General features: G+C 41.3%; 1 protein-coding gene and 1 long non-coding RNA gene across 2 annotated transcripts; one reads left to right on the top strand and one right to left on the bottom strand.

Annotated features, from left to right (window-relative positions):
* Positions 1 to 6,209: 6,209 nt before the first annotated feature.
* CCDC80 (coiled-coil domain containing 80) lies at positions 6,210 to 39,678 on the bottom strand. The gene is made up of 8 exons (XM_060150611.1): positions 39,328 to 39,678; positions 37,013 to 38,913; positions 28,914 to 29,070; positions 18,094 to 18,230; positions 16,354 to 16,502; positions 10,350 to 10,453; positions 7,799 to 7,879; positions 6,210 to 6,715 (listed from the first exon to the last, which is right to left on the bottom strand). Exons 2-8 carry the CDS (start codon positions 38,900 to 38,902, stop codon positions 6,369 to 6,371), a joined length of 2,865 nt encoding a protein of 954 aa, XP_060006594.1. The 5' UTR covers positions 38,903 to 38,913; positions 39,328 to 39,678; the 3' UTR covers positions 6,210 to 6,368.
* Positions 39,679 to 57,114: 17,436 nt separating this feature from the next.
* Positions 57,115 to 63,658, top strand: LOC132521208 (uncharacterized). The gene is made up of 3 exons (XR_009540766.1): positions 57,115 to 57,164; positions 61,616 to 61,680; positions 63,464 to 63,658. It is a non-coding gene; the product is annotated as an uncharacterized LOC132521208 (long non-coding RNA).
* The last annotated feature ends 1,297 nt before the right edge of the window (positions 63,659 to 64,955 follow it).

Below are 64,955 nucleotides of genomic sequence, written 5' to 3'. Positions count from 1 at the left end.
AACCATCATTAAAGAAATTAACCCTGGGGATCCCTGGGGTAGTTTCAAACTTTAAACAGCACATCATAAATCCCACTGCCCTTAGTTTGGCCAAGAGTCGAAAAAGATACCATCATGTCCCCAGAGAGAGAGCTTTTCCAGTCTAGCTGTAAACCAACTCCATCCTGCATCCATACCCTTATCTCCAAACCTCCTTCCTCCAATTAGGAAGTTAGGGGGAGAGAAGGGCAGGGCATAGCCATGTCACTTAACTTTGGCCTCTCAGCTACAGCTGATCCTTGCCTGAGCAATAGACTACAAGTGTATTTCCTATCTTTCCTAGTGCTCAATTTCCCCAAGTTGGGGATAGTAAGTAGACACACATTACTCAAAGTTCATGCTTTGAGATTAAAGCTATTCCCTAGTTTCAATCTTGATGAAGTTTTCTCCTATAAATTCATGCTTATTGTTCATTTTAGTTTATTTCAGCAAGGGGGTAGTGTTTATGAATGAATTAATATTAGTGCCACCATCCTTTCATGGACATCTGGACAACTTCTTAAATCCGGGAGAGGTAAAAAGTTCCCAGGAGAAGAAGTACCTACACTGTGAGTATCCAAAAGCCATTGACTCTGGTGACAGTGGAGTCAATATGAGGTACTTGTTCAAATCAGGTCGAGGCTGACAGGAAGAGCAATGTAATAATTCTAGTCTCCAAAAGATTGAAGAACTATCATCACTTATATCTCCCTGGTCCCTTCTTTATACCTCTCCCCCCCATCATTGATTATATATACTATCTTATAATTGACTGTGTACATGGCTGTTCTCTACTAATCTGTACTGGAAAATGTCAGTTTTGTATTACTGGTTTCTAGCAAAGTACATAGAAAATAATATAAATACAATAAATGTTGGAATCATCATATAACTTGAGCATAACCTGAAAATGAGTATCTTGGATTAAGACCTGGAATGACTAGATGGTTCTCTTCACACCTCAAGGCTTTCAGCCATTCTTGATCAAGTCTTGCCAAATTTGGGTATATTCCTGCCTCTGCCTACCCTGTTCTAATTTGGCTTCTCTAAAGAGTATTCACAAAAAGAGGTGAGCCAAAGATAGAAAAGAGGACTAAAGGAGACAAACAGAATGATGGTGAAATCCACAGGAGGAATTTACTCTTTCTCTAACATTTTTGAGAAGGAAAGTGAGGCTTGCTTCCAGGGATTAGCAATCTTTCAGAAATGGTTTGCCAAGCTGTTCCCTATGGTCCTTCTTCAAGGATCTCCTTTTGCGCTGCAGATGTCCTTAGAAAGGGTGGTACCTTTAGCATGTCAGTTATACCTAATCAGTTGTAGTCATCTGGGAGCCAGAATGGTTCATGAGAGAGGGGCCAGGGAAAGGAGAAAAGGGCCAGAGAGGAAAGGGATGCTTATGGGGGAGGAGGAAAGCCAAAGAAAATGTTGCCCAGGGTCAGTTTTAGCTGTTTAAAATCACCCCACCCCTTCGCCCAGCCTCCTTGGCACATGTATCAACCCGTGGAGTGGAGGGTGGAGGACCATCCTTTTGCTTTCTAGAAGGAAGTACTAATATTTAAGGTCTCTGAAGTCTGCCCAGGGACTGCCCAGTTTCCAAGCTTCAGGTGATGCATTTGGTCCCCAAATTAGGAAATTTGTGTTGAAGCACAAGCATATGCTGCAACACAAATTTCCTAATTTGGGGACCACATTAAGGGACTCCTTAAATGTTCAGGAAGCTCACAGTCCTTGCCAGCCTGAATCCCTTGGAAGCTCCAGCCTGGCTGTTAAGGTGATGATGAGGGTTTCTGTGTGTTAGAGGTGATGACCTCTTTAGATCACAGCCACAGCAGCAGTGCTGTGCTGGGAAGAATTCAGTGAAGTTGCTTAATACCTTTCCCAATTCCCATAACAATTTGGAACTGGATTCTGAACTCCGAAGTCTGGGTTCTCTGAGAATTAACATTGATTGGATCATAGGAAATCTCTGAGCTTCTCTGAGCTTAGCATTCTACTCCCTAAAGACCAAGAAAGATTCATAAATGTCACAGAGTTAGAAGAAACTTAAATGTCTAGTCCCACTCTCTCATTTGGAGATAAGGAGCTGAGTCCCAGAGGTAAAGTGACTCGTCTCAGGTCAGGGCAAGGACCAGTAGTTTTCCCAAGTCCAGTGGCCCTTTTAAAACACCCATCGAATTCTGTTACAACTTGCCCTTTGCGCTTCATCACCTTCTGTGTAAGTGCCTGACAGTTAGCTTTTCTGAGAGTAATATAAAGGCTTAACATTAATCTTTTGATTGTTAAGGCATCCATGTCAAAGAATCCATCTCGAATAAACATGTTGCCAGCTACACAACTACCTAAAGATCCAGCAACCCCCATGAAGTTCCCCTATTGGAAAGCCCTGGGTGACCTACATAACTGACCCCTTGAGTGACCCTACTTTTCCCTTCATGTGCCTAAATTCCCACTCTTAGGTCTAAATTCACCAATAAAAAGTAAACCCGTGAAACCCTAGGCACCTCACCCTCAACCCCAATACAGGCAGAGCCCCAGGTCTCTGCTCTCTACCTGCAGCCTTGCCGTGTGTATCCTCCAGGACCTGTGAATAATAAATCTTGTTTTTTACAGAGTTTTGTGATGGTTGATGAAATAAAATTCATATTTTATGGCAAGATGAAAAAAACGTAAAATTCTTCTTTGCCTGTTTCGGCCTCCTCCCTCCCCTTTAGTGTGTATTATGCATTTGTACTAACCAGACCTCCTTAGGAGGTAACCTTCCTTCCTAACCTCATAAGGGGCCACTATGACCCATGACCCACTACTCATTTTGTACATGTTGATCTGTAAACTGCCAAATGATGCATAACTATTTGTCTCAAAAAAAGGTATGTAACCGAGCTTTGACCTCTAATTGGTAGAACAAACCTCAGAGCTTTCTGAAAGACTGTCTCCCAGATTATAATCCTCAGGTTGGCTTGAATAAAAATTTCCATTTCTTTCTTAGATCTGCTATTGATTAATTTTTCATCGACGTGGTTGTTGCTGAAGTGCACTTTACGATCATAATAAGAACCACAAAGGCCAGTCCAGCCACAACATTGGTTCCTATGGGGAAATGTCTGTAATACAGGCCCAGGTGAGTGCCCCCGGGCATTCCTGGCTGATAGCATCACTATCGACAGGTTGAGACCATCAGGAAGCACCACTCCAACCTTGATTCTTGAGTTCTTAATAACTAACAACGTGTACAAAATGAAGAGGAAAGTCTGGCATTAGGGGCTTTGCACCAACTCTGAGAGGACTGAAGAGAAGTAGTTAGCATTTTAACTGAGCTTCACTTGGAGTTAAGAGTACTCACCAACCACACCCTTTGTCCACACACACCAAACCATCAAGTACAGAGCAACCGTGGAGCAGAAAGGATTCCTCAGCAGGGAAAGGGGAATTCGTGGTGGCACACAAATGGACAGAGGTTCTTTTCAAGAGGCTTCTCCTTTTCTGGAATCTCCCTACAGTGCTGAGCACCGAGATCATCAATCAGGGTCAGCTGAGGCCATCATTCACCCTGGTCCTGAGCTATTTTTATCCTCAAGGCTCTAGGAGTTGAGAAGGTGTGAGCTTCGTTATTAACTATAATCCAGAAAATGAGACCAGTGGGCTCCACCGACTCTGCTGCGTCTGGGCCACCAGCCCCTGTAGCAGGCAGGAGAAGGATCTCTCTGCTGAATTAATATTCACCTTAGAGGGCTTCCCTAGTGGCACAGTGGTTGAGAGTCCGCCTGCCGATGCAGGGGACACGGGTTCGTGCTCCGCTCTGGGAAGATCCCACATGCCGCGGAGCGGCTGGGCCCATAAGCCATGGCCACTGAGCCTGTGCATCCGGAGCCTGTGCTCCGCAACGGGAGAGGCCACAACAGTGAGAGGCCCACGTAATGCAAAAACAAAAAAACAAAAACAAAAGAAACAAACAAAAAAATATTCACCTTAGAGCCCTGGGATTTCTCTAGTAGAAACCAATTCTTGGAAATTCATGGAAGGGAATTATGACAACCAGCAACTTTGGTGAGGCTGTGTCCTTTACAGAGTTTTCCAGATTTTCCTAACTCAACTGGGTGCTTTTCTTTCTAAATACCATAAACTTTCTCAGAGACTATATTTTATTTATTTCTTACCTTTTGTTGTTGCTGTTTTGGGAAGGAAATGCTTTTATAGGAAAAAAACAATACTCAGATTTCAAACAACTTGATCTATACCCCTGGAAGACAGAGATTCAGGTTACGTAGTTCTCCAGTCCTCCCATTTGGTGAGAATTACTCTGTATTTTTCCAGATTATAGAATTTACCAAAAACATCTTCCTCTGAATGTGTCCTTTTGCTGAGCTATGGCTTATACTACAGTCCCCCAAGTGATTATACACGACTTCTGCCTCCACTCATTAGAGGAAGGAGTCTTCAAATGCATTTGCTAATGATCATTTCAGTGTCCCTGAAACCAGAAGAATTCTTGAAAAAGTAATCTCAGGTTATGAAAAAGTGTTGTCTTTCTTTGGGTGTAGGAACTAAAACCTTATTCATATTATTCTATAAGTAAATTTTCTATTATCCCTACCTAGTTTCCTTGGGAGATGAAACTCCCTCATTATTATATTTCCTGAAATTGAGACAATTTGTGGCCCTTAGAAATTGTCCCTATGTACCTTCAGAAACAATCATAAAGAAAACCATTCTTATTGGCAATTTTAAGCTGTGCTTCACCTTGGCAAAAATGTAAGAGCAATGCACATCAACCTGGTTCTTGCACCTTCACCCTTCAGGCAGCTGGTACAGATTGTTCTAGAAGGAGAGAGGAGGAAAGCTCTCCACCATGGGAGAGGGGTAGGGTGGGAGCATAGTTTATATAATAAGAAAACTGTGTTCTGAAGTCACTTGTACTTTCTGGACCTCAGTTACCTGTAAAACAGGTAAGAATGAATGGTTGTCATAGAGAAAAAGGGACAAAACAAGTGATTCCTCAGGTTCATTGAGGTACAAATTCCACTTTTACTATAATTATAACAAAGTTCAGATGATGTAAAGACAAACTCGTACAAATAGGCACAGATAAGTTAAACGCTAGTAGTATTCACATGTGGCTTGAATGCAGTTATTAATATCTAGGCTCACTAGAGTTAATAACCAATTTCAAGACTATTTGGAGAATTAGTTGTTAATAACAGTGACAAAAAATAAGCATCCCCATTACTGCTAGAGGCTGCCACTGTCCGGATGCTAAACTCTGGGGAATCTGATCACCTTAGGGCAAGCTCATACATGTTAGTTAATATTACTTGGTCTTTGCTGAAAAACAAAGAAAAGCAGGAAAGAAGGAAGGAAGGGAAAGAGGGAGGGAGGAAGGGAGAATGTTTAGTTTATATGCCATATGTAAAAAACAAATGCTCTGTTTCAAAGACAAGGATTATATTCTGCAATCCAGTTGCAATTTTATCCACTGTTAATTTAGTAACATTTTCCTTTGAAAACAAAAAGAACCCCTAAAAATAATCTCCTTTGTAATTTTATTTTACAAGGTGCCAGTATGATAATGGGCCCATTAGGGAGTCAACTGTGAAGAGTCAAGGTTTCCCATGCTGGAAATTCCATGGTACCTGATAGAACTCTGCAAGTAGCACCTCTAGATGCAGAGCCAGATTCTGGTGGTGATTTAGAAGTTCCTTTTCCCTGAAAAGACACTAAAAGTTAACAGAAACAGGGCAGGAAGTGGCTATGATAACAAAGCTGAGTTTGGTACTTGCCCTGGCTTTGGTAGCCAATATCACCGGACTCCTGTAGTATCAAATTTCAGGAAAGAAATTCACAGTATAGAGCAGAGCTGTCTTAATCATTTTTAGACTAACATTTCAAAAAGGGTTAAAAGCTATCTGCTTTGTCTGTTCCATCTGCTCAGATGTTCATCTGAAAATATCTGTGCTGTGATCTTTAATTTTCTTTAACAATCATGGTTTTCACTTACCAATTAATACTAAAAATACTAAAAAGAGAGGTATAAATACTTACGCTATAGAATACTGTGTTCCCAATCACATCCACCATATTAAGAAAAGGAAAATATCCATTTTCAATAACATTATTCAGCACCAGATCCTCTCCAGTTAGACAAACAATTCTTTTAAACATCTTTATGATTTAAGGCTTCAGTAACAACTCAAGAGTAGGCAAAAGTTTGCTATTTATTTAATCTTGGAAGAACACTGAAAGAAAAAGGCAGGGAATGTAGGCAGTGTGGAAGAACTCTCCTTTACATAGCTGGCCACATGTGGCTTCAACAGCTGCAGGGGAAACTGGCTGGGGCTAAGGTTACATATTTCTGTTCAGTAAGGGTATCCATGGTGGTAACTCTCATGATGACGGTAGTCATCCTGGTAACCATCCTGGTATCCTTGATGGTAACTATGGTAACCATAGCCTGCATACTCATCTTCTGGGCAGCGCATCCCCAGTGACTGCTGAATAGCCATTTCCTGTCTCCGGAGTTGCATCGAATCAATTAAATCGTACACAATCACCATGGACCACATTGGGGAAGGATACCAGGATTTCACATTTCCATCTTTTCCAACTAGAAGCATGGAGAAGTACTCTGGGCTCACTTGAAAATAGTTACGTATGTCTTTCACCAAATGGGCTGGTACGTCTTCTCGCTCCACAACAGAGCTCCCTGGAATAGGATTAGAAAAGTTGTTAGCGGATTGAAGAGGCAGCACTCAGGAAAGCATCAAAGTGAGAAGAAACCACTGTGAGAATAGAGAGAGGACCCAGGAGTCTCTTCTCTTCAGCTCAAAAATCCAATTTAAAAAGTTTGCTTGTTTTTTCTATTAGCAAAGAAATGTCCCTGCTGTTCTACAACATTATTAGTGTATCCAACTTTGGGGCACATAATGTCTCCTTATAGGAATGTTACAAAGTATAAAACCAGTCCCTTCATTTAATCCTGGCAAGATCAACTGCTTTAAAATTTGTCACTAACAAAGATTATATTGTTTATATTTCTAAGTTTACTTCCAATTAGCTTAGTTTCTTCTTAGCGGTTACAGTTTTACTTTTGATGCTGTTGTCTTTATAACAAAACTCTTATTTCATTGTCAAAGGTGAAAAATACCAATTATCTAAGAGCTGGGAATATATTTAAACTATTCTCATTAGTGAGAAGAAGAAAGCGAAGGGAGAAGGGCACTGACACTTTCTGCGTATCTGCTCTGTCCAGCACTGTGCCAGGAATTTATCCACATTATCTCAGATAAAGTGCTTGATCTTGGATGGAAGGACTGGGTTTACTTTCTGAAACTTTTAGTCACTGTCATTTTCTGTCAGCTTCTCTGAGCCTTTTAGTATATGTCCTCATCTGTTGCAAGGGAATCAGTGAGATATGACCTTTGTGCCTCGTAAAACTATTTCGAGAACTAAATGAGATAACATAGATGAAAATGCTTTGTAAGCCAATAAAGCCCCATGCAGACAAAAAAGAATTACTTATTTCAGTTAAGAAAATGGATATTTTTGCTGTCACTTATGATTTTTTTAGTAAAAACAATATTAGTGCTTGTGCTCTCCTTCCCCTTCTTTTACATGCATCCTGTGTACACACACACACACACACACACACAAACACACGGGCAAACATGAAGAGGGAGGATTTTGTGACCTTTCTTCACCTGAGCGGTACACCCACTGCTTACACATAAATTAACATAATTTAACTGAACTTATCAGTAGTTTATACTGTTTTAAAGTAACACTTTACCATTAATCGGGAACAGTTCTAAAACTCCCCCAACTTCCTCTCCAACACCTAAAAGCTTCAGAACAGTTATGTGGCGCAGACCTAAGAGAAAAAAGAAAGCCGTAGAATCTGTAAGTTTTCTTTCACCTCCAAAGACTGGATGTCTGAGAATTAAAAATCTCTAAGTTTAAAAAGAATATAAAACATAACCTGATTAGGTAAAATAATTCATTTTTTTAAGTTTTTTCATTAAAAATATATATTTAAATACTTATAACATCTTGAAAAAAGACTAATTGCAGATTTGGGGATTAACAACAGGGTCAGATGTGGTCTGGTTTTGTTTTGTTTTTGCAGATTGAAATAGAAGAATTTGCTTTTAAACTGTGATTCTCACTCTACTAAATGACAAAACAAAAATGAAGCCATCGGAACTTTAAAATATCTAAGATGATCTAAGCTGATTAGTGTTCTCGAAAAAAGTCATGCCTAAAGTTATAACAGCTTGCATGGATAATTTAATTTTCTCTCAAAGAAAAGACTACAGACGCTCGCCGTTGTGATTGTTTAAGAAATCATTCTGGCTTCCTCAAAGAAAAGTTTGTCAGTTTAAAGGGCAGGTTCTTAGCACTTTTTTAGAAGACTCAAAGGGGTAGCACAGCGGGCAGAGCTTGCTTCCCAGCCTCAGCTAAAGTTTCAGGAAAGGAAAGGAGGTCATGCCTTGGTAGCCTGTTGGAATTCTTTTGAAGATGAAGCGCATATGAAAAGATTCAGGAGAAAGAACACCGGAGGACAAGGAGGCTCTAGATTCATCCTATTCAGATTTCGTGGTTTTAGACAAAATCCGAGCCTAGTCATGGTAGCAACTTGGAACGAAATATGAATGTTGACGGTGTTGACTGTCCAGGGGAGAAAACTGAAAGCCACCATGGAGGGCTTTTTTAAGGAAGAGTTGAAATCCAGGCAAAATGCTATTACAAAAAAATTTTGTGGCCTTTACTCTTCTCCCAGAGAAGTGAAGCATTTCTATTCTACATGTTGTTGAGTCGTATTTTCAAAAGGGAAGAGCATGAATTTAATTATTCCTTAAAAACATGACTTGTTCACATTTCCTGTCTACTGCAGAAGTGTTTGACTTGGGCTCTGTGCAGAGATTCAAAATGAAACATCACCTAATAACTGCTGCAAAGACATCTTTAGAAAATTAGCAAACCGTGATTTTATTTGTATTCTTATTGTGGAGGGTCATTAACTGCTCTAAAAACTTCTGTCTTACCCAGCACTGTTGGTGGCGACACATAATTTAAATTTTGCCTAAGAATATTGGCACAATCAAATCTCCTTTACATATATTGATATAAGTTCTTAAAGCATTGACCTTGTTAATAGGAGTATAAATAAAAATTCACGAATTTGCTAATTGTCTTTACTGTTATGAGCTCATTTTCTCCCTTCTTTTGAGTTATTATTTCACATCTTAAAATTGAAATGTATTTATAATGTCAGGTACTGGGTCATAGCAAGGGCCCAGGCTCTGGTAATGTTTCACAAGACTTATGCCACCACACCGCCTTTTATAAATCAAACACAGTTTTATAACTAATAAATGATTCTTCTTCCTAATAGAAGTATCAAAATAATAAAGATTCATCTATGTTCCAATTATGAATTGTTTAATCTGTGGCCCCCTAGCTACTCTTCCCCCCTCTAATGACTCTCTCAAAATTCTTCCTCTGCAGAGGTGTATTTTACATGAGACTTCAGTTGTGATTTCCACTTTTGAAATTGCCATTATCTCTTTGGTTCAAAACAGAACTTAGTAATAAGTTCTCTGTATTATGCATTTCCTTTCCTTTCTATATGTCCATATTCAAAATGATACTAGCTCTTTCTGACCACTAGGATAATAATGTTTGGTAAAGAGAGCATACATTAGTTTTCAAAACACTGAGCAATTTACTGCAAATAATGATAGTAATAATAAACTGCATTTCTCTTTGACCTGCTTGTCTTAAAGCATAAAGTTCTGTTTAACAGATCTTGCTGTCTTCCTGGTGCCCAGTTATAGATCAAAATCCTTTCTAAGGGAATGGCAATATAGTACAGTGTGCTTCAATTCATTCATTAATTCCCAAAGCCATTCCTGTTTTACAAAAGATATTTAATCTGTGGAGAAGTACACAATGTTGGTACCTAATTATTATGTAAGAAAATGATAATACCTGAGTTTTACGATCTTGAGACAAGTTTTTAAAAAGTAAACAAGAAGACAACATAATAGAGATCACTTAAAGTAAAGCAGCAGGTATTTTCAAACACTTTAATGAAGAACCTGAGAGGGCAGAATATTGAGAAAAAAGAAAAAAGAAAAATAGACCCCAGTTGACTAAGATTTCAGTCTGAAAGCAACTTTGTCCTCAGTATTAACTGAGTAAGTGTCTAGGAATCTACAGTTTGGACTGGGGAATATTTGGATGACCTAATGTTCCATTTTAGAACAGACCAGGAAGAGAGTGGTATGGGAAAGCAGTGATGCTTTAAGACAAGCAGGTCAGTGAGGCTTCCCACTCACCAAAATTGCATGCCTGACCACTGAGGGCAGAGAGCTGCTGTGAATAGGCCCAGTCTTCATCATTAGGTGCTGAGATCACTAGCAACCGCCTCCTCCATCGGAACCTGGAAAAGAAGCAGAAGGCCACAACTGCTGCTTCAAACAATAGAGGCCAGTGTGAAAACGCAGAGGAACTTTGGCTGTCTTTTTTTTTCCTGTGCCCAGAATAAAAAACAGTGACCCTTACAAATATTTCATAGCTCCTCAAAGCCTAATATTAAACGGTATTACCACATTTCTTGCACGTTTTCTTTTGTAACTTCACAGTCTGCCATACTGTGACATTTGCGTGATGTGTCAGGCATGAGTCTGGTCATCAGGCATGAGTCTGGTCCCCATGCCTGATGAGGTCACTTAGGGAGAGACGAAGCTCTCAGATACAATGAAAACTAGCCGATATTGTATGTTAATTTGTAGCAACAGAAATAAGGGAATCAGAAAATAACTGAAGAAAACTCAGGTTTTGGGGCTTCCCTGGTGGCGCAGTGGTTGAGAGTCCGCCTGCCGATGCAGGAGACACGGGTTCGTGCCCCGGTCCGGGAAGATCCCACATGCCGCGAGCGGCTGGGCCCGTGAGCCATGGCCGCTGGGCCTGCGTGTCCGGAGCCTGTGCTCCGCAATGGGAGAGGCCACAACAGTGAGAGGCCCACATACCGCAAAAAAAAAAAAAAAAGAAAAGAAAACTCAGGTTCTGGTAGAGTTCCCTAGGGTTTTTGGGTGGGGCAGGGATCAGTGAATATATGGACAGGAAATAGTATGGAGAAAAAGAACTGAATTTTAAGTAGATGACAGTGACAGGAAGAAGGAAACTAGGAAAGTGTCTTAAGGGGTCAAGGAGGGTTCCTGAAAAAACAAAGCCCTGTGTACCTTCCTCAATAGCCAGTGGCTCTTCCAGGGGCAAATGCTAGTTCTAAAATGTACCCTATCATCATAGTAAGAACCACCACTTACAGAGTACCCCTAGGAAGTAGAATGGGGCTAAACCTAGAGTCATAGGATTTTAGATTATATGATAAACTTGTTTCTGCTCTTACAGCTCCAACACGGCAGGGCAGTGGAAAGAGCTTTTGTCTTACAGCCAGGAAGCTTGGTCCACATTTTGTCACTGCGACTTTTTGGGTTCCTTGAGCATGTCACTCTGTTCATCTAAGTCATAGTTTTTCCTTAGCTCTAGAATCAAAAAGAGCATCCACCTCAAAGAGGTGTTATAAGAATTAAACTCTAAAACCCATCAATGGAAGTTATGCGTGTGATGGCATGGCTATAGATCATGTCTTAATCTGCAGGCTTCTTGATTTAGAACTTTGTCCTACTGATGGATAATGTCCATTTCCCCATTAACAGATCTTGGACATTATCTATCACGATGTCATACAACAACCCATTTAATCCTTATGTTTGTGTATCATTTTATAGCTCACTTTCACCTACACAATATGTGATCCTCACTAGAGTTCAGTGAGGGCATGACTTGTTTTCCCCATTTCACAGATAACAAAACGAGGCTTAGAGAAGTGAGGTAACTTGCCTAACTAGTAAATCTAAGAGGTGGTACCGAAATACAGATTTCTCTGACTCCTGGTGCAGTGCTTTCCCTAGTCTACCCCCTCAGAGGTGCTGATGCTTGGTTGGCGCGTCAGGGTCCCAAAGAGGATAGGAAGGAGAGAGGGTGTGCATCCAAGGGGCCGCTGCGTGCATTTGTCTCAAATTCCACCTTCACTGGAGAAGGGTTTTTTGCTTTCTGCCCTCAGTGCTGGTGACTGCGGGGTGTCAGTGCACTCATGGAGCCGGAAGCCAGTTGATTTTATTCATGGCTTCTCTCCCTGTGCCCCTTCAAGCCTCACAGTGAACAGGAGAGTTTTCAGTCCCAAAGAAAATGGCCTCTTAGGGGAATAGTGGTTTGGATGAATGAGAGAAAATGATAGTCTGATGAAATACAACCTCTGAATGGGTGCCTGTAGCAAGGCTCGCCAAGAATTGCTTGCTGTGACATTACATTAGCTTCCTCTGCTTGTTTTTCTTCAAAGGGAAAGAAAAACTAAAATCTCCACTGAGGATAGGAAGATGAATGTATTTGCATAAAGGAGGGGAGAGGAGAATCTGAGACTGTCTGAGGTTTCCTGGGAAACGGAACAGTGACTGCTCTCGGATCACGAAAAGGGTCTCCTGTATCTTCCCTGCTTCCTTAGGAGGCATGCCAGACCAGCACCGGCACCCCAGCCAGCACCCAAAGCAGGCCAGCCTTCCTGGCCTCACACAGAGCTTCAGAGTATCCTGGAGGGAGCTATTTTGGGTGAGGTCTATTTTGGCTTGTTTACCTGTGTGCACCACTGAATGCTGTCAGACTGGAGAAGGATGGGATCTGAGACTCCCTGTCCCAGACACAATCAAGAGAAGGTCATTTCCCCTAAGTGATGATTCTTTATCCCACAGACATTTACATTAAGATACAAGGCCCCAGCTCCCAACACTGAAGGACAAATGTTAATGGAACTAACTTCTGTGGGAAGTAACAAGAGATGTGAATGTGGCCCAGATCCTTATTTTGGACAAATTGCTTTTCCGTCACTTTACTTTGTCAGTAAATAGAAAGTCTACAAGCTACGCATGTGTTTGCTTCTTTCAACTGGCATTTCCAAATTAGTGTGCATTTGCCCACTCTTTAGGGCTTCTGTCTCAGAGAAAGGTAATTATAGCCTGAATCATATGAGTGTCACTAAAAACTAGACTGGCTTCAGAGTCTGGTCAGCTGAAACCAGGCTGTATAGACCCACCAACAACTCAGCAAATATGAAGGAAAATTCCCATTTGGATACTCCTTTATTTATAGAACAGTTAGGTAGAAAAAACATTTTTTTTTCAGTTCTTTTTGCCTGGGTTTCAGTTCTGAAGGTGTTTATTAAATCTCCTCTTAGCTCTCCTTTGATGACAAAGTTCTCTAACTAGGACCTGAATAAATGGCCCTAATACTACTAATAACCACCATTTTTTGATTACTTGCTTTGTGCTAGGTTCTAGCTCATTACCTTTAGTATCAAATTTACCTTTCACAACGATCTTAAGAATAGCTAAATTTATTATGCCCATTTTGCAAATGAAAAAACTAAAGCCCAAAGAGATTAAGCAATTAGCCCAAGGTCACACAGCTAATAAGTGGAGAAACCAGGAATCAACTTCAGGGCTGTCTTACTCATGCCTTTAAGTAATACACTATTCTACTTTAATTTTTAAGATCAGTGATAATTGTCAGCACGATGATTCCATGACCACAGGTCATAGATAGCCATAGGACATCTAATTTATAATCATATGCCATTCTGAATATCCATAAAAGATGTATGTTCCTGAAATAGTAGTGAATATAAGAGCTCACAAGTCTCTAACATTAGAAGGAGAATACATTTACATTATGTAGGGCCCTATCCAGTTCAAAAGACTTTAGATGCAAAATATGTACAATGTCTTAAGAATCAAAAAAATACAAATTCAAGCCAGTGATCAACTTGAATGAGCATTGCAAGCTTTGTGAGTGAACAAAAGTGAGATAATGTCAGTTTTCCCTTTCAAGTTTTGAAACCCATGACACTGTGATTATAAAAAGACCCTCTGCCTGGAAATGGTGAAAATAATCCCTCAGAATGTCTGTAGTTGCAGGTCTCATGGATGGCCTAAATCCTTGGTTATAAGTAATATCAGTGAACTAGATGGTTACTGCTTTAGAGATCAGGCTATGTGAATTTAATGGGTTGGTTCAGTGGGTATGCCTCTTTCAGTCCTAGAAGATTCAGAATTAAGAAGAGGAAGTTTGCAAAGAATCAAAATCGTAGTAATAATATACATTTCTGATTTTCTTTATATAATTTATGTTCTTGTGAAACTTAAGAGAATTTGGCTTAAAATGATAGCCTTAAAACTCCAAACTAGAATGTGTAATTGAGTATTTGGTTTAGATGTATAGTTTTAGGTTGAAACTAAGTTTTAGGTTGAAACTATTACTAAGCGTATACAGTTATTGGAACATCTGAGAAAACTTTAGATTCGCTGTATTTACAAGATTAACTTATTAAACTTATGGCTCATTTAAGTACTCAGAAAGGTTTTGTTTATTTCAAGGAATTGAAAGAAATATATTAAATGTAAAATGGTTGTTTGGCATAATGACATTGTTTAATTACTGAGTTCATAAGTGAGATTAAACATTATTCAAAGCCCCTTAAGAGTGATAGTTAAAATTTGCCAGGTTATAAATAAAATGATAAGATTTAAAAGCCTAACTTAAAAGTTTAAGAGAAAACTAAGGTCTTGAATTTATAACTTGGATATATTTAACACTATTGGTCAAAATCAAAAGTAAACTTCTAAAGAATCTTTTCTGCCTAAAAAAGGAGAGAAAGGTAAAAGAAATAAAAGGAAGGGAAGGAGAGGGAAGGGGAGGGGAAGAAAATACCTCAAGGACAACAGCAAGCTCTTATCCCCAATCTTCTGAATCACTGACATCTAGAAGGATGACCTTGAACTAAAAGTTGATATTTCAGAGCCCCCAGGATTGGACAAGAAGCCATCGGCCCAGTAGAGCCCTAGAGCCGTTTCTCAGCCAGGAGAGTGGCCGGAAGACTGAATGAGCCTTATGTCCTTAGGGAGGCATGCACCTTTCATCTCCACTCCAGGTATTTGCTCTGTACTGAAAATTTGGATGAAGGTAGAATCTTGGGTTCCTTTCAGCTCTGAAATCCTGTGGTTTTAGGAGTATCTTTCTTCACTTCAAACTCTGGGCCTCTGGGTTCACACTAAAATTAATTCACATTATATTTTCAAAACGAGTGTTAGATAAGAGCGTGGACTTTGGGAACCAGATTATCCTGGGGCCACTAAGTTCTAGAACTGACACTAGTTCAGTGATGAAAGTTATTTAATCTCCATTAGCCTGAGTTGTCTTGTCTGCAGCAAGACAGTAGTTACAGTATTTAGATCATGGGATTGTTGTGAAGATTAAACTCAGGAGGGAAGAAGAAGTGCTTGGCACAAAAGGTGATTACAGCAACCCTGGAGTGGAAGTAGGGCTACTTGCTGTCGTTATCCTCATGGGTGAGAGATTTTTAAGATAGGGTTAATTGGAAGCATAGGGGCAACATACCTAGAAAATTGTAAACTGAAAATTTGGATGAATGGCAAGTCCTATGCTCTTTACACATCATGTTGTTATCTCTTAAAAGACCCAACCTTTCTGAATCTAGAGGAATTCAGATTATCCATTTCCTAATCACAGAATTCTTGATGCTTAGATGAAATTTCTGCATCCTTGCACCTCTTAAGGTCCCAAGGATTTGTAGAATTTTCATCCAACATGAGGGAAGGGATGGAGAAGGGAAGAAGTAGAGTGATTTTTTTTACACTCTTTTTGGTGTATGTACTAGAGTTTCCCTATAATGGTTTTCAATAAACCATACTCCCCAAGGAATCAGGGAGCTGGGTCAAGAGGATTTCTCCTTTTGAGGCCTTAGCGGAGCTTTTGTTCTCTGCAGAGTTGGAAGGAAGCAGAAAATCAAGCAGTGTTCCAAATCCTGTTTGGAACTAGAAAAGGCCCAATAAATATGTAAAATAAAAGTACAGTATACAAAGCCCTCCAAATTGACTGACTGAATAAACTAACCCTCACAGAAGTTCAGAATTCTGTCTCTGTGCCAAAAAAAAAAAAAAAAAAGGGCAGAAAAACAAGAAAAGACCTATCCAAAGCCACCCAATTAACACTCAAGCTTGGAGCTGACCCCAGCCAGCCTTGCCACCAGAGCAACTTCCAAAAGGACAAGACTAAGCCTGGTGACGAGAGTGCCATGAAGAGGACAGACGTCTCACAGGGAAGGTCACTCTGCACACACATGTCTGCTCTGTGTTTCTCTGGGGTTTTCATTAGCTCACTCAGGACACTCTCCCGTCTGCCTCCTCGGGGTCTCCAAAGGTGATGTACCTGGATAGGAAGTTCTCCAGTGACTGCTTCTTGTCTTCTTTGCAAACAATGCCCTCCTTCTTCTGCTTTTCCATGTCTTTGATTCGGGACTGAAAGGTATCAATCACATCGAACACAGACTTCATTGCTATAGGCACCTCATAATATTGCTGTTGAAGGAAAAATAAAAAGTATATAATGTATGAAGGTGTTTCTTCCCTATGTCCAGAGGATAGAGAGCTTGAGAGAATTCAGGGTGGCTCCAGGGAAATCAGAGCCTGGAGGGCTCTTTGATTTATAAATTCTCTCCTGCAGTAGTACCTCTGCTGATTTTTTGAGGTTTTGAATCCATGAAACAAAAGCCGTTAGCTTCCATGAAGGTCTTAACGTCACTCTTTTTATTGGGAAGGGTCCATGCCTTCCTCACCACACATATTCTAGGCTCACTTCCCTACCTCTGGGACTAAGCTGGTTCCTCTTCACTATACAACTGGAGAGAAGGTCAGAAACACTGTACTAAACACAAGAAAACAAATGGAATAACGTGTTAGAGTATCTGACCTGAGCAATAAGGGTAATTTTCCACCAGAAGGAGGCCTGCTCTGTGGTTATCAGAAATCTACATAAACTCTTTGTGATTCCCAGAGACTATTTTATTGAGTGAGCATTACTTAAAATTAGGTCATGTTTGCTTATGTATTCTCAGAAAAAAAGTTGGAGCTAACTTTTTTGGGGATAATGAAATTCAGTTTCCTGCATCAAAGCTGTCTGGACTTAGAACAGCAACCTGAGGTGGATTTGAGGGCTGGCTGATCAGCATAAGTGCCCTCAATGGGAATTTAGTAAATCATGGAATGTGAAAGGTGGCCGAGACCTTGGGGATCATCTAGTCCAACCTCTCACATTAACGGTGGCACAACACAAATGTGGAATGAATTATTGAAGGGATCTCTCTCTAGATCCAGAAAACTACTGCAGGTTGAATCAGCTATTCTAATAGTCCAGGCAGCTTTTTTTCAAAAGGATTTTCATGTAAGCATGGGCTCTGGAGTCAACCTGCGTGGGTATGAAGCCCAACACTAACTGGGTGAACTTGGGCAAGTTACCTAACTACTCTGGGTCTCTATTTGTCCTCTGTGAAACAATGATAATACCTGTTATTTATCTTAGAGGTTTTAGACAAGGATTGTAAACATCTGAGGTGAGTGCTTGACATAATGAAAGCACTCAATAAAGTTAGTTATTATTGTTAATATTATTATGACTACATGGCACAGTTTTTCAGGGTTCAGAATCTCTGTCCTTATCATAGGAAGAAAGTAGGTGTAAAACCCTACTGTCTTGCCCATGTTGGATCAGGAGGTAAACTTCCAGGCCCTTTCAAAGTAGACCTATGTTAAATCTGGGTTTTCTGAAAACAGAAGCTAAATACTCTTTACTTTTTATCACCAGGGCCTGGCTGGTGATAAACATCATAGCTATTCAACAATTGTCTGGTGAATGCATGACTTTGATGTTACAGAAGAATTTAGTCTGAGTCAAGTAGCTGGGCCGTAGGTGGTCACCCAATCCAATATTTTCCATAGACCACATTTCTAGACACAAATTCTACAGGACAGTGGGAACTATTTGGACCATTTCAAAACCTTCCCATTTATGAAATAACTTGTGCTTAGTCATATGTCTAATAGACTCATTGACAAAAAATTGAGTTGCTATCTTAAGGAATGTCACTGCATCATCCAAAACAGGAACCCATACCTTGACTCTCAGGTCCACATCAGTGAGCACCATGAAGAAGTCATTGTAGGTCATTCCATACTCCTTCCTTAGCTCGCTGATAAGATGCTGGTCTACCAAGTCCTCATCATCCACAACACGCATAGGTTTCTCATTATCTTAAGGCAAATGAAATGTGAATAAATATGGATGTGACAAAACAGAAATCAGTGGGAAACCAAAGGGTGGAGGCCCTGAGCCTTCATCCCAAGTTAATGAGAACAATTTTTGATAGTTGCACACATTTGACTAACATTTTGTTTGAACGAGCGTTTCCAAAGTGAACAAATAAATATAGAAACAAGTGAATAAACTCATTTTGAAAATCACTTTTCCAAAGATGATCAAACCGCCATCTCTGCCCACTCTGGTCACAGTGAATCAGAAGGAGCAACGTGAGAGTGAAGCTGCTTAGTCATCCCTGGAAGAAGACTGCCAACTCACTCTGGGGATGAGTCATCACCCTAGCTCACCAGGGAACCAGACCCAGATTCTTTGGTTAAGTTTTATTTCATTTTAAATTTTATTTTAGTGTTAGTTATTTGTTTAAGTCTAAAATCAGTGTCTGTTCCTCCCACTTAGAGAATCACTTTGGGACTCAGTGAACTATGTCATTGCCATAGAGAAAAATAAAAAGCCTATGTTCAAATCTGGTCATTTGGCTCCAAAACAAGTCAAGCTATTCATAATATAAATTTTGTAAGTGAATACAATTTTAAGTAAAATGTTACTGAATTTATGGAAGTTTTTAGTGTGAGGTATTTTTTCAAATATCAAACCCTGAAAACAAATTATTATAATTCAGAATGGTTCCTAAAGGTGCTACTGGGTTAATGGGAAGTATGAACATGGCAAATTACTATGTCTGGAAAGCATTTTGGAAAAGATAGGACAGCTTTATTTACTTCTCTCCCATACAGGTCACAGTGTTTCCCTCAACCCTATTAAAATTTTTATCTGCAAATAATCCCCTGTATTTTAAAAAAATGTACAAAAGTTAAAGTTAGCAAATATGTGATAACAGATCTATTACAGAAGGGAATCTATCAGTTATTATCAATACTGCTACCCAATGAATAGTACTACAGTAGAAAAAAACACAATTTTGCAGATACAGAGGTTACACAGCTGAGTACCACAGACTATTACTCTTTTATTGATATAAAGGGGACAATTACAATTTAAGTATTACTTTGGTTTATTTGATTAGGATTGAAAGTATATAAGTTGAAAGTATATAAACAAAAAGCTTCATTCTCCCAAGCAGATCATAATGAGAGGGGAGAGAATGCTATCATTAATAAAATATAAATTAATTTAAAAGAATTGTTAGGTTCATGGTGTTGGTTTTTGTTTAGTATAGCTCACTGAATAAAAACAGCAACTTGCAGAATAAAGTGCATAGTATGATGTTATTCTTAAAAGGAAATAAAGCAAAAGAAAACATAATACATCTATATGGGAATATGCATAGGAAAAAGTCCAGAAGGACATACAGCTGATAAAAATGGTTGCCTCTGGGGAGTGGGAAGAGGTGAGGTAGAAAATTTCACTGTTTACTCCATGTAAGTCTATATTATTTAAATTTTAACAAGAAGCATATTTTACTTTGTGATTAATAACAACAACAATAATAATAATGAAGGAAATCTTTAAAAAACTGATTTGTAAATGTCCTCAACAACTAATGTTCTGATTCTAAGACCTTACAAACCAGATTTTATCTTGAACCTAGGAATTGCTATTTTTAATCCATAACATACATTCATTTTTGCTTTTGTTCATTGAACAAAATATTTGCTGCCAGTGTCCTAAGCTGATTCTGTGCTGGATGCTGAATTCAGAGATAAGTAACTTGAACAGAGTTCAAGTTCCTAAGTAGAATCACAATTAGAACATTTACATCTACCTAACAGGTAAAGTCACAAAAACCACTGAATGGCTGAGATGAAAGGAAATTGGAGACTGTAGTGGATTTCAAAAATGGTCCCAGGGCTTCCCTGGTGGCACAGTAGTTGAGAGTCCGCCTGCCGATGCAGGGGACATGGGTTAATGCCCTGGTCCGGGTAGATCCCACATACCGCGGAGCGGCTAGGCCCGTGAGCCGTGGCCGCTGAGCCTGCGCGTACAGAGCCTGTGCTCCACAACGGGAGAGGCCACAACAGTGAGAGGCCCGCGCACTGCAAAAAAAAAAAAAAAAATGGTCCCAATTCTCCACCCTTGCCTATACTTACACTTTGCCCAGTAGCTGTAGCTGCCTGTTATGGTGGATGGGTTGATTCTGAGCTCATCTATATAACTTGCTTCGGTCAGGGTTAGCCAGTGTTCACATAAGTGATACAAATGGAGGCTAGAAATGGGCCTGCACATTTGGGATTCCTGCTGCTTCTGCCATTACCATGAGACTACGTCCATACTAGCCTTGAAGAGGATAAGTCAAGCCAAGTTACTCTGGTCTCACCCCAGCCAGGGCTATCCCAGATCAACTGACAGCCAGGTGACCCCAGCCAAGATCAGCAGAACCACCTAACCAACAGGCAGCTGACTGCAAACACATGGGCAAGCCAAAGCTGAACCTTTCAGGCTTGCGACTCAATGAATGTTTAATGTCGTATGCCACTGAGGTGTGTGGGTCTTTATTACACAGCCTTATTGCGGCAATAGATAACTGCTACAGACATTATCTGGACCAACCCAGTCACATTACTGAAGATGAAACCAAGGACTGCAGTGGACACTCTGCAGTGCTGGCCAGATCCTACCTTCAGGACTAAAGCTGCTGTGAATGTTAGCAGCTGAATCCCTCTGAAAACTGCTCTCCTTAGAAAAGTGCTGCCTTTCCCCAAATCACACCCTTACAAAGAGACAGCCCACACTCAGTGGTTGCTGCAGGGGTGGAGGCAGTAGATATAACAGCTGCCCCCTTGCCTCAAAGTGAACAATGCTGAAGGGCCAATTGCATTCAAATTCTCTCTCTGTCACTTTGCATCCCTCTCCCCTCATAGGCGTTATTCCTGAGAATACTCCCCATTAACCTCTTGCATGCAAATCTCAGAGTCTGTTTCCCAGAGAACCGACCTATCACAGACACCATGAAGGGAGCAATCTGCTCAAGTTCACATTGCTAGTTAATAACAGACTGCAGGTTAGGACTCAGGTAACATGACCTCATTCCCATCCAGTCCTCTCTCTACTTTCACAAAATGCACCACACTCAAGGATAGAGATGACCCAAGAACAAGATTTAAACCAAATTTTATTCTACTAAGATATGGAGGGGGAAAAAAAAAACCCAACTTCATGGTCTGGATTCTCCCTTCAACTAGAATATTTTCTGAAATGATCTGATCAAATTAAAAATGATAAACAGAACATTTTGCACTCCCAGCCTACAGAAAGATACATCCCGAAGCATGTTTGTGCTGAGAGAATCTGCCAAAGAAAAACAATGAAAGGCCTGATGAACACTGGATCCAACTGGGATGGGGACAACTCTAGAGCAAGACAGAGTCTACCTGTGGCTGAATTCTGAGGAGGGTAAGTGTGAGGCCAGTTCCTGTCTCCAGCTGCCTACTCCTGACACAGGTCTCTGTTATGCTCTGCATTCTGTCTAAATCAGGGCTGGGTGAACAAGAGGTTCTCTTCAGTCTGGAAAAGCAACATGTATTTGACAGATTCTTATTAAATTTATCCAAGTTCTGTCAAAGATGTCTAGTCCTCCTCAAGGGTGGCAGGGCTTAAACCAAACATTCTTTAGAACACATCCTATAAATTGTCCATATGGTCCTGATCCGCCTAAAATGATTCACAGATCCAAGCCCATTTGGTAGGATTTGGTCATTCCACACAACCTGCCCCTGGACCTAAGATTTTTTTTTTTTTTTTTTTTTGCGGTACGCGGGCCTCTCACTACTGTGGCCTCTCCCGTTGCGGAGCACAGGCTCCAGACGCGCAGGCTCAGTGGCCATGGCTCACTGGACCAGCTGCTCCGCGGCACGCGGGATCCTCCCGGACCGGGGCACGAACCTGTGTCCCCTGCATCGGCAGGCGGACTCTCAACCACTGCACCACCAAGGAAGCCCCTGGACCTAAGATTTTTGAGGAGGGACGGGGGGAGGATGAACTCTGCTGTGTGCTGATGAGTACTGGCTCTAGAAGAGAAACACCTGCCTAGTTTCCCACCCTTTCAGAACTCCAACTCCAAAAGTCAGTGGTCTTCAGGTAGTAGTAAGTTTCTTCATGTATTCGTTCTTCCATGTCTGACTATAGACAGCAATGACACCGCAGAAAAATTCAGCTCCAATTACAACTTATTAAATACCAACTGTGTGCCAGGCATTGTGTCTGAAGCCTCCCTCTGTGACTGCTGCGTCTCTGTGACATCCATGGTTTCTCCTCTTTCTCTTCATCCCTAAATTCAGGTCATTCCTCCAATGTCCTGGGACCACTTCAGCTCCCCCATTGCTTCAGAAGTTCCCAATTTTCTCTTGCAGTTTTTCAAAGTATGAGTCACTGTCTACCTTCATCATGAACCTGGAGTGCCTGTTAAAATTACAATCCTTGAATCCAGATCTATCTGGTTCATGCTCCCTGGGGGGCACTATTCCTCTGCCTTAATCAATTGTCTCAATTGTCTAGAAAGACCAATTTGCCAATTTGTCTTGTCTATGAAGAATGTGTCCTGCCAGGTGCTTTTCTGTCCTACAGACTGACTACTAAACCTTAAAAGTTATTTAAAATTTATTTGAAAAATATATTTAGAAATCTTTAGTGACTTCACATGGTTTACCAAATAAAGTTTGAATTCTTTGTCCTGGTATTTGAAATCCTCTAAAATCGGGTGCCAATCTATATTTCTAGCCCTCTCTTCCCTTCTATCCTACACCCAACCTTCTGCTCTAGATCAAACTTATCTGCAAATCAGAATCCCTTGAGCAACATTTTAAAAACAGATTTCTGGACCCCATCCCCAAATTGGGTCAGCATCTTGGAGTGGGGAGAGGACCAGGGAGTCTGAATTTTCCTTCTGTTTTATAAAGAACGCCTATAAAGTGAGATTAAAAAGACCAACAACACAATAGAAAAATAAGCAAAGGACACTAAAAACAAAGCATAAATGGTCCTGAAACATATGAAAATATCTTCGATCATACTCATAAAAAGAGAAATGCAACCTAACACTATATCACATTAAGATACCATTTTTCACACACTGCATTCCTTAAAAAAATTCACAAGTTTGATCTCACAGTCTATCGAAGAGGTTTGGGGAGATAGACGTTCTTACACATTTCTGGTGGGACTGCAATATGATACAACTTGTATGGAGAGAAATTTGGTGATATCTACCAAAACTAGATACACTTTCTGTTTGGCCCAACAATCTTACATCTCAGAATCTATTGTAAAGATATACCCACATACATAGAATGACATGTGTACGGGTTAATTCTGAAATTGTTTATAAAAACAATATACTGAAAGCAATCCAAATGTCCATCAAGGGGAATGGTTAAAGAGACTGTGGTAGAATCTCACAATGGCTTAATAAAGAGAAAGATCTCTATGTACTCATAAGAAAAGATCTCCAGGAAATATATTTAAATGAAAGAAGCAAAACGCAAAGTAGTCCATACAGTATACTATAGTTTGTATAAAAAAGAAGGGGAAAACAAAAAGAAACTACTTTGTAGCACAGGGAACTATATTCAATATCTTGTAATAACCTATAATGGAAAAGAATCTGAAAAAGAATATATATATATATATATATATATATATATATATTCACTTTGTTGTATACCTGGAACTAACACAACTTTGTAAATCAACTATACTTCAATTTAAAAAAAAAAAAGGTCTTTCCTAGCCAAGGTAATAAAACAGTTTCCTGTTAAAAAAAAAAAAAGAGAGGGAGAAGAGGAATATAGGTATTTATATTTATTTGTGTTTGCACAAACAAGCATTAAACGGATAAACAAGGAATCATAAATATTCCTATGGGGGCAGAGAGTAATAAGGTAAAGGGTCAGGAACGGGTGTAAGACTTGTCTGTGTATGCCTTTTTATGTAGCTCTGACTTTGGAATCCAAAAAATGTATCATTTGTTTAAAAAAAAGAATAAAAACAAAAAGCACCTATGATAGAGTCATCATCTATCAAAAAAAATCTACTCAGTTTCAAGGCCCCTCCTTTAAATCCACCCGCTTTTCAAAATTCTGTGATACATACAGTACTGTGATGACTGCAATCGGAAGAGCTTATTCCTCTACCACATTCTTCAAGCACTTGTTTTATACACTTGACTTATCAGGTGTTTTTCACCCCTTGCTTGCAGGGGTTGATCTTGACACTGGTACACTTGATGTTGAATGGGATGACTGGACAAGTTAGGGGGCAGCCTCTCCAGCCTCTAGGGCACAGAGTGATTGATAATCAAAGACTGAATAAACAGAGAGGGAGACCACAGGCAGTGTCTGGAAATCTGATCACTCACCCAGCCTTGTCTCCCGGCACAGGGTGGCAGGCTCTAGAGAAGGCAGCTGCCGGGCATAGTCACCACTGAAGAAAGGAGGAATCGGGGCAAAGGGTCAATTTTTCAGGTGCTCCTGTGGGAAAGCAGCATGTCTGCACTGTTATGGATCCTGATGGTTGTGAGCTGTTCATAAAGAGCAATTCTCTTCAACAGGATCGAAGGTAGAGTGTTTTAGGCTGAAATGTACTCTATCAGTCTCACTTAGGAAAGTTGTGTCAGAGATTCACCTAGGAATTCTCTACTCACATGAATAAGGAATCAACACTGTTTCTCCTTGTTGCCACTTTACACTTCCATAAACTCTTCCACCTCCCTTTTTTTATTCTTTAAAAAGAAACTATCAGGGCTTTCCTGGTGGCGCAGTGGTTGAGAGTCCACCTGCCGATGCAGGGGACACAGGTTCGTGCCCCGGTCCGGGAGGATCCCACGTGCCACGGAGCGGCTGGGCCAGTGAGCCATGGCCGCTGAGCCTGCGCTCCACAATGGGAGAGGCCACAGCAGTGAGAGGCCCGCGTACCGAAAAAAAAAAAAGAAACTATCATAAACTGCCTTTGCCCATAAAAATGTCCTGTGTTCTAACTCTTAAAATTTGGTGATCAATACCAGCGTCAAAATATTTTTCATCTCTACATTTTGCTAAGCACATATATATATATATATATACACATGTCTGCTGTGCTTTCCTCACTTCTCTTTTCATTCTGCAATAAATGTCTTTAGCTAGGAACTCCTTCCCACCTGACAAACTTTGTCTATAATTCATACACTTAACATAGACACCAATATTCCTATCTTAGATTGATACTTTAAATATCTCTAACAATTAAGAATGTCTTTATGTGTTAGGTCATTCTATTTTTCGTCTTTTGGTTTTGGGTTTTTTTTTTTTAATTTTCTTTTTGTGTTAGGTCATTCTAAACCATCACGTATAATATACTCTGGGCTGGCAAAGCCAGATGGGCTTATTCTGCATTGGAATTTGCTCAAGAACAAATGATGATTGAAACCTTAAAGTAAGTTCCCTGGTGTTTGTAGGTCCATCATCTATAACTCAAATACATTTAGCAAGACAGGCCAGCTGATGAGTACAGCCCACACTGTAGTTGGATGTGGGCCTCTGCTTTTAAGGACCAGTAAAAGACTGGAAGAGTAGAGAGTGCCTGATTTATTTTGAGGAAAGTAAGGCCATCTGAGAGATTTCCAGCTGAAAATCGGTCAAGGCTGGAGATTGGTTCACTGAGACCATGGCACACGCCAACTCCTGTTTTCCCATGGCTGACTCCCAGTCTTGGCTGAAAGTACTACAGCCTTTCCCATAAGGGTAACCTGGGACATGACACAAGGAGAGAAAGGCCTTCCAGGAATCAGATAAGGAACAAAATAAAAGGCCCCCAAATCATGTCCAAGCTCCCATTCAGTAAGTGGCAAACACCCAAATCACAATACCTGATTTCCAATAAGGCAGAAAAGAATATCTCAGTCCTCTACAGTTCATATTCAATCCAGATGTCTAAAAGACAGCAGGATTCATGTTAAAATTTTGCCAAGGCAGCACCAAATGCTTGTAACAGTTAGGACCATGTAGAGGTTGAGGTGGAAGATAAAATGATTTTTCCAAACTTCTCTGAAGTAAGGAATGACAATTCTTTGTGTGAGTTGGTGCGTAACATATTTGACACTGGGAACACCTGGTGGAGGAAGGCTTTCATCACCAGCCAGCATGTTTCTGTACTGGATTGAATACCTACTTCCTCTCTAGACATCTGGATTATAACCAAGCTCACTGGCTCATGCAACTATTTGAAAATCCAGGAAGCCAATGGTTGACTCCCAGTTAACCACAGAATATGTGGCTTTGTAGTATTAGTCTCTTGGGCTTCAGTTTTGTTTTTTTTTAATATACCATTTAAAAATTTTTTTCTTTTAATATTAGTTTATTTATTTTGGCTGTGCCGGGCCTTAGTTGCGGCACACGGGATCTTTGTTGCGGCATGTGGGAGCATTAGTTGCGGCATGCATGCAAGATCTAGTTCCCTGACCAGGGATCGAACCCGGGGTCCCTGCATTGGGAGCGCGGAGTCTTAGCCACAGGACCATTAGGGACGTCCCTCTTGGGCTTCAGTTTTGTCACCAAGAGTAGTAATGCAGCCTGACCCTGAGAAGCAGTTGTGAGGGTTCCCTGTCAACGCTGTGTAATTAGCAGAAAGCAATTACAAGTATTTTTCAATTATATGTGCTCTAGTCCCTGTGACAGCGCATTGATCTCCAGATGCCTGCCAGATCAAATGGTGGTGATGACGACAATAGTAGTACTTCTTATGTGACAGGTAATTACATATAACTTCTTGTTAAATCCTCACCATCACCTGTGAAATGTATGTAACTATGTTCTAAGCTGAGACTTAGGAAATAAATTGCCCAAAGTCACACAACAAATACATTGTGACCGTGGATTTGAACCTCTTTATTTAACTCTAGAACTTCTTTTGTGTCTTTTGTTTGTATGATTATTGTTATTGTTGGTAAGGACACTCTCTCTCTCTCTCTCTTTTTGTTCTCCCTCCAGACATACATACAGCACAGAGATAAATGTCCACAAACCAATCACTGATCCACAATGATTTATGAGAGGACATTGGAAAGGATGCTATTTATTTTCCTTTAGAACTATCTCAGGGAAAAGTGAGCTAATAAAAATAGAGAATGCATAACTGAAACTTCAAACCCAAATAAATTTGGGAGACCTGCTGGCCCACACTGTACCTATACTAAACAATACTGTATTGTGCACTTAAAAATTAGTTAAGAGGATAGATCTCATGCTGAGTGTTTTTACGACAATAAAAAAATACGATTTAGAAAGCCAGACTATATTAAAATCAAGTTGACATTATCATGACATAATTATGACTGATATGTGTTCAATGATACCAAGACCACATGACAGAAAAATATGTGAGGTAACATGTTACATGTAATGAAGTTAAATGTTAACTAATGGAGGGACTTCCCTGGTGGTCCAGTGGTTAAGACTCCGCACTTCCACTGCAGGGGGCGCAGGTTCCCGGTCAGGGAACTAAGATCCCACATGCCACGGTGCAGCCAAAAAAAAAAAGTTAACTAATGGAAAAAGTATGTTTTATATGCTTTCAGATGAAATATATTTTATGGAAAATATGTAGGATACGCAAATGGTACAAGAAGAAGGATTTTCATTATAGTTGAAACAACAATAAACAAAAGTAGAGAAATCATGTAAGAAAAACGTTTTTTTAAAAAAAATAAAGCTCTAGAGATGTAATAGTTATAAAAGAAACTGGGTGGGTTAGAGGTGGGGCTTCTGACCATGAGGCATAACTGCTCACAGTAAGTCTTGCCATGTTCCCATGAGAACGCAGTGAGTTAGACCTTAGCTGCCTAACGCTGAGCTGTACGCCTAACGCTGAGCTGTACGCCTCACACGCATCATTAATATGAAAAATTGTGAAAACTCTACATTCAGCCAAATCCCTCTGCTTTCCAAAAGGACGTGGGCGCCATTCAGTCTGTATTTCCAGTGATTTTTCATTTAGCTTCACAGCTTCTCTCAGCCCTGGCTCATTCCCCCCAAGCCTGGCCAGAGTCAAGGACCCCCAAGGGTCTGCAGGAACCCCATCTGTGAGGGAGTCGCCTGCAGCACAAAGGCTACAGGAATATCAGATGGTGCTGCTCACAGGCAAGAAGACTCAGGGGCTTCCCTGGTGGCGCAGTGGTTGAGAGTCCACCTGCGGGTGCAGGGGCCACGGGTTCGTGCCCCGGTCCGGGAAGATCCCACATGCCGTGGAGCGGCTGGGCCCGTGAGCCATGGCCGCTGAGCCTGCGCGTCCGGAACCTGTGCTCCGCAACGGGAGAGGCCACAACAGTGAGAGGCCCGCGTGCCGCAAAAAAAAAAAAAAAAAAGACGACTCAGGATCCAGAAGAAAGTGTCAGGATACCTCTCTGGCTGCCTCCGACACACTGTATTACTTCTCCCCTTTTCCTCCATCTTACTGACTTTCAAACCATACAGTGTTTGCATATTTTTCATTTTAAAGTGCCCAAAACTTAAACCAGAACCATTCAGAATGGCTACATATCAATAATTAGGCAGACTGACATTTGTTACCACAAGAAAAGAGCCCTCTTGAAACCTGAATTTTCCTTTTGATTCCCCACCGACCTCTCCCATAAGGTGTGCCCCACTTTAGCTGAGAGAAAAGCAATAATATAATAAAGTGTTTCAGAGAACCTAGCTGGAAGTGGTCGATTTTCATGGTGCTGTTGTTGATAGGGCCAAAGATGGTGATCACGGAGACTTTCCTGGTGGCCATCTTGCAGAAACTTTCCAGATACTCATCTCGCTGCTGCACATACATATTGTTCTCAGCCTTGGGAGCAGTGATCAGCTGGAAGAGGGTGAAAGCAAGAAAATAGTAACTCATGGTGATAGTTTCACACAGAGGCAAAAGCCAAAGGGATGATTTGGAATAGAGGGTTGGTAGTGACTGACACCTGAACGAAGAAACTAGATTGTTTTGTTGAATAGATAGTATAATTAAGGCCAAAAGAGACGATTTGGAAAGGCCTTTTTTTAATGACTCCAGACAGCTTAGAGTTTTCTATTCATTTCCACTATTGTCTGCCTTCATTACCAGTCTCCACATGTCTTGGTTTTCTCATTTGTGAACTCTGCACAGGAATGCTTCTTTCGCAAGGCTGATGTAAGCATTACGTGATACTTGGCATGCAACATTTGTTCAATAAATGCTATCTCTCTTGTTTTATGTTTTATTTATTTATTTTTTAAATGACTGTATTCTCTCTCTCTCTCTTTTTTTTTTTTTGCTGCACCACCCACGGCATGCGGGATCTTAGTTCGCCAACCAGGGATTAAACCCGTGCCCCCTGCAGTGGAAGCACAGAGTCCTAACCACTGGACCGCCAGGGAATTCCCATTTCTTCCTCTATTTTGATCTTCATTATCTTAATTGGCTGCTCAGACATTCATGAATTCAGTGGTTACCACTATTATTTCATGTCTCACGGGGTTGAGTTTCATAGACAGGCCTTAGGCACTATGGAACATTCGACGGCTTAGAATTTTTATGGGGCAACATTGCAGAGAATTTTTAGGACAGCCTTTTGGCCCAGTATTGTCACAGAATATAGTCATTGTCACACTGGGCCTGCATAGAGCTCGTGGTGGAGGTCTGATGTTGGAGTCCTCGAACAGGATGGGTTTTACTCTTTCAGTTCAGTCTTCTCTCCAATTCAAAACTGTATTTTTCACCTAGCCCCTGTGTCTCTCACGCTCACTTTGAAACTCTGACTTTTTCTGGGGAAAGAGAAGATACAGCAATAGAAAGAGATGATTTAGTCACCAGCTATCTGGGAAAACATATTTCATTATTCTGGATAAAATGAGGATACTCTTATTTTTTAGGGCTCCTCTTGAACCCTCTCCCTAAGGCTGCCTCAGTGTTTTAATCGAGCCCGAAATAAAAGCCTTTTGACTCTGGTGATTATTTTTGCTGCCTTTTCCCGAGCTTTCTCCAATTTTACCAGGTTCTTCCTGAGCAGAAACCAGAACTGTGTACCACAATCCATGAGTGTGTAGGCATGTGCTGTTCACCCTGGAAGTGGAAGGACATGAAGTTTTATGCTGATGATGACCAGGTCTTTGTTGACCTCTCTAACCCCATTAGCTCACTAGGCTGATGTCTGCAGTAAACACTGTCTACTCACCCTTTGCAGGCTCATCATTAGTTCAGAGGCCAGGATTGAACTGGCAGTGAAAGCATGGAGTCTTAACCACTGGACCACCGTCTATACGGTTTCTTTCATTTGACCAATTCAAATTTGTCAACCACTTTTCTACTTACCCATCTAGCCTTATAAAATATTTCTGAAGTTTGTGGCTATTAGCTTGGCATTTTGCAGAGGGAAAGTCACCATGTTGTTAACCTCTTTATCGAATACTTTATCAAAATGGTAACAAATCTGCTCCCAGCTCATCCTGCTGTTTATTTTGCTCTGTCAGAGATGTGATTATTGCTGCCTGCAGGCTTTCCCTTCTAAGAATTCTCTGTGCTTGAGAAGATACTATGCTTCATGGAAATCAAAATGAGTTCAATAGCTTTTGAGTGGAACAAAAGTGGAACAAAAGTTTATCCGGAATGAAGTTTTGTTTTGTTTCGTTTTTCTCAGATTGTTATTTATCTTAAATAGACATGATTTCATCTATTTTTTTTTAATATGTAGAGAAACTGGAAGTTCATACACTGCTGGTGGGAATGTAAATGATTTTAGCTACTTTAAATTTATTTATTTATTTATTTTTGGCTGTGTTGGGTCTTCGTTTCTGTGCGAGGGCTTTCTCTAGTTGTGGCGAGTGAGGGCCACTCTTCATCACGGTGCGTGGGCCTCTCACTATCGTGGCCTCTCTTGCTGCGGAGCACAGGCTCCAGACATGCAGGCTCAGTAGTTGTGGCTCACGGGCCTAGTTGCTCCGCGGCATGTGGGATCTTCCCAGACCAGGCCTCGAACCCGTGTCCCCTGCATTAGTGGGCAGATTCTCAACCCGATTTCATCTATTTTTGATTTTGTATTTATATACCTCTTCAGATGGACAGGGTGAGTAGGAAATGCTTGTTTTAGAAAAATAATTTCCCAAGAGGAAAATAATAAAATTTCCCCTTATTTATTCATTGATTCATACTTAGTCTTAAAAAGGATTTAAGGTGGCTATAAAAAGATATAGTGATGGTATTTTCGCTTTGTTTGTTAGTTTTTTAATTAGCTACATGATATTTGAAAATAATTCTTTAGGTTTTCATGGTAGCCCATATCCAGGAGTTTTGTCTTTAGTTGGTATGTTTTAGGTTTTTCTTTCTGGCTTTTTTTTGTTCACAGACACACTATATTAAAATAAATAAAATGAATGTTTAAGTGAGAACACAAAAGAGTAAAAACACGAAGGTAAGATTTACTGGTAATGAGTCTGGACTCCCTGTTCTAAAAGAAGGATAGGCCCATATTTAGAATATATGCTAGATGACTGATAATTACCTGCCTCTGTAACTTCAAATCCATACATAGACTCCATTCCATTCATGGACCCCTACAGTACATGGACAGACCATGATATGGCAGGATTTTAAGAGTCCTCAAAGCCCGCTTTGGTCTTTTTCTCCCCCTTGTGCATAATTGAGAATTTCAGAGAATATGTAATCAAATAGAACCTCATTCTCCCCTGCCTGGCAGCTTCTCCCATGTATCTCTGAGTACAGTAGCCTTAGGCCCTGGATACCCAGTGGGAGCTGTACTTAAATAAATAAAGGGCTCTGATGTTTACTTTCACCTCAGGCCCTTTGCCCAAGGAAGCCTTAACCCACCCGTGAGGTGACATTCATTTAGCATGACTCATTTCCTAGCTTCCAGCCCTCCACAACCTGGCCTCTGGCTTTCTCTAGCTAACTTTCCTCCTATTCCTCCCTTACGTGACCTCTTCACCCTGTAGCCAGACCGGCCTAAATTGTGAAATGAGAGGAATCTGTGCAGAGTGGCACAGAGAAAGGGTGATTGCAGTCAAAATTGGAAGGCCTGCATTTTAGTCCTAGTTCAACCCCTGGCTACTCTGTAACCTCAACAAGGCCACTTAACATGCTGAACCTTAGTTTTCTCATCTTTACTATGGAACAACTTCCCTATGAGCTCATCAAGTAGTGAGAATCAAGCACATACATTAGTATATATATTATATATAATATATATATACAGGCTGCTTGCACCAGAGCATCACAGATGTATGTTGCCTCTGAATAATTCACTCACATTCCTTCCTCTGCCTTCACCCATGTCACCCTTCTCACACAGAAAGTCCTCCCCACCCTTCCATCTTATCAGAATCTGAGTCATTCTTCAAATGCAGCCATCCTCCTTAAAGTGTCTTCTGGCCCACAATGCTCACTTTCTCCTTTTAATTACTGTTCTTATTGCCTGCACGGCTCACCTGAAATTTATGTATTTCCTTTTACCTCTTTGTTTCATGTTTATGTCATATCTCCCCAACCAGAGGATCCATTCTTCAAGGCACTGAAGCTCCAGCCCCACCATTGCCCTGCAGACAGTAGGAGCACAATTCTGGCCCACGTTCCTCTGGCTACACAGATCATTCCAGCCAGGAGTGGTTTCCTGGTTATGTAAGTCAAGATGCAGCCCACGAACCGTTGGTAAAGACACTCTCCCTTATGTTCAATCTGCTCCTCGAGTTTGCAGCACAGAAAGTAAAAGAGGCTGATCATCTAAACGTATTTCAGCGACTCTTTCCCTGTGTGTTGACATCTACGTCCCATTCATTTTCTAGTGTGGCACTACTTCAAACAGTGTTTAAAATGGTATCCAGTCCCCGCTTCCTAAAAAGAGCATTCTAGAACTTCTCAGTAAACATTATTGTCTAGCACTTGGCCTCTTTCCAGTTTGGTGGTGATAAATCAGGGCATGTAAAGTGAATTTAGAATTGTGTTGTTCTTTTTCATGTTTCTGTTCCAACTGGTATGTTGGCACAAGCAGCCTCAGAGTATAATGAAGCCAGGTTGCATAAGTAAAGGGCACAAACAGGAATGTGAAGATGTCAGGGGGAAGACATTTTAAGTCTCAACTTATTCCAAATACTGTGTTAAGGTCAAAATACTAGGACAGGATTCTGAGAAATAGCGTCCCAGCTGGTAGTCTGCCTTAGTAAACCGGAGCTTTATATCCTTTTCTAAAATTAAACCAAATAAGTAGATTGTTGTCCCAATATCCAAATTTCTGAGGTAAGGTTAAAAGTATGAACGTACTTGAATTATGGGAGATTCAGTCTTAAGAATGCTTAAACTTGAACTTGAATCTATGTACTTTGGCGTGATGAGCCCTCTTGCTCATTGACAAGTAGGTAGATCTCAGAGCACAGCACGATGGCTTTTCAGCTACACTCTGGACTCCAGTGTTTTAGTGATAAACAGCTCATCTATATTCTCACTGTTGTCACCCCCAAACCAACACCAACCAGTCTGAGGGATTAGGTTAACTGGGATTCAATCTATTGTTCTCCACTGACTGTGTGGAAAGCCGGTGAGTTGAGGTGCAAAGAATTGGCTGGGTATTAAAGACAGAAACTGTACATTGGTGCTCAACACAAAATGTTGACAGTTGGTGTACCTCACCCTTTATATGAGTAATTCAAGGTTGAAAATGAATTTTAAAACATCCATATTACTAACGTCCATTTCTCAGTTTCCCCTTCTTTTTATGGCATATGTCCATGATAAGCTCACACCCATGGGAAGGCAGAGCGGGGCAGTGGTTTGACCCTCAGTTTTAAAAATCAAACAGACCTCAGTTCTAATTCTGGCTTTGTCACGTATTAGCTATACACCTTGGGAAACTTCTCAACTTGTCTAAGCTTCTGTTGCCTCCTCTGTAAATGGAGTTGATTAGTCCTTCCTCACGGGACTGTTGTGAAAGTTAATTCACAGTCTCAGCAAAGCACCTTGCAGGATGTGCCCCTTTCAGTTGACAGGCTGAGAGGCAGCAGGTTTGGAGGCTTGACCTCTGGCCTAAGAATAGGACACCTGGCTCTACCTGAAGCTCCTTTTGAAGCCCATTAGGATGCTGTTCACCTGACCATAACCTATACCATCTCTGCCAGTGCTTCTCTAAGTAGTTAAGTAGCAGTTATGTGATGTTTTCACATCTAAAGAATGATATAAATAAATGCAAAGCAGTAGGTTAACTGTAGTTGGGCAGCAAGTTACTGAAAATCTGGGAAGGTGAGCTAAAGGGCCAGCACAGCTTCTTGGAATGCAAACCTCATTTCAGTTTGAGCACACTGGGTTAGGCTACGTTGTCAGCTGTACTTGAACAGCGTGGAGGCTGCTGAGCCTTAATGAATATTAATTGAATCACTGAAACTTCCTGAATAACATCAACCATGCCTGACAGGAAAAATGAATGGAAAAAAGATACATGGCACCAGCAAAATCTTTCACCCAGAGACACTGGTCTCCTCTCTGTCTGGTGAAAAAGACACTTTTCTCTCCATCTTTTGACTTTAGGTTGTGTTTCTTTTATCATGCCTTTTCTAATCCATTCTTCTTTTAGACATCATTAGCTCTTCAGAGAACACAGTTCCGATATGATCATCAGCTGAACACACGTGGGACTGAAATGCCTCCTGTTGGTATTTTCTTTCTAATAACAATCCCAGTTCTCTGTCCAACCCCAAAGAGCAACATTGCCATGAGCAATCCCAGCTGGTTTCTGTTTTGCCTCACATGACATCAGCAGAACCTGTCGTTTGAGTTTCATCTGCTAGAAATTTATGATCAGGGATACTGTTAAAAGCAGAAAAGACCCAGCTGGGCTTTCAAATCCCTGACTAAGGGAGTGGAGAGAAAGAGAGAAATGAAAGGCATGACTAATATCAGGGATATAGTATGAAAACCCCTTTCTTCTGACTCACAAGCTAGGGGCGGTGGAAGTATTTGCCAGATGGGTGCACAATTACAATCCTGACATTTTACCCATGATTATTTCCCCCCTGGTTAAAACCTGACCATGAGGAACACTATGTCTGCCCTGCTGGCCAAATGGCCAGGGTTGGGTGATATGCTTTAGTAGGCTGGACAAAGTCCCAGGTACTCAGGAAGAGAGCAATAGAGCACGTTACTAATGCTTTCCCATACCCCAGAGACAGCACTTTGCCCCCAGAGTTTCTGTACTAGGTAGAATTCTACTCTGAAATCAGTGATTCTTCTGGTTCTGACTGGAAACCTGTGTACTCTGGGAATAACCAAGCAGCTGTTAAACTACTCTAACAGTCAGCCTATCCTCTGCTAACCTAAGTTTACATAGTTACTTTAAGGATCTGGTGAAAAACGAGGTAACAGCATACAAAAAATATGTAAAAAGACACACACACACATCACACACACACACACATGAACCTGTAGAATCAACCAAAACTTAGGCTTTGTTCTAATACATAGATACACACACTATGGATGAAATAGCTAAGAGAATCTGGGGATATGCCCCACCCATGATAAATATCACAAGGGACTCTGCTCTGAATAGTATTTCAAATGCACATTTAACTTTTTGAAACCACTAAAAATACATGGACACAGAGTCACTTTGCTCAGATCATTAATCGAAATTTAGTTGGAAAAACTAAAAGACCCTCTAAGAGATGCCATCTCTTTCGGTGGCAGGAACACAGGGCATGGAGTCACCTTGTGTCTTCAGCAGGATAGATGCTGTCCTCAATGGCATGGGACAGCTCCCTTCCACCCAGCTAGCTGAGAGAATTGTTCCTGACTCAGGTTACCCAACATCCATTTGCTGATCTTTTTCTCTGAATTAACTGCATTATGCCCTTTTCCTCCCAGGCAGCCTGGAGTAAAATGTAACATTAAGAAGCCAGGGGCAAAAAAGGGCCCCTAGCCCCTTTTTAGTGCCTTCTTGGAAGGGCACTAAAATAGGGGCAAGGAGACATTGAGAGAAGAAGAGCCTTTCTCTACACTGATGAGAATGCCTGTACGTTTAAGATGGTGCTTATTCCCGTCCAAAGCCCTCTTGGGTCTGACTATGTTCTGGTATCATTCTTTGGACGGTGGCAAAGCAGTGGGGGAGGCAGCCTTTAGGGGAGAAGATTTTAGCCAGCTGGTTTTAAAAGTATATTCGTGAGGGCAGACCAGCAAGGACCCTTCCCCACTCCCGTCATACCCACTCCCCACCCAGGCTGCTCTACTTTCCCCTTTGAGTCTTCCAACTGCTGATATATATCTAATTAGGGGGGAAAGGAGGACACCTGCCATTTACCCATGCATATGCTTCTAGTTTTTAAGCTCATGCAGAGAGAAACACTTTTCCTAAATTGTGACCACGGCCAGTGCATTCCACTTTAGGTATTCTTTTATTCTTTGCACTTGGCAAAAGGGAGCGGTATCCTCCTGTGTATCTTTCCACTGTCCTGTGGAAGAGAGAAGTAAAATGGGGATGGGCCTGATGGGTTTGGAAGAAGCTGAGTACAGGTGCTTCCCTGGGCTCATGGCTAAGATCCCCCAGTCATTGATTCTGTACTTAGGGCCACGGGTCTGTGTGGATAGAGGTTCATAGAATATCTTAACCAAAAGGAACCACTGGCCTGGCTGGCTTTCCTTGACAAACCTCATGATCATAGCATGAACATAGCACCTGTTCAGCCACAGGCTGCCATCCAACAATGTGATTTTAGAAAAATAACACACCAAGGCCGGACACTGCCTCGGCCCACAGAACAATGCCAAGGAGAAGATTACTTACAAGGAGCCTTCGTTTGCCTTCCAAGGGCCCCAGCAGGTCGGTCACCGGCTTCCTGGGACTCTGAGCGAAGTGTTTCGTGGGTTTCAGGTGCCCGTCCTTCTCCGTTCTCCCCGCCTTTTTCTTCTTGTTCTTCTCTTTCTCCTGCCTGCTCTTTTTCTCAGCCTTGTCCTTCTTCACTTGCTTTTCACTCTTGAGTAACTTGTCTGCTTTCTCACTCTTCACCCTCTTTTTCTTCTCCTTCTCGGGTTTCTCAAGCTTTTCGTGCTTTTTAGACTCCTTCGCTTTTTTGGGGGCAACATTCCCCACCTGCAACTCCTCCTCCAGCTGAGAGGCGGTCGGCCGGCTAAGGTCATACTTACCCTCGTACTCATTGCTAAGGATTTTGTCCCGGGCTTTCTTTTGGGGAGGTTTCCCCTTTGCAGGCTTGTGAGGACCCGGCCCCACATTCGGGTCCCGGGGGCCGTGCTCCCACCTGTCCGTGCGGTTGTCCTGGAAACGGCCGGCGCCAGCCCTGGTGCTGGGCTCGGAGACGGTGGTGGGAGGGGCAGCCGTGAAGCGCTCGAAGCTGGTGGCCTTGCTGGGCCTCCGGGCGGTCTGCGGCCTCTCCCTGGGCTGCTCCTTCCTGGGTGGAGGGTAGAGGTTCTTGGAGGCCACGGGGCCCCTGGCAGTGGCCACCTCGGCTGTTGCTGAGGCCCTGTGAGGCTCCGAGGAAGGGTGCACCCGGGGGGTCCAGGGCCTCTGGGTGGTCGGAAAGCCCACGGGGGTTGTAGGTCTTGCAGTTACCGTCACCGGCCGATAGGTGGCCCGAGTCACTGCTGTGGCTGCAGCAGGAGGCAGGGTGGTGGCCCGTGGGGTTGTGGGCGGTGGAGGAGGGGCCCCCGCAGCGGTGGCCGCTTTTCTTATCGCCTTCAGCCGACTCTCTCTGGTTGGCAGCACTTGTGCTCTCCTCTGCTCCTCTTTCCTCTTCTCGCTGCTCAGGCCTGGCCTTCCTGCCTCTCTGCCATCGTTCCCTTCCTCCACCACCTGACCCTCTACCCCGGAGGCCTTACATTTTTGCACAAAACCCTTCTGCCTGATCTTCTCTATCCTGCGGATGGGGCCCTGGTCGATGATCTCATACATGGCCTCCAGCCTGACCGGATAAGGGTAGCGCTCCTCCACCTGCAGCGTCTTCTTCAACAGCACCATGCCAAACTTGCCCTTCTCCAGCTTCAGGAAGCTCATCAGCTTTGGGATGAGGCTGGGGTCCAGGGGCTGCTCCAGGACCCGGCCCTCAGTGGTGATCCTCCGCACCTTGCCTCCTTCCTCGCCTGCCTGGTGGAAAAGCACGATCTGCTGGATGTGCCTTTCCGCCAGCTCACAGTACACGTCGTCCTTCAGCAGGCTCATCATGAGCCGGTAGTAGCCTTCCGAGGCGTGGGGGGCCGAGATGACCCACACCCTATTCTTCCCTGCAAAGCTGGCAAGGATGTTGGGAGAGCTGGAGCCAGACGGGAAGCGCAACATTCTTGACCGAGCTGAAGACCCCTCATCTCGGACCATCTCACGGGGAGAGCTCCGTGCTGCTGGTCTCCGCTCAGTTCTCACTGGGGCCCCGTGGATACCCAGGGAGGCTGACGGTGCCGTGGCATGAGCCACTCTCAACACCGGTACGCTCCTCCTTCTTTGGAGAGGCTGGAGGTTTGGTTCTTCCGGAGTGGTTCTCTCAATTCCCTGAGACCTCCCCGTGTGCCTCAGTAACCGAGCTGGCCTTCTGTTGACGGGGGAAACCGGAGGCGCTTTCTGCCCTCCGCGGCTCCCTCTATTCATGGCATGCGCGTGGGGTTCTGATCCGCACACCAGCCACAATGCCAGTAGCATGGTAAAACTGGGTCCCATTCTCCATGTCATTGTGCAATCCACTTTGGGGAGGCAGCAGGGTCAAAAGACAGAAAGGGGAGGGCAGAGTAAAAAAAGAAAGAAAGAAAATCATTTAATTGCAAACAGAGCTGGGCATTATCTCTTTCTCTATCTTGGCCAAGGGGAGGGGAAGGGGGGGCGGTTAGAGAAGAAGAAGGAGGCAGGTCAGGGAATGGAAAGTCGGATGAGATCCCGTTGCATTTAAGTCCCTGTAATTTGTCAGTGCTTAGCAGAGACAGCTATATTAAGCAGGAAACCCATTCAACATGCTTGCACTGTTTCAACTGACTGTCTGATGCTCCAGAGAAAATGCACACTGAGCATATCAATTATGACAACATTCCCATTTCATTTCTTCAAATAAGCGACAAAGAAACAAACAAGCACAGCAAAGACAGGCAGGATTACACACTTACATGGTGGCTCATGGAGATGGAATGCAGAGGCTTTAAAATGTAATCTGAAGTGTGCTCCCAGGACAGTTCCTAGATGAAACACTTTTCCTCCCAACTCTCTTTCTCCTTTGCGAGACTGTCCGATACAAAGGGGTGTACTGCAGCTCCAGCTCCCAAAGCCACACGCAGACCACCGCCTGTCTGGACCTGAGGGCTGAGCTTTTTCTTTTCTTTCTGGCTGTGCCTTTTTACCTTCTTGACAAGTAGAATGAGGTGAAAGGAGCTGTCCTTTTAAGTCTTTGCATCTCCATTTGTCTGCAGCTTCTTTCTGCTCAGGCTCGTGTGTCTGTGTGTGCCAATGCCTCCGGCCGACAGTACTGGACGCCCCTTAAAGTGGAGCCCCAGCTATTTCTGAATCTCGCTCTTTCTCTTTTTCAAGTTCCAGGATCCTTCTTATCACCCTTTCCCCCACAGTCTGGCTTAGTCCCTTTGTTTCCGAGCGTAAAAGCACTGGGATTAATATAGTTTCCAGGCTGAGGGAAAACACAGGAATGTGATGTTGAAAAAGGACTTTTTTCTTTTCCTTACGCTTCTCTCCTCCCTTTATTTCTTCCCACCTTTTTCTCTCCTCTTTTCCTTCTCCTTTTTCTTCTTCCTCTTGCCTGGATTCAGTCCCAGCAATGCCAGGACAACCTCAGTTTTGATCCAAACCAAACTCAAACAACAGCAGCCACTGGAAATCAAGGAAACTTCACTAAGAATTTAACAGATCAGCAAAACACCGCCTCCTTCCCATTTCAGCATGGTGAGCCTGAGCCTGGACTGGGGGAGAGAGAGGGGCTGTTCTTTGGGGTCGGGCTGGGGCGGGGGGGGGAGAGTTTTGAAACACTGCACATCATCATAAATCACTTTAGAACAGGATGGCTGAGGACTTAACCCCTTCCCCACTGAGTCATCAGGGCACTATCCCTTCCTGTCTGTACACAGACTGCACTTCGGAAAGCGAAAATTCTCAGATTTCTACATCTGACTGCTTGGTTTTCCTAGAGACAGATACTCATTTGCGTGAGGATGATTGGCTATACATACACAGACAGTATATATATTTATAGTTCCATGCATGTATTTTTATCTCTTCCTCCCTGCTTCATGCATTTCGTTTGAGGTTGGAAAAGCCCATGGAAAACATGGCTGGGTTGTTTTTATTTTATGCTAACCGGGGATCATATTACTGTGTTCTTGTTCCTAGTTTCTCCTTGGCATGAAAGGAAGCTGGTAAAAGGTTAGAAATGCAGGCAGGGGCTGCTGTTCCCCTGAGATTGTGGGCAGCCATTACACAGGGAAAGGCCATTATGACCTCCAATTCTGGGCTCTGGCTAGAGATGGTAGGCTGAGAACTTCCTCAGAGGGCACGAGTGTATGTGCATGAGTGTGTGTGTATGTGTGTGTGTGTATATGTGTGTCGCAATGTCTTGCTCTCTGGAGGCTTCAGGTGTCCAGAGGGCTTTAGGCAATCCTTAGAAATAGCCATATCGGGTATCCAAAGGAGATACTGAGGCAGCTCTGTGCATCCACCACCTGGATCTGCCATGAGGATTCAGCTTTTAGTGGGGAGGGAAGATGCCTTGGGTTATACAGATATTTCTTCCAGCCTCTCCAAGTGCATTCAGTCAGCATCAACTGCTACGGACAGTGGTGAGCCAGGGTTTGCAGGAGGTCCCTTGAACGCTAGGCCATGTTAATGGCTGCCCTCTCTGAATAAAACCTGGTCCCTGCTTGCTCCCTTTAATCAGCCCCATCTCCGACTGGTCATTGACTTTTCCTTCACATAAGCTCTCAGCACTGAATTGAAGATCTGTAGAGGGCTGAGTGTCAGGCTCTCAGTCCACAGCATGAAGACCAAGGGGTGCCAGGAAGGAAGGCCCCTCTGTGGAGCCATCTCAGATCCTTGTGAGTCCAGGACAAAGGTGGGCCTCAGGCAGAGACCTTCTGTCTGTCCCCTGGAGGCAGAGATTTCCCCTTTCATGGGATTCACCTGTGAAGTTGATCAAATGCCTTGTGCTTAGTTGGACAGTCCTAGATGTGATTTCCTTTCTCATACCATAATGTGTTCCGCACAATCCCTTACTAGGTCTCCCCGCTTCTTTCTTTTCTCCTCCTTTTGTCTTCTCCCTGCTGATAACAACTCCTACTCATTGAGCATTTTCACGTGAGGCTCTGGTCTTGGCACTTTCCTATATTCTTTTATCTAACCCTTACAGCCTCCCTAAGAGATAGGTGGGATCATCCCCACTTTACGGATGGACAACCTGAGACTGAGTGAGTTTAAGTAACTGCCTACTGTCACACAAATACTAAGAGGTGGCCCTGAAATTTGAACCCAGGTGTAGAACTGTCTAAAGCATTATGCTATCCTGCCTCTCCCTTTCACTTTCTTCCCATGCCCTCTCTTTCTTCTCTTCCTTCAATTTCTTTTTGTGTTCCCCATATTCATAGAAGAGTCTCATTTATTTTGCTCAGTCAGAGCACTTACACTTTTAGAGTCCTACTTTCTGGAATAATTGTTTAGCAGTACTTTTTGCCTTTCTTAATAGATCCTCTTTTATCCTTTTTCTTGATTGTCCCATGGCTTCCACCAACCTCCCAACGAAGTGCACAACATTTGTCACCTATGCACTGGTAAAGTTGAAATAAAGCCACTTTAGCGACCTGGATTTGACCCAGAGGGGAAGCCTGCCCAACCCTGAGCTGGGTCTTCTGGGGTACTTAGGCTTTCTTCCCTTCTGTGAGCTTCAGCCACTAGATGGCGTGCTAAACACATACGCGGGAGAGGACCTAATACCTCCACCTCAGTGTCTCCCCAAAGTTCCCACACGCCCAGCAGACATACTGGCAGCATGCGACTTCTGGTGCCTGCTCAGGATTTTTCAACCTCAACACCCAAAGCCTTCCCTGGGACCTCAGAAAAACCTCCCAGGGAAGACCAGGGAGCACATGTCTGATAAGGGCCTAGGAAGCAAGTTAGCATGCACCTCTTTCTGAAAAAGCCCATAATGATGTAGGATTTGCAATGACTCTCAATTTCTAGTCCATGATTTAAGAGCCCTGTTTTTAAACGTTTCCCACCTAGATCTTTCCCTTTCTTCTGTAACCTAAGAAAGAAACATTAACTAATTGCAGAGAAGAGAGAGAAAGAAAGGAGAGAGATTTTAGAGAGGGAGGGATTGATGTTGAGTCAGAGAAAGGTAAAAAGAATAAAATTCAAAACTAGATTTTAGAAATGCTAATTCAGGGATTCACTGACAAGACACTGCCTTGACATTGGTCACATAGTAATTTGGAGGGAGGGAAGGAAAGAATGTGCAAAACAGGTTTGCTTTAGAGACACTGGGATGGGGGTGATTATTTGATGAAAATGAGAGTAAACGTAAGGAGACATTCAGAAGCTGGTGTGCTAACTGATCAGAACCACGCTGACCTAAGGCTGCAGCGACCTGAGACCAAGACTCAGGAGGATAACCTGTCCCAGGCACCCTAGAAGAACTATGGGTTCTGTCATAGTTGGTCCCCTACACAGAGTAAACCTCGGTGGATCTTACTGACTCGATTCAAAACATTGTTCTAGTGCCTGAAAAAATCATTTGCTTTAGAGGAAACCAGAAAAAAATTAAAGAGGAAAAAAGTGCAAACTCTTCAGTGTCCTGTATCCCCAGCAGGAAGAATAGCAGAGCCATTTTTTCACATCTTTGTGGCAGAGACACAAACAGTATTCACATCGGGGATCATGCTACGTGGTTTTCCCTTCCATCTGCAGACTGTAATCAATGTTCAGTCTTCAGCCACGTTTATGTCATTCAGAATGAAAATGAACTCTTCTCTTTCTCAGCGTTCACAGTGTAGGACAAACTGAAGAAATGAACAGCAAAGTCAAGGGGAAAGCCCACAATGACCATGAACTCAGGATGCCGCTGCTGTGGCTACCCAGAGAAATTCTGAGAAAGGGTAATCCCCAAAAAGGAACACTCTGAAATTGTCTCTGAAATGTCAACAAGCTCGCAGGTTTAATCTGAAGTTGAGGTATGTGTATACGTTTTTAAAAAAATAAATAAAAATAAAAGTTATCTGACACATAGTGGCCAAAACTATTGGGAAGAACAGTTTTAATAGTCTTTTTTTATTCGTTTAGTTTTGATTGCTTCAGAGGTTTCTTTGGGTGAGAGGGACCTTGAAGGCATTTTTTTCCAGATGGAAAGTTGTTTAATTAAGAAAATGTTGAAGTCCTCATTAGAGCAAATTGAAGGTTTTTGCCATAGCAGAGATTAAGGAACTATGTGAATGACTTAATGGCTCATTTTAAATCTTTAACATTTAAATTTTAAGTCTTTAACCCCTCAATTTGCTGCTTGAAGGGTTAGTTGTGAATTGGGAGGGGGTGACCTGTACTGAGTTCAAAGTCAGCTATTGGCCATTTAATGCATACAAAAGTTTATATCAATCAGGTTTCAAGGGGAAAATTCTGAATATGTTGCTCTCCATGCCCTTAGGTATAACCAAGTAGAGAGCAATGGTCCAATTTCTTTCTCCCAACTGTTTGCAAGAGTGCAGACTTCCTACCAGGAATGGTAGGGAATGAGGCAGTGTCTTCCCCTCAGAAGCTCACAGCCCACTGGAGAAGATAAACAAATATTAGTCCATTATACTCTCTGCAGCAGTACTGCCAACTTTATCTTCATGTAAAAATTCAGTGCATGACTATGGCCCCACTCCTCTTGGAGATTTTGCCTCTTTGATTCCTGGAGCAGGCTTTACCGTGAAAGAGGCTTCCCATGGCAGCTCCTGAGTGGCACCTGGAAAACTTGCTTGGTATATTCCATTGGCTCTAAAGTCCGCTAGGGTCCACAAGAGTCCAAGATACTCTGCCTGGCAGGACGTGCTAGATTGCCTGACAGGCCTTTCATCCTCATTTTCCCAGTTCCCATCTGGGCTCTGTATCCTGCATTTGTCCTGCTAGGATTGCCCTGTCTTTCACTTGTTTCTCTGTATTGACCCCGCACTTCAGGTTTTGATCACATCACTCAGGACATCACCTTATTTACATGAGGAGGGGTGAGCCATAAGGATGGTAATGCATTCATTCAACAAATATTTATTCAATGCCAGGCATTGCTCTGGTTACTAGGGATATAACAATGAACAAACACATCCTGATCTCATGGAGCTTCTGTGCCAGTAATAGGAAACAGACTATAAGAATATGAACAGATAAATAGACCTAGACCTAGACATGTGCTTGGAAGAGATTTTTAAAAGGGAAGGGAGTATAAGGTGATGAAAGGAAGGAGGCCGTATTAGATAAGGGTCAAGGATAATGATTCTAAGTGAAGCTAGGGGAGCAAGTCACTCAAGTATCAGGGGAGGGAAAGAACAGTCTAAGTAAGAGGGAGCAGCAAGCACATAGGCACTGAAGCAGGGACTATGTCACAAATGTGTCTCAGAGGAGTGATGTTGAAAGACGTTAAGTGAGGATGTGTCAGAACCTGATACATGGTGAGGGCTTTTCTCTTTCATTTTAAAATTTTATTTATTTATTTATTAGAAGTATAATTGATTAACAAGTGTCGTGTTAGTTTCAGGTGTACAACACAGCGATTCAGATTCTTTTTCAGCTTCTTTTCCCTTATAGATTATTACAAAATATTGAGTAGAGTTTCCGAAAACCTGATACATGGTGTGAAATGGGTGCTACACGGAGAACGGAGTATGGGAGCAAGAACGGCAGCAGGAAGACCAGTGAGGAAGCTATTGTACTAGTGTAAGCAAAAGGTCAGGTAGATTGAATTGGGGTGCCAGGGGCCGTGAAGGTGCAGAAAAGTCAACCTCTTTGGTAGATGTTTTGGAGATAGAGCCAACAAGGGCAGAAACAATCACAATTTTTTTTTTTTAATTCCCACTTAACACTCTGGTACAAAGGTTGATTAGCCTGTTGGTACATGAGTCTAAACTTCAAAGAGGACTGAGCAGGGATTATACATTTGGAAGGTTATTTAAAGTACGAGGCTGGGAGAAATCACTTAAGGAGCAAGTATAGGTGGAGATGAAGAGTTCTGTGGCCTGGCGTACAATATTTAGAAGATGAGAAGAGGATGAGGGACGGGGAGGAGGGGCAGCTCATGGTGGGAGAAAGGCAGGAGCTCATGGTGGTTTATTCTCACTCACAACTTGAACCATATGTTACCTCTGGCCCTCTCTCCACAAGTCCTTTCTACATGTGTCCACATTCAGTTCATTCTGCAATGTGCAGGCCCTGTAACTATCTCTTCCATGGGGTTTTTCCAGAAACTCCAGTATGAATCACTTTCCTTTCTCTGAGAAGGTATTTTGTACAGCATCACTCTTCTGATCTTTTTGTCCTTCATATATGGCTTCTTTCCTTCCAAGCAGATCTTTAAGCTTCTGAGAACATGGAATAGCCTGACATTTATTTTGCATCCTTCACAGCACCCTGCATATAGTTAAGGCACAAAAAATTACGGTTAAAAGGAGCAATGGCAAAACCCCAGAACACAACCCAACTACAACATATCACTTTAAAGAAGGAAAGAAAAGAAAAAAAACAACTACACTTAATGAACCAGAGGGTCCCTTTATCTCTATTTATTAAATAATAATAGTAGAAACAAAAGACATAGCACTATAAACCATCAAAATTAAACCTTATACGTGCATTGAATTATGGAATTGTGACATTGAGGCAAAACATTTTATGTAAAGTAATATAAATCTTCATTTTATTCATTCATTTATTCAAAAACTATTTATAGAGCACCTTTTATGTGTTGGACATTATTCCAGTGTTGGGAATACGGCAACAGACAAAAATCGCTCCTTTCATGGAATTCACATTCTGTTAGTGAGAGATAAGCACTCTAAAGAAAAACAATGAAGGGAAAAGTTATAGTGAATGAAGAAATGTACCATTTAAGATGGGGTGATCAGACACGATCGGGGCTAGCCTCATCAAAGTGGTTATATGCTGCATGTCAAGGAATCTTTGGCATATCTTCAACTTTGTCAATTCTTCAACCTTTGATTTTGGAGTTGAGTATTAGTCATAGTCTGAAGGAGCTAAGTCTATTGAATGAGGTAGATGACCAAACTGTATAACTCTGGTTGGGGTCAAAATAATAAATGACTATAAAGTAATAAGTTTCCTGCATGGTTCATTAATTAGTTTTGGAGGAAAAAGCTCTGAGTGTCTGGCATAGAATAAGTACGTACGTGTTTCAATGAATGAATAATTGGAACGTCACTATCTACAGTCTCCTAAGATGACTGCTTTGAAGTCAACGATATTAATTTGAACTCTGCTGTTTAAAAAAAAAAAAAGTCACATTCATTTGTGATCACATCTCAAAAATCTCTGTTAAAAAATGATATTGTTCTAACTTAAATGCTTTTAACCAAAGTCTGTTGCAAAAACTCCAGAATGAAGATCAAATACAATGTGGTCTTCAAAGCAAGTTAAAAGTTCAAAGTCGAATCGTTTTGAATATGTTAACAGGTAACATTCCAAAGTTTTAAATAATATTTTTATTTACAAGTTAAGTATGGGAAATAAAATCATGTGGTCCCTTTACAAATAATTTGTGATGGTGGATTTTGGCAGAAACCTTGGCATTAACTATTGGGAAAATTCAGTCAGTACAAATAAATGTTAGTAACCGCATCAAAATGAGAGGAACAGCTTAGATTGAAAAAGAATTCCTGATTAGAGAACAGTTTCCATGTTTGGAGATTTCACTCATTCATTGGATAGGATTTGTTTTGCCTCTGAGAAAGCAGCACAAAATTTGCAGCCCAACAAACCTTAGACTGGAATCCCAGTTTCACTGTTTACTAGTTGTGTAACGTGGGCAAAGTGTCAAGCTCCCTGAACTTCAGTTTCTTCATCTATAAAAATGTGAATGGTTATTTTCTATATAAATAATAGGATTCAATTTTTTTTCTAAAGATGGTTTTGTGACAGTGTTTCACGGTTCAAATAACAGCAAATTCGCGGCTCGCTGCTGTAAATGACAGGAAATTTGTCAGCTCACACAAATAAAACATCCTGAAGTGTGGCAAGATTTTGGGTTGATTTGCTTCAAAAGTTCTCAGTCTTGTTTGTTTGTTTATTGTGGTAAAATATACACAACGCTTACCATTTCAATGATTTTTAAGTGTAGAGTTCAGTGGCATTAAGTACACTCACATTGTTGTGCATCTCCATAACTTTTTCATCTTCCCAAATTGAAATTCTGTACCTATTAAACAATAACTGCTTGTTCCTCCCTTTCCTCAGTCCCAGGTAACCACTATTCTACTTTCTGTCTCTATGAATCTGTCTCTATGACTGAGAATGGCTAGTTTTCATGTATGAAACGTGCCTAATACTCAGCTTAATGGTGGGGGAAATGGTATCCACACAAGAGCAGTCATAAATTCAGACTTCTAGCCTAAGGCAAAAGGCAAATGAAACAACGTGGGAAGGAGCTAAAGGGTCAGACAGAGGTGCTAAGCATCAAACACAAAGAGGAATGACTAAGCATTGGAAGGAGACTCACCTATTATGTATTTTGTGCCAATCTGTCATGAAATCAGAAGCTGGAGCAGTGTTTACACTTTGTGTCTCCTGTTGGCTCTCACTTCTAAGGCTGTAATAGTCTTCCAACTGGTCTTCTGGCCACCAGACTCATCCTTTCCAATCCATCCTCCAAATGATTGTCACTATAATTTTCTTCAAACATCAACGTTTCATTCCTGCTGCAAATTCCTCAACAGTGAGCAGAGAACTTCAGAGAGAAAGCTCAAGGCTCCCCTGGCCTAGAAGTGACATGGGAAAGTAGGCACTGATGCTAGCAGTAACGATGGAAAACTGGTGGTGGTGTGAATTTGGATCAAGTTGAAAGGAGGAATGAGACTTCATGCCTGCAATGTAATACCCGAGTGGAGCTTGGCACCCTGAGATTTCCTCCTGCAAAGAAGGTTTTGAACTTTAACCAACAGATGAATATGGTGTAGAAGATGCCTTGAGGAGCAAGAGAAATGCATGGCCTCAAGGCCATGGTCTTCAGGAAAAAAACCACTTGCTACTTTGAGTGTGAGTGGCACAGAATTTACTGGAACTATGAAACCCCTTAGAGACACATCTCACAGGGTAAATTGAATAGAGAACACCACCATATATGAAGGGAAAGCAGAGCCCCAGAGCCTCTGTTTCCAATTAAAGAGCAGCTCAACTGCATGATTTGGAAATTGAAGAGCACTGATTCCATTAATTATGGGTCTTAACGACTTGGCTATAAGAAAGTTTGCCTGAGTGTAAACCTGGAATAAGACGGAAATAATTTATTTTCACCACGGTAGACCTAAATTAACCTAGTTATATTTAAAACTTCGAAAAAGGAAAAAGGCAGGAAGAAGACTGTGATTTTAATTTTATTTTTATAAACAAAATAATTTATGTTATTTTTAAAAGACTGTGACTATTTTTTTAATTTAATTTTTTGACTTTTATTTTTAATTTAACGTCTCAAAATAGATGGACATTATAACATGACATATGTACACTATTCATGGTGAGCTAGTATGTCTAAATTATCAAGATTTCTGTATAAGTGATTATAAATAGAAATATAGCATCAAACAATATTTTAAACCCAGATGTTATTTTTAAGAGGTTTTTTTGAAAAACAAATATTTTATTATGTGTAAATGAGTAATATTCACCCAGTTTATTCAAATGACACAAGTACTCAGCGAGAGATTTGAAACTACCTGTTTCACAGATATTCAGAGCATGACAATCTGACCGATGCTTAAAAGAACCAATTTCTTTCCTGTGTTTTCAACTGCAGTAGAGCCAGCTAAATGTTCATCCAACTTTTCAAACTCAATTTATCTCAGTGGAAAAAATAACCCAATTGATTTTTTTGTTCCTCCCTTTCCCCACTGTGTTTTTCCAGCATCCTGATAGCTGTACTTTCATATGCCCAAATACTAGATAACATTTCGGCTTGCTAGAAGGAAAATGTTATAAGTGTCAGAGCTGTTCAAAGATGAAGAGAGATGTATGCAGAAGCAGTAAGCTCCCTGTTGGAGGTGTTAAAATAGGGGTTCCTTAGCAGAGAATTTAAGCATTAGGTGAGTGGCTAACTCAGGTGAAAGTTTAGCCTGTAGGAGTCTACGGTTACTATGATTACTAGGTATGAACTGATGAATTTCCCTGGCTTCTTTCTGAGAAAAATTTACTTGAAATGTTTGTCATCAGAGTTTACCTCTAAAGGCACAAGGTAGAGAAGGAAGTGTCATCATAACACAGAAATATTTACTAGTGGGCTGTTCACTTACAAAGTTAGTTCCAAAACATTTTTCTCCATATAACAACTTTGCCCATCAATTAGCACCTTTATCTAATAAGAAATGATAAAGAACTGCTGAAATTACATGCAGAGATATTAACAAACAGATCTGGCAGAAGAGAAAATCAACAAGAATGGAAAAAAAAATGGTGCCTCAAGGGAAAATTATTTGGATATCAACAGATTAAGTCTTTTAGAATATCAGTTAAGCCATTGAAAAGCTATTGAATAAGCTTAAAAATGTGATCCTCGTGGGGACCGTGCTGTAAAAGTCCAACTGTGAAGTGATGGGTACTAGGTCATGTTATGCAGTTTTGTTGGGAAAATCTTACTCTCCCCCAAATCAATAGGTGAGTCACTCCATCATCCTAAGAATTCAGTGCACGGAGTTCCCTGGTGGCCTAGTGGTTAGGATTCTGGGCCTTCATTGCCATGGCTGGGTTCCAACCCTGGTTGGGGAACTGAGATCCTGCAAGCTGCGTAGAGCAGCCATAAAGAAAAGAAATTTAGCGCACATTTGCAATTACAACTCAATTTATTAAATCTGAAATAAACTTCATATTTTCCTTTCAGATTTCAAGATAAGGTTGCAAACAAACTTTAAATTATTTGCTATGACATTTAGTACCTGTTGAGATGGGTTAATCCTAATGGCCTTTTTTCAGGATTAAATTTTTGTTGAGTCACATGGACCTCTTGCACTTTCACAAAGAGCTCCTCCAAACAATCTGAAAACAAACATGTAAAATGAGATGCACTGTACTAATAATTTTTAAGAAATTATTTAAACTTTCCTACCGTACACAAATCTACAGCAGAAATAGCCGACATATGTCAACCTCAAAGGGAAAAATCTAAGCCTGTTAAAAAAAAAATCTAATCTGAAGCTCTTTTGGAAATCTAAGATAATTCCATTAATTAATTATACCAAAAACAGTTTGTGCAAGGCAGGAAGCCTCCCCTGGGATGTCTGTCCTTGAATGCAATGACTGTGGCTCATATTTTTAGGTGATTCAGCACACCTACAGTCAGGTATTTCTCCTGGACTAGGTCAGTCCCCCCTCTGCCTGTGACCTCTGCTCCATGAACCCTGCCTTGGCCTCTTGACCTACCTCTGGGGTTTCGGGGTCCAACATACCAGTCTGAGTACCTACTAGAGTCAGTTTCTACTCCCACAATCCTCACAGGTATGTTGACCTAAATAAAGAGGTAAACTGAGGCAAACTCAAAAGAATGAGTTTACTTGGGAATAGCGGAGGAATTGCAATTTGGGACAAGCAAATTACAGCAAGCTACAGGTGAGTCAGTTGAGGGTTTATAACAGGTTGTATTTGCAGGCAGGGGATGTAGAGGGGAGAGTTCAGTTAGAGTCAGTTAAAATCAAAAACAAACGAAGACCAGACTTGAAAACTTCCGAGCAGACAAAATCAGTCTAGTCACACAAACAAAGCTTGATCCAGCCCACTTTGTGAGACTGACACGACCTGGGTCATCTCTCGTTCGTGCCTTTGGCAAAACTTCTCACGGTTGATGTGAGACAACCTCTGATCAACCCCCATCATCTGAGAGAATTCTCACACTATCAGTTTTCTGTAAATCAGGCGTTTATAGGAAATTAGTCTCTTAGTTCATAAGTTTTGTCTTCCTGAGGGCATGTGTGTGAGATTCTCTTTATATCCTCCAGTTTCAGGTTAAATTCTTCCACAGGTATTACCTAGGGTTCTTAAAGTAAATCTATCTCTACCCCCAAGGCTCCATCTTAACAGTAAATTATCAAGAAAGACTGCTTTGGATAGGCACAACTTCTAGTTTACCGGAAGCCAATTTGGTTCTTTCCTAGTTACAGAGTAACGCCCCAGGAGAGAGTTGGGAGGTCAGGAAATCCTGGTACTGAGGTGGACATTTAGATCTTCTCATAATTGAGCTAGGAAGACTTCGGAGGAAGAGTCAGAAAAGACAGAGCCTCAAATGTACACAAGAGCCCAAAGATCAGCCCAAACAGCCTTTCAAGGCACCTTCCTTGCCCTTTACGGAGCTTATGACCTCACATGTTGGCCATAAACACACTGGCTTCTGGGCCAAGGCAGCAAGGTGAGGCTTTTGCAAAAGGGCCCTTAGGTAGAGTTCTCTGTGGGAGTTTTTCGCTTATTTGCTCATCACTGGGAGAAAGGGTTTAACCTCTGGCTGCCTTCCTTTATTACATAATCCATTCATCACTGAGGGCCCAACCTAGTTGCTGGTTGCTTATTTGGATGAAGAGAATTTTAAATCCTGGACTTTGAATTCTTTAAAAGCTTATCCGGGTGGCTTAGTGTCATTTTCCTCTTTGTTGGTAAATTCATGCCAAATGTGTTTATTTAATGTGATGACTTTTACATGAAGTAATAAGACAAAGTCTTCAGCTACCTATTTTGCTCCTACTTGATTAGATCTCCTTACGTTGGGAATGGGAAACCCAGTCCCCTGTTTCCTCCTGGCTCTAAATAAACCCAGAGCAAACCCTGAAAGCTCCTCTGTGGGACATACCAAGGCAGTGTCTCACACTCTCTGGAGTTCATCATGGAAATGTGATAGAGATTAGAAATATGTAGACCCTTCTTTGTGCTGTCTTCCAGACACCCTGTGAGGGCTGGCAAAAATGTTCTTATTCTCCAAATATTCACTGGCATGAATTTGTGTAATAAAATTATGTTTGGGGTTTGTCGTTGTTTTTTTTTAAATGAACATCTGTTATTCTCTTTCAGTCTAAAGGTTCTAAACCCAGCTGGGCAGGGCAGCTTGGCTTCTTCCACTACCTCTGCAGAGTCACAAATGGAGCCTGTCATCTGCTTGTTGATTGGCTGACAGGCCACCACTCATCTCCCACAGCTGTTTTGGCTCTGAGAGGCTCCAGGGTGGGGAGGGAGGGAGTCAGGGTCAGCTTGTTCTGTGCATGTAGCCCATGGGAGTTCCAGGAGCGGGGATATTTAATTAAGCTGCTCTGAGCAGCCATTACTGGACTTTGTGTGTATGTGAAGCAGGCAGAGGGTCTGGTCTGTGCCTTTTAAAATGGTGGGTCATAGCAGCTTAGTGCTTAGAGCAATTGTTTTTTGTTTTTTTGTTTTTTTGTTTTTTGTTTTTTGCAGTACGCAGACCTCTCACTGTAGTGGCCTCTCCCGTTGCAGATCACAGGCTCCGGACGCGCAGGCTCAGCGGCCATGGCTCATGGGCCCAGCCGCTCCGCGGCATGTGGGATCTTCCCGGACCAGGGCACGAACCCGCGTCCCCTGCATTGGCAGGCGGACCCTCAACCACTGCGCCACCAGGGAAGCCCAGAGCAATTGTTTTTACCTCCTGGTGTCTCTCTTCCCTATGTCTATGATATACATTATAGATAATGTGACCTGTGCTAAGGCAAATGAGAGATGTAGTTGAAATGAGTGCTTTATTTTCACCAAGGAAATATGCTCTTTGGATCTACATTATGAGTTCCATGTTATTCATAAAAGGAAGTTGATTTTCTTTATGCCTCAGCGCCAGCAAATACACAAATGCTTCAAGTTCCACAGACCACTCCAACTCTGATAGCTTCAGGACCCTGGCTTTCAAGAGGACCAAAGTATAAGACCCTGAAGCTCTTTCCCCGAACCCTTGAGCCAAATCATACCAGTAGTCGTAACCATCCATTTGACACACTGTTGTAGGATGATTACTCTTCCTGACTCACAGCTCCAGTCTTGTTACTGTCTTACACAAACTCCTTTAATGACTTGCAGCTGCCAACAATACAGGTCACACTCTAGCTCAGCGTTCAAAGTCCTCTATGATCTGATCTTAAACCGCTTGTCTGAATTCTTGTTGCCAACTAATGCCATTAGTGCCTTCTTCAATCTAGCCAAAATACACCACATATGTTTTCTTTGTTGCCCCTTGATGATCTCCCCCTTCTGTACTTTTGCTTACTCTGTTGGCTGATCTCAAGTCCAGATGTCCCCTAACTGTCAAGTCCAAATGCACCTGCTGCATAGAGTCTTCCCAGCTGAGCCCACCTCTGCCACCTCCAGATATCCAATGACTCTCCCCACCCTCTCTCAAAGCACATTTTAGTATTGGGAAGTCCAAAAAGTTCGTTCCGGTTTGTCCATAACATGTTACAGAAAAACCCAAATGAACCTTTTGGTTACAGCATACTTTATGTCTGGACTTGTGGCTCACAGTGCCCAGTTGTCTACCTCCCCGGCAGAAGCAGGGAGAACCTGCATCCCGTTACTCTTTCTGCCTTCCCTAGGTCCTTGCAATTAGTGCATAGTTGATAAATTTTTGTTACAGAGATAACCATAGACATTTGTGGAGAGCTTTGAAGTTTCCGGAGGGGATTCACTTAATTCATTAACTCACTTAATTCTCATAAGTGAAAGTAGAAAGCACACGTGTTCCCTTTATTAAAAATGAGGAGAGAGGAAAGGGAATTAATTTTTAATCAGAATTAACTTTTACTTATTTATCAAACTATTATTTGTGTCTTTCTTAATGTCTGCCTCTTCTGCCACTTTTTTTTCCTGTACGCGGGCCTCTCACTGTTGTGGCCTCTCCCATTGCGGAGCACAGGCTCCGGACGCGCAGGCCCAGTGGCCATGGCTCACGGACCCAGGCGCTCTGCGGCATGCGGGATCCTCCTGGATCGGGGCACGAACCCGCGTCCCCTGCATCGGCAGGTGGACTCTCAACCACTGCGCCACCAGGGAAGCCCTCTTCTGCCACATTTTTAAGCTCCTTGAGAGCAAAGCTGTGTCTGTTTTGTCAGTGTTGTATTTCCAGTACCTAGCACAGTGCCGGACATAGTGTAAAAACTCACTGAACATGTCTGAATGAATGAATGAGTCAATATTGTGAGACAAGCAGTGGGCTGAATGTTCTATATGTACGATTTTACTCTCACAGCGGATGTCACCTCTATCTCACAGGCAAGGAAATTAAGTCTCCAGGGCACACAGTGCTTACTAGAATTGAAACCCAGATCTCATGATTATAGGTGTTATGTGTTTATCATGACACCATCAGTGCCTTTGGTTGTCTTTCTTTTGTTGCTGTTGTTGTTTTCACCCTTAATTGCTTTATAATTCTATTTAAAAATTAAAAGAAATTTCAAGAGTTACCTTAACTCAAATATTTAACTCTGTTAATTATAAACAGTTATAAAATACTGGATAGTGTGTTAGTCACTTGCCAAGTTCAACAGTATCATTGAGGGTAGATGGGAGTTCACTCTTGAAAGGGAGGAAATAAGTTTTTACGGATTTCTCTGCCTCTGTAGTTTCCTTCTTTTGATCTAAGAATGAAACATAATTAAATTCCCATCGCAATTTATTTTGTCCTAATTGGTCCAGAGGAATATTCATAGTTACATTTTGATCACTGTCACTGAAGAGAGGAAATGAACATATATTGAGCAATCTCCTCATGCCAGGTTAATCTTTAGGTTAATACCTGATGAGTAAGTATTATTATCTCCTCTATTTTACAAGGGAAGACAGTATTGCTTTTATTTCTAAGCACAGTTGATTTTCATATCTATTAAAATTCAACTAAAAAATTGAATTTATCATGCAATTGTCCAAATACACTGTTTTCTCTTTATGTGAAATTTGGGCAAAGATTTTCTTCTGATTAAACATTTTTCATACCTAAAATCAAAAGGAGAAACTTTAAATTTGTATTTTTTTCAGTCTTCTTTCATAGTGTTTTAATACTGTGATTAAGCTGTTGGGCTCGAAATTTTGTGTTTGGTTAACACAAGCCTACAAAAATGGAATTAAGTAATGTCTGATGATGATAATGATGACAATGAGTTAACGTGTTTGTTTTCTTTTTGTCATAAGATCTGCATATTTCTTTAGCTTCTCCTTCTCAACCCACGTTTGGGAAGTCAAGACTGAAACTACTTGCTTTGAAAGGTTTCAACATGATTTCTAAGAGGAAGTTCAGTTTATTCATATTTTACAAATCTACGTTAATCTATATTTACTACCCATCATTTAATTTGCATCTTTAATATTTAATATTTAATAAGTATTTAATATTTAATGTGTCTTTAGTCACAGAGTGTTCTGCTTTTTCTGTGCAGACCTCAATTACTAAACTACTGGTAAGCAGTTAGTTTTCACAAAGTCTATTTGATCAAAACAAAAGACCTTAAGGCCAAAGTTTTGCTCTCTAACACCATATTCCCCTGAGCCTGCTTGGTTTCCACAGCATGTTCTTCTTATTATGATACGGATTTAAAGAAAGCTTTTAAAAACATGACAGATTAGCAACATCTAATCATTCCTGGATGGAGCCATTACTCTCAAAATGCATCTAAAACGGACATCACAGAGAATCTTTTATAGAAATTTCTGTTCCTGTAGCTATTCTTGCAGTGCAAAATACTTATGTGAACCCAAATTTTTCAAAGTGACTATTGAAACCATATCATCTCATGTCTTCTTACTACTGTCTTCATGGTCTCACCTCAAATTTATTGCCCTTTTATAGCAAGAGAACCTTGAAAGAAACATCTGCAAAGGGAGCTTGGGACATGGAAATGCCAACTGTAAAAAAATAAAAACGTACCTTCTAAATTAGAGTTTTCTAAATAATTGCATCAGTTTAAATAGAAACAGAAGTTCCTTTTCTGAAGATAGGGAAGTAGTCTTTTCTTTGATGGGCCCCTATATCCACACACATACTCCAGGGCTCCGGGTCAGTTCTGCAGAGTCCCCAGGTCCAGAGAGATCAGCATCCTTCAAGAACCACAAGGCAAGAGAAGGCGTCCTTGCAGATGCCTCTAGAGCTCTGTCCATCACCCCTGCCACTTCTGGCTGAATGTGATGAGCACCATTTTCTTTCCTTACCAAAGTCCTTAGTCTTGACCTCTCAGGATTTATAACTATCGTACACCTTGATGTTAACTGTCATTTCTTGGCCATCAAGTTTAACATCATTTCTCTTCATTTGTCTGGTTCTGGTCTTTGTAGAGCTCTGGCCTACTTCATCCTTACTGCCTATTTTGTAAACTTCTCTAGTCCCCTTTTTCCACTGGAATTTCCCACCATAATAGCTATTTAATGCCTCTTCCCGCTCAAAGCAGATATAACCCCAGGTGACTGACACAGAAGAAGTTCATCCTTCAGATTCTGACAAGATATACCCAGTGAGTGCACATTATAATGAATGGAGATAATGATTTTTGAAGGCAATAGTTGTCTAACTAACATCATAAGACAGCCTATACTGCCTATAAGCTCTGTCTTTCTCTCTTATTCTCTGTGTGTCTCCAGCCCTTTTTTGCTTTACTCTTCGTTTGATATAGGAGTATGAATCAGAATAAGTGAAAGAGAAGAGATAAAACAAAACCACAAGGCCAATACCAAGGGAATAATTCTGATACCTTCAATTGATGAGGAATAAGCCAGAAAATCCATGAAGACCAGTTGAAAGGTATAATCAAATTTTATACAAACATTAATTTATGTAAATTAATTTTAACCACTAACTATTTCAAAATCAAAATGTGGGTTTTAGGAAGCATCTTGCAAAGACCATGCACAGAGCTCTGTGCACTGACAATTAAGGAGAAGTGAGGCCATCACTCGGTTGCAAGGCCCGGCCTCTATTTCAGCATCTTTCAATCAGTGCTTCTTCTCTCTTTTTTAGGCACAGCCCACTCTAGCCGTAAGTCAGACCTAGAGCACAGAGTTAGGTTTGGCTCAAGTCTGCCAACGCAGGGACCCATCTTCCTCTCCTCCCCTCTAGCCCAGAGTCTGGGCGTCAAAACAGAGAGTCTTATTCCATCTTTTCTTCCCCAGATAATGAGGCAGTCACCTTCTAAAGGTAGCCACCTGCAGAGACTCTAGAGAACATCTCCTATCTCAACCTCTTTCTAAGAAATGTTGGCATCAGTGAGTTCAAGTGCTTTTCTAGCTTCTTTCTTGTTGAAGCAGAGAGAGCAAAAACAAATTCTATCCCCAGCTGTGCCTGCCTTACAATATATTTTTTAAAATATTTATTTATTTACTTATTTTGTCTGCTCCATGTCTTAGCTGTGGCATGTAGGATCGTTTTTTTAGTTGCGGTATGCATGTGGGATCTATTTCCCTCACCAGGGATTAAACCCAGGGCCCCTGTGTGGAGTCTTACCCACTGGACCACCAGGGAAGTCCCTGCATTACAATATGGAATGCACACTGTGCTCAAGGCACTGTGACATTTACAGTCAACATTTTATTTAATGCTCACACAGACTAAGGGGTAGTCATGATTATTAACTTCATTTTACAGACAGAGAAATTGAGGCTTAGAGAGGTTACAAAACTGGTGCAGTTCAGAAAATGGAGGTTCTATGATACAAACTCAGGCAAGATTAAATTCAACATACAGAAAATAACCATTATTCTATATTAAATTCCATAATTATATTTGTGGACAACAATAGCTCTCTACCAGAATTATGCTCAGCGGTAATCCTGACAGAATATTTTTTCTCAGGCCACAGTGTGTTTGGAGAGGCAGAAAGTTTGTTACAATAGACATTGGCAAAGATTGCCTGGAGAATATGGGAAAGAGAGCACCTAACTCTGCTTAGAAGGGCACCAGAGGGAGCTTCATCCAGGAGGAAACTCTTGAGCTAATCCTTGGGGGAAGAGTAGATGTTGGCCAAGGAAAAAAGACTGGCGGGCCTGCCTGGTGAAGGAACCAGTTATGCAAATGTGAGGGGGCTTGAAAGAATCTGGCACGCTGGAGGACAGCAGACAGCTTTTCATAGTCAGAGCACAAGAAATGGAATTTTGAATTTTGAATGGAGGAGCAATAAGAGACAAGATGGGAAGAAAAGGCAGAGGGAAGAGAGCCCTTGGCATGCCACAGTAAAGGTGTTGGACTTGTTCTGAGTGCGGCAAAAAGCCATTGAAGGAGTGAGTGTATCATGATAACGTTTGCCTCTCAGATAACTCTAAGAATGGATCAGAGTATTGTATAAGGTGTAGAGCCCTGGGTGGAAAGGTTGCATAAATTCATGATGCCATTTCATCCGAAAACTCAGGAGACACCTGAGCCAATGGGACAAACACACAAAACAACGTAGTCCTTTTCACATTTTCGAGCTGATGACCTAGAACCAAATCTGGATTTCTTTTTTCTTTTTTAAAAACACCTTATTGAGAAACCTCAGTTTCTTAAGGTTACTCACTCACACACTTACCAACTCATTCTTCATTCAACAGACATTAGCTTGGCATGAGTTTCCAAGAACTGAACTCAAAGCTAGAGCAAACTCTTCCCATCAACTTGGCCCCAGGACAAACCCATATCCTTTAAGCTTAGCCAGAAGAGGCAGACTCTTCCCCCTAAGCTGGAGAGAATGTAGAGCCTATGTACCTCTATATGCACCTCTATATGCACCTCTCTCTCCACCCTCCCTCTGAACTTAGCTTTGTGCATCCATTTCGTTATCAGAATCACAGTGGGAACACCAGTCACACTGGTCCATGTAGAGTCCCTGCCTTCTAGATAATCATGTGTGGTGACAAAGTGCTGAGCAACCCACATGCCAAAGCCCTGCAGAGCTTTCTGCAGAGGGCCCTGCAGACTACTGTGGGCGAAATGCTAAGTTGGAATCAGAACTGTATTGGCTAAAGCATGTCAGCATCTTTACCTTATCAGACAAATCTGAGGTTAATGAAAATCCCCATGTCATTTGTAGAGACATTTCAAATAAAACCCACATGGTGTCCACAAAGGAAACTGTGATCATCCCAGCTCTCCAATCCAGAAAAGGTGAAAATTCTACCTTCTTGCTTGCACAGATTATTTGGAATCTTTAGTGTTAGACTAGGAGCCAACATACCCAAAGTAGAGTTTTTCTATTTCTCTGTCATGCTCTTCTTTCCAAATTCTACATTGTCACTGCTTTCACTAGTCCCAGCAACAAATTACTTGAGGACCTATGTGTGCAAAGCACTGTTCAGGGCACAGGAGATACAAACATGCATAATAGAGCATCACTGTCCTTGAAGACTTCAGTCTCACTGAAGCAGATATAAGGAAAAATGAATAACACAATAAGGTAAGATAGGCTATGTATTAAGTACATCATCCAGACAATGGTTTCACAGAAAAGAGGAGAGTTATCAGAGATTAAAAGCAATAGGGAAAAAAGGATAACAGAGAAATAAAATATGAAATGAGAGATACATACCCATTATGGTACACATGGATGATTACATTTAAAAGTTTACTGAGATATACTAAAAAACAACAAAAGCAAATAAACTCCTGATACTGTAACCGAAGTTTCTGAAAGGAGAATAGCTACTGCCATTTCCACGAACTTTATGAAGTTTTCTAGCATGAATAGAAGATCAATGGTAAAAAGTTGAGTCTATCTTTCTTATCTATATTGTGGATATTATTATAACTGAATAAGCTAAAATTAACTTTAAAAAACAAAACATTGTGTTGTAAAATTTGATTAAGTGCTATATACTAAATAAGGGTGAGAGGAAGGGTTTATACTTTCTGGTATAAACCTGAAAGGTATTCCAGTTAAAAAAAAAAAGTAAATATTTGGACTAAAAAATAATTTCAAAACTAACCTAAACATTTTATGATATTATTATTATTATTTTTTTTTTTTTTTTTTTTTTTGCGGTACGCGGGCCTCTCACTGCCGTGGCCTCTCCCGTTGCGGAGCACAGGCTCCGGACTCGCAGGCTCAGCGGCCATGGCTCACGGGCCCAGCCGCTCCGCGGCATGTGGGATCTTCCCAGACCGGGGCACGAACCCGTGTCTCCTGCATCGGCAGGCGGACTCTCAACCACTGCGCCACCAGGGAAGCCCTATGATATTATTTTTAATGATATTTTCATATTTTTGTGTGCACACATATTTACAATATATTATTATCGATCATACAGTCAATAACAATGTTTGGTTATTGGTTTTCTTTTCCTTAACTGACATTGTTCATCACCTAAATAGTAATAACAATAGAATCTAATTAGTACATTAAAATGAAAAAAATTACTTCCAAGAGGAGAGGACATAGACAGTCTGCCATTGTTCACACAGAAGGTACAGTTTGACTCCACAGTTGGGTTTTGCAAAGGAGGAGAGTGGGGATTATAAAAGTTCAGGGGATCCACAGAGTGAGAGATTCAATCTTCAGAAGGCATATTTTAATGAAAGACTGGTAGGGTCCCAGGGTAGAGATAATTCCTCTAAACTTGCTCGAGGTTCTAGACTTCAGCAAGAAAGCTTAGGTTCCTTTCTATCTATGGAGCCCGTATACAAGGGGCAAAGATAAGAATATGCATTTGGCTGGGTCGTGCCCCCAGCTGTATTTCTTAGGGATCTGCATCAGGCAGAATGAGTTGCCGAAAGAAAAAATGTATTTCCAAAAATGTGCTATAGATATGGAGATCTTTACAATCCATCTTCCTAAAGGCAGAATTGGTCCTCAGATCTGAAATAGGACATTTAGCTGGAGAGTAATGTGTTCTATTTGCATGGGTTGGAGAGATTCAGAGCCAATAGTGAGTCAGGCCAACACAGTGACCATAGTTTGGCAATTCTCAAATTTGGTCCCACAATGCTATTTCTCTTATTTTCCCCATGTAATTGTAAATTTCTTGGGGATTATTTCTTCCTCTATTTTTACAACCAAGGGTGTAAACTTCCTGAAGTATTACTTTATATTATGTATAGAATACAATGCTATTGTATATTTAGGTAAAGCATATATGTCTTAGAGAATCCTAAGAAAAAAACAGAAATAACCAGATATGTACTTATGAATCAATAACATAAAAGCATATATATCTTTTTTGTCAAAATGTATCTCTCGGAATTATTTGTGAAGTACATAGTAATATTTTAAATAATTTCATTAACAGGAGAAAGCAGTTGTCAACGAATGTCCCGTCTCATTACTCTTGCTGAAACTACATCTTCTTATTTGGTATTATTTAACTTCATAAACATTTTTCTCTTGATTATATTATTTCTAACTTCTGGTCTTTTGAAAAAAAAAATGTTAGGGGATTTCCAACAGAGGAAAACATAAAATTGAAAGTATCTTAATGGTGATGCAAAATGAATGCTTAGGATAAAATATTTCATAATTTATCATTTAGGATAAAATATAATTTTAAATTCTGATAGTACCATTAAAACTATACCCAATACCCAACAATGTGTTCCATCATATTTCTCATCAAAATTGGCTCTTTGGATATAAACCATAACCTACCAATATTGAAATATCATACTGGACAAGTGCAACTATGTACATCCCAATTCACCTGTTGGGGTCTCGTTTATGAGAGCAGAGTCTTCACTCTCTTAATCTCTCAAATTCTCTAAACCATCTTGGGAATTCAGTCTAAAAACCAGATCTAGAACCCTTTTTTCATGGTCAACTAGTTGTACAAAATATCTGAATGTCCTGTACTTAGTTGCAAATATATGTTGTCCCTTGTACTCTTCAAATTAATATCTCTATTAACAAATTGATATGGGTAACTAGATCGGTATGGGATGGATATGTTTCTGAAAGTACTGCCTAGAGAATGGCCTCACTTTTGGCCAACTGTCTTGTAAAGTGCCGTATTGATTTTGTTGTCAGGAACATTTGAAATTCTGAAAAGAAATCAATAGGAGGCCCAGATAATTTAGATACTATCGCTTAAATCAGTTTATTGCTTTCCATTAGCTATTTGATGTGACATTTTGAAGTATATATTTTGTGATTTATGTTATTATTTATATAAATTGGTTATAAACACTAAAAAGTGATCTTTTATATACCTTATTTTAAAAGTATAATTACTTTAAAATATTGGCTTTCATTGTGACTTTGTTAAATAATCAAAATAAAAGACCTCTTTGGAAAATAAATAAATAAAAGCAATAGGGAAGTTTTAGGTTATCAGAGAGAGGAGCAACTCAGGAGGGGGTCATGGAGGAATAATATGAACTCTAGGATTGGAAAGTAGTATCTAACATTCATGTAACATTGCCAGGCTCTGTTCCAAGCACTTTATACACAAAAATTTATTTTATTCCTTCCAATATAAATTATCCCTTATATTAAATAGGAGGCAAATACAGCACAGAGAGATTAAGTGACTCGCCCAAAGTCACACAGCCAATAAGTGGCAAAGTCACGTTGTGATCTCAGTCAGTCAGTGTTCAGAATGTGGTCTTAACCACTCTTCCACTACACCCCATAGAATGTGTGAACAGCAGCCAAGTTTCATCCAGGCACAGCAGGTTGAGAGTAGAGGTGGGCAGGTATGTCCATGGGCAGAGAGTAAAAGCTAAAGGGAGTGGGGTGGGTATACAGAAGTGTCCCCAAAACCCTAATATTCTCAGTGTGGCTGACAGACTAAAAGCCATTCACTTCTAGATTTCCAAAGGCAGTTTATTTTATATTTACAAACATCTAATGTCAAAAGTCAAAACTCAAGGAGTAAAATCTTAAATTCAGGCTGCAGTAGTATTGGAGTTGAATGGGAAACTAGGGGAAGTGGTATATTGCATAACTACAAAACTGATAACCAGTACGGCCTTCGAACTGTGAAAATGAACAAATTTAGGATTTCTCTAGAATTTGTACTTATAGAATCAATGTGCATGTAAACTCCAACTTTAAAACCATTCATGAATGTTCTTTATGTTTGGTCTCTTAACTTAATCCTCTCCCTCCCCATGCTTCTCATTCCTTCTTCCTTCTGCCATAGGTCAGAGCCAGCGGGCGGTGATGACGACCATCCTGAGCAGGTCATTCCATGCTCTGTAGGGTTCTATTTGGGGTGGGAACACTGAGTCAGCTCACTTCCTCTCCACTCTGGTCGCATCAGCATGCTTCTGGTTAAAGGAGAAGAGAGAAGACGGATGTGGCAAAATGGGGAAGTTGGTTTTGTTTCAGGTTGCAGGAAAACTCTGCAATCAAAGAGTGAGTCTCAGTGAAATTGACACTTTCTATTCCGGGACAAATTCACAGAACTCTTTTTCACACCAAAACTTGTCAGCAAAATAATGATATCATTTGAAGGTGCTGAGAGCAGTTGTTAGATGAGGACTCCAGCAGTTAAGTTTCCTGAAAAGAAAAAAAAGAAAAACAAACTGGTCAACACCTGAGGATTGTTAAGTCCTCCTCCCTCCCCTAAAGATTCTCCTGGGGGAGATGCCCGTAACTTCATCCTTTTCACTCTTCCCCCAGCTCTAATTCAAAGGACATCAAACAAAATCTTCCTATGTGTTTTGAGATTTTTTCTTCTTATATTTTTGTTCCCCTTCCCCACTCCGAGATGTTTAGTATTTTGAAAACTTTTCAGTCATGTGACATTTCTTTGTATCTCTTTGACAGCTTATTTAGTTCTGACGCCACTTTAGTGAGTTTGGGTTTCCCAGACTTAAGTCTCACTTCTCCAGGATAGAGTGTAGAGGGGGTTCATGCCAGGAGTGAGAGAAAATATCTTTTTCTTTTATAGTTTGCACCGGGCCTCCCTACACAGCCCCACAGAGCCATGGAGTGCAGTACAGGCAAGGCCAAGGGCAGGATGGGTAAGGAGTTACAATCTTCCAAACTGCCTAGAAGATACCCTTTTCAGTAGTCCCGCCACCCACAGGAGCAAAGTTGGAGTATGGAGAGTTCCCCCTGACTTTCGTCTCTGAATAGGTGGTATTTACTTAAAGTACAGTTGACCCTTGAACAATGCCGGAGGTGGAAGGGATTAGGGGCACCGACCCTTCACATGGTCAAGAATCCACATATAACTTATAGTCTTACAGTCCATGTTCCACATCTGTGTTTCCACATCCGTGAATTCAACCAACTTAGAGGACTGTAGTATTCACTATCGAAAAAAATCCACCTGAGTAGTTCAAACCCGTGTTGTTCAAGAGTCCACTGTATTGTTGGGGAGGGGGAAATTTCCTCCCACCCCTTCTGAGTTCTTTTGGCTGGCCTAATAATTCACTTGACACAAGACAGATTAACAGGAGAAAAGACTGATTGAATTAGTGCACAGAGGTCTCATAGAAATAGAACCCCCGAAGTCACCAAACAGGCTGTTTATATACCGTTTTTAGACAAAGAAACAATTATCTGTGAAGATTTAACAAAAGAATGGGCTTATGCTTGGGATAGTCGACTAATGGAGAAGTAACAAAGCTTGCTTATACAGTTTTCTTAGCCTTGAATTCCCTAACTCTGGTGATAAGGATGCT

Source organism: Lagenorhynchus albirostris, chromosome 5 (genome assembly GCF_949774975.1).
Source record: "Lagenorhynchus albirostris chromosome 5, mLagAlb1.1, whole genome shotgun sequence".
NCBI classification, from domain to species: domain Eukaryota; kingdom Metazoa; phylum Chordata; class Mammalia; order Artiodactyla; family Delphinidae; genus Lagenorhynchus; species Lagenorhynchus albirostris.
The sequence above is the reverse complement of the archived record's forward strand: the minus strand, read 5'-3'. Positions and strand labels throughout refer to the sequence as shown.

Coding starts and splice junctions, on each gene's coding strand:
- CCDC80 (XM_060150611.1), bottom strand. CDS start 38,902: ATGACATGGAGAATGGGACCCAGTTTTACCATGCTACTGGCATTGTGG. Junction 10,454..16,353: donor CTGGAGAACTTCCTATCCAG/GTACATCACCTT, acceptor CTTCTTTTCCAG/GTTCCGATGGAGGAGGCGGT. Junction 6,716..7,798: donor AGAACTGTTCCCGATTAATG/GTAAAGTGTTAC, acceptor ATCCTATTCCAG/GGAGCTCTGTTGTGGAGCGA.